The sequence below is a fragment of the Martes martes genome, assembly GCF_963455335.1.
Source record: "Martes martes genome assembly, chromosome: 6".
Lineage (NCBI taxonomy): Eukaryota > Metazoa > Chordata > Mammalia > Carnivora > Mustelidae > Martes > Martes martes.
The window spans coordinates 41,254,980-41,326,558 of record NC_137893.1 but is presented as its reverse complement, the minus strand read 5'-3'; the positions used below and the strand labels follow the sequence as shown (position 1 = coordinate 41,326,558).

The 71,579-nt window shown below is 42.9% G+C and overlaps 2 protein-coding genes across 2 annotated transcripts; one reads left to right on the top strand and one right to left on the bottom strand.

The window, feature by feature from the left end:
* The first annotated feature begins 8,919 nt into the window (after positions 1–8,919).
* PM20D2 (peptidase M20 domain containing 2) lies at positions 8,920–23,951 on the top strand. The gene is made up of 8 exons (XM_080806509.1): positions 8,920–9,497; positions 11,624–11,772; positions 13,626–13,768; positions 15,026–15,180; positions 17,579–17,714; positions 18,826–18,933; positions 19,153–19,344; positions 19,696–23,951. The coding sequence occupies exons 1-7, from the start codon at positions 9,042–9,044 to the stop codon at positions 19,305–19,307; spliced, it is 1,302 nt and encodes a 433-aa protein (XP_080662635.1). The 5' UTR covers positions 8,920–9,041; the 3' UTR covers positions 19,308–19,344; positions 19,696–23,951.
* An 11,427-nt stretch (positions 23,952–35,378) lies between these two features.
* Positions 35,379–67,202, bottom strand: GABRR1 (gamma-aminobutyric acid type A receptor subunit rho1). The gene is made up of 9 exons (XM_080806592.1): positions 66,744–67,202; positions 52,111–52,217; positions 50,654–50,721; positions 49,333–49,556; positions 44,410–44,492; positions 41,967–42,107; positions 39,700–39,852; positions 37,762–37,958; positions 35,379–36,839 (listed from the first exon to the last, which is right to left on the bottom strand). The coding sequence occupies exons 1-9, from the start codon at positions 66,863–66,865 to the stop codon at positions 36,546–36,548; spliced, it is 1,389 nt and encodes a 462-aa protein (XP_080662718.1). The 5' UTR covers positions 66,866–67,202; the 3' UTR covers positions 35,379–36,545.
* Positions 67,203–71,579: the final 4,377 nt, after the last annotated feature.

Sequence of the window (71,579 nt, the reverse complement as noted above, 5' to 3'; positions counted from 1 at the left end):
GAGAGGCAGGCAGAGAGGAGGAAGCAGGCCCCCTGCCGAGCAGAGAGCCTGATGTGGGGCTCGATCCCAGGACCCTGGGATCATGACCTGAGCCAAAGGCAGAGGCTTTAACCCACTGAGCCACCCAGGCGCCCCTTAATTTTTAATTTTTTGAGAGATAGAGAGAGTGCGTGCTACAGAGGGGCTGGGCAGAGGGGCAGAGAGAAAGAGAGAATGCCCGGTAGGCTCCATGCCCAATGTGGAGCCTAATACAAAGCTTGATCCCATGACCCTGAGATCATGACCTGAGCTGAAATTCAAGAGTGGGTTGCTCAACCAACTGAGCCACCCAGGCGCCCCAGTTCTGTGCTAAATTCTGATGTTGAATATTATAGTCAAATCTGGGTTTTAAAGTTTTCGAAGCAACATGAGAGATCCCGATTACATGTCCTCATAATTGCAGATCTCCGAATGGTCAAGTATTACCAGAGAAAGAAACTAACATCTGGGTAACAACAACACTTCAGTAAAATTATAAACTGATATTTGATAAGAAAAAACATGAGAGCATCACTTGTTGCCCTTTGGTATAAATTAGGCAATGGATAAAGTGTTTGCTTTTCTAAAATGACAATATAAGTGACATTCTAGATTTTTAAAAATTGGCCAGCTATCCTATTTGCCTGAAAAAAATTAAAATACTACTTAAATATCTCTTCTCCCATAATTCAGTTTGAATGAACTTTTCTGATAAGCCAAATTCATTTATAACAAAGGAAGCTCGTTTTAATGAAGTCAAGCAGCTTATAATAACAATAATTAAATTTTAGCTAATTGGCATAAAAAACTTATTAGAGCAAGTACAATGCAGCTTTTGAGGAACGCTTTAATCTGATTCACATTAATCACTAAGAAAAAACATGAAATTTCAAGGAATACTCTCTTGAAAGGAAATGGACATTTTAAATTCTAATGTTATCAAAGGTGTATTAAGAATTTTCAATTTTTCAAGGAAAATACTTGGAAAGCCTATATGAAGAATTTGTCTAATTCTGTGTATGTGTTTACTCTAGATGTCTCTTTTTAGAAATACTTAACACTATAACTTATAATGAGATCTTGATTCAAAACCAATCCTTTGCTTTGCTGTTATAGTTATCTTGGACTGCTGGTGTTTGGTAGGTATTATGAACTGAATTGAGCTTCCCCTCCAAAAAAAATTAGTAGGTTGAAACCCTAAACCCCAATGTGACTGTATTTGGAGATGTGGCCTTTAGAGAATAATTAAGTTTAAATGAGGTCATAAGAGTGAGGCTTTAATCTAATAGGATTGGTGTGCTTATAAGAAGAGACACCAGAAGTCTCCCCCACCCCTCCACCCCTGCGCCTCTCTCTTCCCCTACCATCTCTCCACCCCTGTGCAATCGTAGGGGAAAGGCCACTTGAGGACACAGTGAGAAAATGGCTGTCTGCAAGCCAGGAAGAGAGGCCTCACTATTGCAATCCTGATGGCAATTTGATCTTGGACTCCTAGTCTCCAGAACCGTGTGACAATAAATTTCTATTGTTCAAGCTACCTAGTCTCCGGTATTTTGTTACGGCAGCCCGAGCAGACTAAAATAGTAAGATATCTGCACAACATCGGTATGAAAAGACAGCACATTATATAAAATTCTGGGTCAGCAGATTGTCAAGGGCTGATGTGAGAGCATCGGGTTCACCTTGGAGAGCATCACAGTATCGCTTTGGAACAGAGGCGTTATTTCCAGTTGAAACATCACAGCCCAAGTAATTTGATGGGGCTTTAGCTCATCACAAAATTACAGATGCTCACAGCATTTCAAGAATCCCAAAAGAGACTGGGGTCTTGCAATGTCTATTATTTTCATTTAAAGCATACCCTAGACTCAGACTTTTAGAAATGGAGAGAGGCAAGAAGAAGGCTTTCCTTGGGTTGAGAGATCCAAAGGACATGTTGAAGGGACCCAAGTGCCATCAAGGTCATCCTGGGACTGGGACGGACCTTCATCCCAGAATTCTAGGGGTATGTGTTGCTGAGCTGATGGTGACCAAGCAGACCACTTGGGAGAGTCAGAGAATCAGTGTATGGACGCCCAACCACTTGGATTTGCCAAGTTCTTTTTCTTTTCTCTCTCCTGACTTGAAAGATAATGATTAAACTTAAGGTCATCCTCTCCCACTGGTGAGTGTCAAAGTACATTGGACACAGAGGACCTGACTCACCCCTAAACCGTCAACGGGTAGTTGACATTTGTCCAAATTGGAGGGTTCTCAGTAGAACCCTACGTGCTTTGGGGAGCATTGTGAGCAGGGGCCCCAGAGGCAGGTGGGGTGGCTGTGGAGGAAGCGGTGTGCAGGAGGGGAGATGTGAGGCGCCACCAGCCAGAGAGGGACTTGGAGGGAAAGAGGAGCGCTGAAACATTCCGAAGAACTGTTCCCCTGGAGGGTACGATGCAATGTAGTCTTTATCTCCTTTCAAAGCGTTCAGGAAAAACTCTCATGATCATCAGTGATTTGCACTGGAATTTATTATATTGGTCTGGCCTAAAGATGAAAAAAGAACACACATGGGAGCCACAAAGGGGGCCCAGCCGCAAACAGATGATACGTGAACATACCTGCATCCCTAGAGAGAGAGACAGAGAGGAGTCTGGAAGCACATGCTTCGCTGTGTTAAATGTTACTACTCCGTAGCAATAATCACAGCGATGGGGTCATAAATCACAAATAATTTTTATTATTTTTGTGTTTTGCTGACTTTTCTGGTTTTTAGGGTGAACGGGTAAAAACTGTAATTCTAATAATCCCAATGATATCTGCTAATGTTTTTGAGTACCTACAGGACACATGCCAGCCACTGGTCCAGTATTTACATTACACTGAGTTCATTTAATTCACACACAGCCTACCTGTGAGATCTACTCACTAAGTAGATCTACTACTGAGTTCATTTAATTCGCATATAGTCTATCCGTAGAGGTACCATTGTTCCCATTTCATGGATGAGTAAACTTTTATGATGTATTTACATTTAAAAATCAGAAATAAAGGGGTGCCTGGGTGGCTCAGTTGGTTAAGCATCTGCCTTCAGCTCAGGTCATGATCCCAGGGTCTGGGATTGAGCCCAGCGTCAGGCTCCCTGCTCAGCGGAGAGCCTGTTTCTCCCTCTGCCTCTGTCTGCCTCCCTGCCTAGTTGTGTTCTGTCAAATAAATAAATAAAATCTTTTTTAAAAAATCAGAAATAAGGAATGGGACGTTTAAAAAGAAAATAGAAGAGCAAAAGGAAAACGGGGCTGGTGAGAAACAACCAGAATCTAGAGTGTACTACATCCTTTCTTCTCTCGCTCTGTGATCAACTAAAGCAAAGTGGGAAGCATGTCTTACTACCAAACTGTGCTTTAAAAATAAATTATTTTGGGGGCGCCTGGGTGGCTCAGTGGGTTAAAGCCTCTGCCTTCAGCTCAGGTCATGATCTCAGGGGCCTGGGATCGAGCCCCACATCGGACTCGCTGCTCAGCAGGGAGCCTGTTTCCTTCTCTCTCTCTGTCTGCCTCTCTGCCTACCTGTGATCTCTGTCTGTCAAATGAATAAATAAAATCTTTAAATAAAAATAAAAATAAATTATTTTATTGAAGCAGATAAGCAGGATGATTAGAAGTTGGGATCCTTGAGCTGTCTTTATTCTAGAGTGGGTCTTACACATAACTGAGTCCAATTTCATTTCATAGGTGAGAACCTGGGCTGCCCGAGGAGACAGCGTGTCGGGGCCGGCACGAGATCCCTGTCCCTTATTGCCACATTAGCACAAGATGCCCAATTTAGGGGCATGTTTTAAAAATGTAAAATTAACCACAATTTGTTGCCATAGACACTAATATTTAAATTAGTCCATCACTTAAGCTAAGCTAGGAACTATTCCTAGAGTTGATTAGAGTCCCACAAAACCTTTTAGCTTGGAAAGCACCAGACTATGGGAGAAATCTGTGCAACTTTTTGAAGGTTTTCAGATTCTTGCAAGCACTTCCTTTTTTTTCTTTTTAATAAACCACTTTATTAAAGTATGGTTGACAGACAAAATGCTGTACCTATTTAATGTATATAACTTGATGATTTTTTTTAAAGACTTTACTTATTTATTTGACAGACGGAGATCACAAGTAGGCAGAGAAACAGGCAGAGAAAGAGGAGGAAGCAGGCTCCCTGTTGAGCAGAAAGCACCATGAGGGGCCCATCCCAGAACCCTGGGATCATGACTCGAGCCGAAGGCAGAGGCTTTAACCCATGGAGCCATCCAGGCACCCCAACTTGATGATTTTGGATATAAGTATATACCCATGAACCGCACACTCTATTGCATAAACATATCCATCACCTCCAAAAGTTTCCTCCTGCCCTCTTGATTATGTGTGTGTGTGTGTGTGTGTGTGTGTGTGTGATAAGAATACTTAACATGAGGTCTATTTTCTTAGCAAAGTTTTAATATTGTCAGCTGTTGGCACGATGATGTATAGTAGATCTCTATGATTTAGTCATCTTGCATAATTGAAACTACCCTTTGCATAACTTTGTACCTCTGACCACCTCTGTCCAGCCATTGAATCTTCTAGTTTTGGTCTGGTTTCAACTTGACCGATTGTCAGAGGCTTATTTGGTGCCCTGTTAACAAACAGTCAGTACTTTGAAATATTAACTAGTAAGAAAGACTTAACTTGGCTTTCCTATTTTTTTCTGATCAGCCAAAGTTTTCCCCCAGGGTCTCTTCTTTCCTTATTTTGGTCTCACACCTTGTAGCAAAACAGAAAGGGAAAGGGGTTTTATGCAGAATACCTTTGGGAACATTGTAATTGCTTTTCCTTAATCAGTTTTATTGGAAATGTTTAGTTTGCTGCCTGCTTCATCTACCAGCATGCTTCTAATTGCTAGATATTATTTATTAATACTTAGACCACAGTTTTTATTTATTAATGACTCTTCATTACCACATCTTTTATAAAACATCTTGAATATTTTAAGTGCTCTATGACCATTTTCACCATCCATTCCTGCTAGTGACTTTAAAATAACGAACACCAAGATGCCAAGATGTTTGAGAAGTGAATCTTTAAAATAGGTAATTACTAACCATGGTATGCACATGGCCAACTTACACACATGGCTGGAGAGAGGAATCTTGAGAAGGACCCTCAAGCACTGGGTTGGGTCCAAGCTCTACTAAATGTTTTACCAATGAGGGTAGGGGAGCAATAAAAATTCTCTCCATTTTTCTGCACCGTAACCTTAGGAGAGAAGTGTTCTCATCCAGCACAAGCCAGGCCATGTCTCCCAGTGTCGGAATACACATGCCCTAGGGAATTGGGGCAAAGGAGAAGCCTCCTCTGGGAACTTCACTGTCCTCATTTCCAGGAACGGTCATGGTCAGCAGAGCAGCTAATCTCACTGCCAGAAGAGATGGAAGCCAAAGGGAGCCTCAAATAACTGTATGTACCAGGACGTTCTGGGTTCTGAAATAGCTGCCTTGACCTCGTGGGCCATTTGAAGAAATGTACACAGAACTTAAAAACAAGTTGTAATAGAGCCTTACCCAACAGAAGCAAGATTCTGCCAGACATTGGTGCTTCTTCCCTTTGTTTTTGTTTTCCAGAATTTCTTCCTCCGCTTCATTTTTTCACTCCCTAGTCATTCACTCCCTAGATAGTCTGATTCTCCTCCGGTTATAACCATTATGCATAGTAGATTTGTAGAAAGGCACTTTCCTTAGTGCTGTTGCTAGTCTCTTGGGGGGGAGGGGGAGATATGCTTCCACCTTCTCTTGACACGTCTAACCCATATCTATCAGCTTGTCCCTCATGCTCATGTTACCCCTATTTTGTTTAATGACTTCACCATCCATAAGCCTTCTGCCTGTGGAATGTTTCCGGAATCCCCGGCCGTGGCAGGAACAGGTTAGCTTGTGTCAGACTGAAGTCGGTTTCCGATTTACCTTCCACGTGCTCCTCGATTGCTCTTCCAGAACAAAAATCCAGTTTGATCTCTCCCCTGCTGCCTAACATCCAGTAGTTACCCAGTGTCTGGATAAAGGTTTATTTCTTTAACAACGTGTACACGGTTCCTCCGTGTTCCTTCACCTTCAATCAAAATTCACCTTTCTGCTGAGTTCTTAGCTCACCACTTTCTGCCAAAAAGGCAGCCAGTTTTTCCAACATCTTAGCCCAGAAGTGATTTCTTAATACACAGTCTAGTTCAAGTTGCAGGTTTATATCAACTAGAGAGTTCTCTGGAGATGCTTATAATTATTTGAAGTGGGGGAACAGAGAGAGGTGGTTGGGGCAATGTTGAGAGCAACGAACATTCTAGAGCAGCACTGTAGTTTGCCTACTCTGCACACTGCCAGTGGTAGCCCCAATCAGCCAGGGTCACAGTTTGGTTCCAGAGAAGAATGTTCAGATTCCAAATGTTGTTAAAATGAAAAGAGAGTCAGCAAGAATCCTATGCAATTTTGCAAATAATTCTTTTTTTAATTAATTTTTAAGTTTTTACCCTAAGTTATATTTAGTTTTTGGTGAAATATCTGCACTCTCTCTATGGATGAAATCATTTTAGCACCTTTTATTCCTTTTCCTCCCAGCACTACTGGGGAAGATACGCATTCAACAAATTATCATCATTTATTAAATAAAAGGGTACAAGCACCATGAGTGAGAAATATAGGACACCCACAAAGGAAACCTGAGATAAACAGCATGTATGTGCAGGCAAACAGAACAACTTGAAATGAATCTATCTTTCCTCTACCTTAAGTGACAGCTTTGTTAATTCATGACAAGCCAAATGAACAGCTTAAATATAAAATTTATATGTATGCCTTCTCTGTTGCTGTTTATAGCTGTCCGGTAAGAACCAGCAAACATGGGTTCTACTTATGTCGACAGGCAGAGTTGCTGCAGTATATTTATTCAAAATAAGTGATTATTAATGGGTTCTGATGGAAATAGACAAGGTACCGATGCATTTATGAATTTGGATGTCTGCTACACAAGTAATAAAGCATGGTGGCTGAAAGCAAGCCACAGGGAACCAGACTGGCTTCTGTTCCATCCTGGGTCAACTATTTACCAGCTGTGTCATCTTGGACACTGCATCTGTAAAGATAAATAATGACATTAGCAACCTCCTAGGTTGTTATGGGATTAAATAAGTTAGTACTTGGAAAACACTCGGTACATGTTAAGTCCTTGCCACGGGGTAAGTGCTCTACAAACATCCCGTATTTGTTTTGCTCACATAAAGCAATAACATTGTATTTTATAAATAAAGGTGGGATTTTTATCAGAAATATACAAGGGTATGATTTACTTAGTATAGATAAGGGGGCCCAGGAATTTACTACCACATTTGTCACCTTCAGGCTGAGATTTAGTTAGGGTGTTAAGGAGAATGACAATATTTTTCTGAGTTCAAATATGACATTTGCTCTGGGGTTGTTAGCACATGAAACAGTTACAACAGTAACAAAGTCTTCACGTATCCAGCTTCCATTAGACTTATTTTCAAAAACCACACTTCTCTAGAATAGATTAAATCTTTAAAAAATGCATTTCTCTAATTACATGAATATATTGTGTCCCATTTAACCGAACTGTGACAAATTAAGGGAAAGGATGGTGGAGAATGAAAAGCTGATAGAAGCTTTCAATATGCAAAACACCTTAGAATAGCATCAACAACAGTTTGGTTTTTTCCCTCAGACTTTGTGCTTCATTCTGGAAGAAAACAAGAGCACAGCATCTTGAATTTCTTCGCTGGGGTAATTTACAACCCAGTTACATTGTGCACAGCAGCTGCACACATCCTGTTACTGGAGTTCGCCATCAGTTACAGTTACAAATGAAACCGGCCGTACGTTCCCTTTCATAGCTATTACTGTTCAAATCAAACACCTAAGTCAACAAAACGGTATGAATATTTACGACCATAAATCTTTTTATTAACTCTTCAGTATGGGCTTTAAAAAAATACCGTCGTTTTAAATTCTTAGTTCTACTCTACTCAAATAGACTATAGTAGCGAATACATATCCAGTCCTTACTATACTCCAGGTGCTGTTCTAGACACGAGTGTCACTCTTAGGAAAAAAGTACACAGAGTAGTTGAAGCTTTTTTCTTTTTTTTAAAGATTTATTTATTTATTTATTTATTTATTTATTTGACAGACAGAGATCACAAGCAGGCAGAGAGAGGAGAAAGCAGGCTCCCTGCTGAGCAGAGAGCCCGCTATGGGATCGATGTAGGGCTCCATGTAGGATGCTCCATGTAGGGCTCGATCCCAGGACCCTGGGAGCATGACCCGAGCTCAAGGCATTGGCTTAACCCACTGGGCCACCCAGGTACCCCGAGTAGTTACACCTTTTAAGAGAATATAGCAACCTCAAGAAGAAGAAAGTGAGGGCAGCACAGTACACTTTAAGAACATGGAGTCTATAGACCAGTGTTCTCCGTATAGCACTTTTATACTGACATCTAGTTTCATGAACTAAAAACCTTGTATAATTTTTCATTACTGTTCTAGAAAGGGAAGTGGCGTTTTTCAAGGACCATGTTCCACTTGGTCCTGTGCCTGACTCCAATTAACCAATAAAACCGTCCTCATTCTGCTGCTGTGGGAAATAAGCAGCGCAGAAAAGTGATAATGACCTTAAAGCATAGTTCAGTTGTAAGCACAGTCAAGGAGACGGAAGAGAGACGAGTCCCTCTACACCGCCACTTTCCAGTGCCCTCCGCTGGGAGCACTCATCACTCCCCACCCCCTCCCGCGGGCACTCGCAAAAGGGGCGCAGAAGGGGCGGATCTTGTACCGAGCGAGGCGCTGGAGGCGGTGCCTCGGGCCTCCGGGGCGGTGCTCCCGGGAGCCGCTGGGCGGACTGGTGCGCCCAGGTCGGATATTCCGGGACGCTCGAGGGTGCAGGCAAGCGGTGGGCAGCTAGGAGGGAGCAAGCGAGCGGACAGTCTAGCGGCGTGCTCTCAGGTCACCGGCGGTGGGCACGATGAGACCCGGAGAGGAGCGGCCCGTGGACGGGGGCGCCCGCGCCGGCGTCTCCGAGCTGGAGCTGCTGAAGCTGCGCGCCGCGGAGCGCATTGACGAGGCGGCCGAGCGCCTGGGGGCCCTGAGCCGCGCGATCTGGAGCGAGCCCGAGCTGGCCTACGAGGAGCACCGGGCCCACGGCGTGCTGACCCGCTTCTTTGAGTGCGAGCCTCCGGCCGCCTCGTGGACGGTGCAGCCGCACTACCACCTGGCCACGGCCTTCCGCGCCGAGTGGGGGCCGCCGGGGGCCGGCGCGACGCCGCGGCCGCTGCAGCTGGGCTTCCTCTGCGAGTACGACGCGCTGCCCGGCATCGGGCACGCCTGCGGCCACAACCTGATCGCCGAGGTCGGGGCGGCGGCCGCACTGGGCGTGAAGGGGGCCCTGGAGAGCCTCCCTGGACCGCCTCCGCCGGTGAAGGTGAGGTGGGGCCCTGGCTCGGGACTTCCAGCGCCTCTGCCCACGCCGGGCCGGACCCGGGGATCGCAGGCCCCGGCGCTTCCCGTGCGCACCCCTCCCCTCGGTGTCCCGGCCTCGCCTTTGCCAGAAGGCAGAACCCTTGGATAAAAGTCAGTCGTTCTCAAGTTGTCGGCCCAGCGACATTTTTCAGACTTTTGTTTTGTTTTGTTTTCTCTTATGTAGTTGTAAACGATTGAGTAGACTCCCCCTAAGGAGAGAACTTAGAACCGAACCTGGTTGTCGCTGTGATTTATTTTTGGTAACAGAGGTAACCGCAATTTGCTGACAAGGTTGTGCAGTCTCTGGAAGGAAGTACTTATTGTAGGGAAACCTATAGTCTCTCTTTCTTAGACTCCAAAACATCTTTTGTTCGTGGCAGTCATAGGAGCTGTTGTGATTCGAATCATTGGTATTTGGATAGGAAGTTTTCAGTCATTAGAACTACCAAACCTCCCCACAAAGAGTGGGGAAGTGAATGAACTTTTACTGCCCGGGTGAGTTCATCCTTAAATTTTAATATTTCATGATTTTAAGATATTTCTCCTTTAAGTGGGGGAAGTGCCGTTTATGTCTATTATAGGGCGAGTTTAATCTTGTGTTACTGTGTTTTTTCAGATGGTATATCCTTCATTCTGTGAGCTAAGATACAGTCGTCTCCATTCGGCTTAAGGGCAAGACCGAGGTTTTCTTTTCATATTCTGTAGCCCATTTTTTTCCAGTGTCAGTAACTTTTCTTTTATCTTAACTGTTTCATCTTTTGTGGCTTACTCTCTTTAGCTGCCTTCTCTTTTCTGCTTCTGGGGGCTTGGTTTTGCAGCTGGGTAGGTTTTTGTTTTGTTGGGGGGGGGGCGTGTCCTTTGGCATTGCATGAAACACTGAAGAGATTTAACTTTAAGAAGGTTTATGCAAGATTCAGGGAAGTCAGCAAAATGTAACTTGAGAAGTCATCAGATTTAAGGAGTCAAGCGTTTGGAGTAAAAAGTAGGTTAATTTAAGAGTTTGAGTGCTTTATAGACTAACAAAGAAGGTTCAGCTTTGGGAAATGTACACTTTTGAAGGGTAATGCATAGTTTTAGCAAGGTTATCTTTCCTCTGTGAAAATGGAGTTTATGTTGAGTCTCTTAACAAGCCAAGACTTTTTCCAGCCCGTTTCATTGTATTCCTATACATGACCTTGAAAGTGTATTAGTTTACAGATAATTTTTCTTTGTTTTTAAAAATTGTTTGACGAAGTTAAGCTTAAATATCTAAGTAAAATGTTTATTCTGTAAAGTTCTCTTTTGTTTAATTAGGTGTTTGGTGACCAATAAGTCTGCCTGGTTGAACTGGTGGAATCGAATTAGTAAGTTTGTGTAATAGTTGGCTGTTTCTAACTGTGGCATTAAGGTTTATTTAATGCTCTTCATAAAAGTTTAATGAGTTAAGACATTTTAATGAGGTATCTCAGTAAGGAACCAGAGTTCAGGCCTGAGATCAGGACATCTAATCCCTGCTCTGCCTGGAGACTTGCTCTATGTTCTGGGGCAAAACACTTCACTCCTTGCCTCAAAACCATCATCCCTGAAATGATGACACACATCACTCACCTACCTCACAGGGTTGTTGTGAGGATACCTAGTAAGTAATCAGAAGGTTCTTTACCAGTTTATGAATAATTATAATAATAAAATAAAAATCTAATAATAAAAAGGTTTATGAATAATTACATATATTACTAAAAGACTTAGTCAAGAAGAAGCTTTAAGAGACAAGTCCTAAAGAATTTGGAGGAGCTCAGTAGATAATATTTATCTTTTTTTCATCTTTGCCATTAGTTGTATAAAATTGAGTTACAAAATTAGGAAAAGTTTCCTTTTGTAGCTTTAGTGCATACTTGGCACATAATTAGTATAATAATGTAAATTAGAATTTGTGGTTAATTTAACACCATAGATTTATGCCCCCTGCATTATTGAAGTATCAGAGAACAAAACCTCCCTCCACATAGTTTGAGTGTAGGTTGTGAATATATATGCAAGGGAATCAGTTTGATATTTTCCTCCGAGGATTTTTTGTTTTTTTGCTCTGACACAGGTATCTCCTTCTAGGTAATTGTCCTGGGAACCCCTGCAGAAGAAGATGGTGGTGGCAAAATTGATTTAATTGAAGCAGGGGCTTTTAAAAATCTTGATGTTGTTTTCATGGCCCACCCATCCCAAGAGAATGCTGCTTACCTACCTGATGTGGCGGAACATGAGTGAGTGATCAAGTTGAAACAACTTGTGGAAAATAGACTGCTAAGATGTTTGCATGTCCTAGCTGGAGACTAAAACTCCATATTTAGAGGCACCTGTGTGGCTCAGTTGGTTAAGCGTCTGCCTTCAGCTCAGGTCATGATTCCACGGTCCTGGGATCGAGTCCCACGTTGGGCTCCTTGCTTGGCTAGGAGTCTGCTTCTCCCTCTGCCCCTCCTCCTGCCTGTGCTCTCCCTTGTGCTCTCTCTCTCTCTCTCTGACAAATGGATAAATAAAATCTTTAAAAAAAATTTTTTAAAACCCCTCCATATTTATACATTTAAAAAGTGAATTGAAAAATGATGATGTGATGCCTTACTTGATTTCCTTTGAATAACATTTGGTAATCCTCTTCCAGTTGAGATTGAATATGGTATTCATAATGGGACTATTAAAATAGTACCTGAAAAGCATCGAAATAGCAAACAGAATGTGTTGACACATATCCTTTTTTTTTTTTAAGCTTTGTTTATTTGAGAGAGAGAGAGAGAGAGAGAGCACGAATGGGAAGGGGCAGAGGGAGAGGCAGAAAGAATCTGAAGCAGACTCCACACTGAGCGCAAAGCACGAAGTGGAGCTGGATCCCATAAGTGAGATCACGACCAGAACCTAAACCAGGAGTCGGACACTTAACAGATGGAGCCACCCAGGCGTCCTAACACATATTCTACTTTAAATGAGCAATCTGTTTTCTGGAAAATATCTATCCTTTAATATGGGGTTATCCTTACAACAGACTAGGTATGTAAGAGGCAGCTTTATTAGAGTTGGGAAGAAAGCACACTTCTCTAGTTTATTGATTGTAATTTGAGTTCTTTGAAAAGAGGGTGAATTATGTTTCTGAGAGAGTATACAGAAACTAACCAGCTGTGGATTTTAGTGGAATTTGCCAGTAGATACTTTGCTGATTTGTCTGGCGTGACGTTTTATTTATCTCTCTCTACGTGGAAGAGCTCCCTTCTTTGGTACTTGGGAGCATGGATCATTGAAGTGGTTTGAATTTTGTACACCAGAACTTACAATCACAGTAGTTAATGGTCCACTTTGTGGGCCAGTCTCAAGGAGCCACTGCCCAGCTGTTTCTGGAAAACCACATATTCTCCTCTGTTGGTAGCTAGGGATTAATAGCCAAACCATTCCAGTGGAGTTTCTCACTTGTACTCAGTGATCTTACATCTCAACATCTTATGAGGCCTTGTTTTCAGGGGATGACCATTTTAATGATTCTGGTATCTTCATTCTTATCCCCAGGAGCTGGCGATGTGGCAGTAGGAAGAATCTTTCCACTTTGGTTTTAGGGGTAGTGGTTAGGAGGACATGTCTGGAGAACCTTAGAGGTTAGAGATCTCTGCCCGTGCCTCTGCCTCTCACCTATTTCTGTTTTCCTTTACCTTCTCCCACCCTTAAGACAGAATGAGCTGAGCTTTGCAGACCTTTGATACCGAGTTACCACAATGCAGTGTAGAAGGAGATAGGAGCCCCCTTTTTGGTAACTACAGCATCTAATCCAGAATTGCATGTTTGTTTGACTTGAATTGTATACAGATTTAGTTTGTACGGGAGTTGACTGAGCAAAGATGTCTTTTTCTCTCTTTTGGGAGGAATGCCATCTTCGTGTCAGGCACTGTATTACGTAACAGTAAGCTATAACTAAGGTGCATAAATTGTTAATGTTGTTCCTACAAATGATTTGCAAATAAAAATTCTGGCAGTCTGAATGAATTCTGCATACTTGTTGGGTAATTCTAATTACAGTACCTGGATTTGTTTTAGCGATTTTGAAAAGAGTAATTCCAAATGATGTTTTATTTCCTAGCATGACCGTAAAGTACTATGGAAAAGCCTCCCATGCTGCTGCGTATCCCTGGGAAGGATTAAATGCATTGGATGCTGCCGTTCTCGCCTACAACAATCTGTCTGTGTTGAGACAGCAGATGAAACCAACCTGGAGAGTCCATGGTACGGATGTCAAATGTTGCGTGTGATAGATGTTGCTTAATATAGTTCAGTGCAGTGTAATTAGTATGTGAGTTTTAAAAATTGGAAACATTTTATGAACTTCATATGAATACTCCAAACTTCTTAAACATTTTCAGAAATTCATGTGACAGAATCCTAGGATGTTTGTGTGTATTGGGCAAGAAGACGGTTAAGAGTATTTATGCCTAAATTGAATGCTCATTTTGAGATAGAAATAACTGGTTTTATATGAGGACATACATGCTTTCTCTGGGTATTTGAAAGTTGAATCTTGATTTTCCAGTTATCCTCACTGTCTTTTAGTGGTAACAGATCATTTCCTCAATTTAAAAAAAGTTAGGGTTACTGGTTTTATTTTGTCAAGTGCTGTTAATCCTGAGTAACATCTTTTAAAATTATGTGTATCACCTTAATGTAACAACAGTAATAAAATACTATCTTGAAGGTAAGAGTTTATTTTTTAGTTTATTTTCTTATGATTTGGGATATTGTTACACTTTAATATCTGTTCTTTACCTGATTTTGTTATAGGCTGAAGTTAGTTTATAATTGCACTTTTGCCAATTTTCTTAGTTTTTTTAAGAGAAATATGTAGAAATAATATTTTTGAAGGCGGTTCATATAAGTTTAGACTTTGTGCTTATATTCTAGTTTTACTTTGAATGGATAAATCTTCCTTCTTGGTGTAGTTCCAAATAAATGCATTTGTTTTGACAGTTAATAGTGCTTAATGATCTTTGACCTGCATTGGTTTCTTGCTGGCATAAAAATTATGTTCCCATAATTTATATGCCATTTAAAATATTCACTGGATTCTGGAAGTACAAGGGTAATTACAGAACCTTATACCACTTATTTTTCCCTTAGGTCAAAAGTTTCTCAAAATATACAACTGTAAAGAAACCTACTGAAATAAAGGTCTCTTTAAGAAGGCTGGACAGTTATAAAAGTTTTTAATAGCTTTATAATCATGCAACATAATTTCTTAACATTATATAAATTCCTTAGAATAAAGTACACAAAGACAATTTTTTCCCTATTAGCTAGAAAGTATTACTTTACTGTGTGTATAGAAACTTGTACAACATGTCAAAATCTTTGATTGGTAAATCTGTGAAGCTAGTGAATTTAAATTGTTTTTCTTCATGTACATACTGGCTGAAAACTTAATAGATATATTTTAACCTAAAGAAATGGTCTCCAAGCTCAATTTCAGTAATTTGGTTCTTTTTATAGGCATAATAAAAAATGGTGGTGTAAAACCCAATATCATTCCCTCTTATTCCGAATTAATCTATTACTTCCGTGCACCCTCAATGAAAGAACTTCCAGTTTTGACCAAAAAGGCAGAAGATTGCTTCAGAGCTGCAGCTTTGGCTACTGGGTGTACAGTAAGAACTTTTAAGAGTTAATCTAAGTTATAATCAGAGGTATATATGTGGGCTGGGGTTGTTTAGTTAGAATATTACCAAGTTAGATTAGAACCCGGGCGCCTGGGTGGCTCAGTTGGTTACGCGTCGGGACTCTTGATTTCAGCTCAGGTCATGATCTCAGGGTCATGAGATCGAGCCCCATGGGGCTCTGCATTCAGCTCTGCATCTGCTTGAGATATGCTCTGCCCCTCCCCCACCCCACAGGTATACATGCACAGGAGGTCGCTCTCTAAAATGAATAAATAAATCTTTTGTTTAAAAAGTTAGATTAGAATCTACCTTGCCCTTTTTCATTTGGCAATGTTTTGAGTATGTAAAATCAGTTGACTGAGTAGCTGATGTCAAGGTCTTTAATTCTTACTCATTTTACTCAGTGCCCACATAGGAAGGACCACAGTCCTCTTACTACACTGTTCTTGGAATAACTCTTCATAGGGCTAAACTCGAGTCCCTGCTTTTTTGCAAGTTATAGCCTTCCTTTTTGGCAGTTATGTTTTCAGAATTACTCAAATAGTTCCTATAAAGGGAACTTTAGGGCAAAATCAGCAAAAGCTATTTTTGTGAAATTACAGGTATGTGTCGTAATGATATAAATACTTATGGCTTCCTGGAAAGTTAAAATAGATGCAGAAATTAGTGAGGAAAGTTTGTTCCTTTGAACCATGAAATCAGTGACATTTATGTACTAATCATACAGGGCATACGGTAGAATGGGAAGCTTGAAAATTACATCATCTTGCCCTGGGAGTGGCTTGGGGTCCAGTCAGAGAGCCAAGATCTGGAATAGGTTCCTCTCAGCCTACTGATTTTGTAACTTTGGGAAACCTTATTACGGTCTTATTATTTCATCTGTTTAGGCCTCCGTTTTCTCTTGAAAAATGGAGATAGTATAATCTATCTTCAGGTTCTTGTGAGAATTAAATTAGGTGTTTGTTAAGGGTTAGGGCCTAACTGTCATCCTTACTAATTTATTTGTTCTGCTCTCCTTAGACTGGAGATGTGTGATTTATTCAGCTAGTGAATGGTGTCTCACAGTAGCAGTGATTCTCAGGCGGTATAAATGTCCAGAGAGGAAAAAATGAATCATTCATCCCTTATTTATTTATAATTATAATAAAAACAATTATAGAATAAATGCATGAACTGTTATCATTAGCTAGTATCACAAGGGGAATATTCCTTTAGGATGAGGTTCATTGTTATTAGATTTTAATCTATATATTAGATCGTCTCTTAATAATTTTTTATATATTGGCTGACTTGTAATATATGATCAGGTTGTCATTCTTTCTTTCTTTTTTTTTTTAAAGAACTGTTTTGTTTGTTTGTTTGTTTTTAAAGATTTTTATTTATTTATTTGACAGAGATCACAAGTAGGCAGAGAGGCAGAGAGAGAGGAAAGGAAACAGGCTCCCTGGCGAGCAGAGAGCCCAATGTGGGACTCAATCCCAGGACCCTGGGATCACAACCTGAGCTGAAGGCAGAGGCTCTAACCCACTGAGCCAGCCAGGCGCCCCCAGGTTGTCATTATTTCTAACTTAGATATTGCTCAGAATAGAAGAAATGTCCACCCTGCCATTTTATAATTGGTTTTTACTAGTGTTACAGGTATTTCCTTTAGTTTGAGGAACTGTTACCCATTTGGATTTAATCAAAACAAAATCTGTAAATCCTCTTAACTGGGCAACGATAAACTGCTTGTAAATCTTCATACACCGAAATACTGAAATTAATAAGTGAGGCCTGGGGGCGCCTGGCTGGCTCAGTCAGTAGAGCATGCAGCTCTTGATCTTGGGGTTGTGAGTTCAAGCCCCACATTGGGTGTAGGGATTACTTTAAAAAATGAATAAATAATAAGTGAAGACCACAGTCAACCCTTTTTCATTGTGAACCTTCTGTCTTTCTCCCAGGGTACCTTTAAGCCTTTCAGGTAGTGGTGGCAGTGTCAGCTTGTATTTTGGATATGAGTAAAGCTTAATTTTTTCTTGTAGAGGCTATAGCCTAGAGCAGTGTTTCTTAGTGCCTGGTTGTTGGACCACCTGCAACAGAATTACTTGGGGGTGCTGGTTAAAATGGAGATTCTTGGGCTCCCCCTGCACCCTACTGAAGTTACTGAAGTTGAGACTCACTGGCCAGTAGAGCGAGGTGACGTTGTCTGGTTTGGTGCATAGATCACATAAAGGAGATAGGGTCCTAGGGAAGTCTCATTGTAGAAAATACATATTTTTTAAAGGTAAAATATTTGAGAGAGTTTATATCTGGAAGGGAAAGTGTGTCCTTAAACCTCTTGCTGGTTTGAAAATTAGATAGTGAATGAGTTTTTTATTTCAAAATATGTTTTATATTTTTTTATTAGGTAGAAATAAAAGGTGGAGCCCACGATTATTACAATGTTCTTCCCAATAAGAGCCTGTGGAAAGCTTATATTGAAAATGGAAAAAAACTGGGAATAGAATTTATTTCAGAAGACGCAATGCTGAATGGATCTTCAGGTAATTAAGTTCCTTCATATATACTATATTGTGCTTTTTGAGGAAGGAAAATACCGTTTTTGGCTAAACGGTTTTGTTTAGCAGCTTTGGAGATAGGGGGTTATTGCTCTTGTTTTTAATATTTAATATTTTAAAAATATATTTAATATGTTTAATATATGATTTTTTAAATACTTAATATTTTTCACAAAGTTAATGGTTACGGGAAAGAAACTAATGAACTCTTCAGTGAATATCAAGTGTTAAATGAGCAGATTTGTTTTAGAAATAGCCAGCATACTTTTTCTTTTGTATTCTAAATACTTCTAGTGTTTAAGTTTGCTGAGTTCTAATTTTTGAGTAAGCTACTTAAAGAAGAACTAGAATTTTGATTCATTCTCAGTCATCAGTAGGCAGGCTAGCAAGTCATAAGGGGGCATTCCAGTTTTTGAGGTGTGACTATTATAGTTGCTTACTAATAGTTGTTTAGTAAGTAACTATTAGAATTTAAGTAGTTATAAGTATATTGGGGGTTATTTTAGATTTTGTTCCTTTTAAAAGCATCGTTACTAATATGTTTGCATGTTAGAGATGTTCTCCTAAAATACAGTAATAGATGTTGATGAAGTGGACTCAAAAGGACTAGGCCATAGAAATGGGGGTTGATGTCATTTATTGGGATAAGGGAAGCAGGTTGGGGTATGGTACGTTGGTACGTATTATTAGTATGTTAAGTTTGAGGTGCTTTTGGGACTTCTAAGGGGAGCTGTTCAGTAGCCTATTGAATCCAGAACCTCCCAAAGATGTCTAGGTTGGAGATAGAGAAATTGTCAGTATCTGAAAGGTGATTGAAAACACAGGAGTTTGGGGGTCACCCAAGTACACAGAGAAGGAACCCAAAGATGACTCCCTAGGGATGACCAGCACTTAGGAGACAGGCAGAGGAAGCAATTTAGAGGAGACAGAAAGCCGGACAATCAAGAGAGTCAAGTCATGGACGCCAAAGGAGTAGAGAATTTCTAGTAGGAAAGGAGTGGCAGATCATGTCAGATGCTACAGAGATTGGGTAAGTATGGTCTGGTGTTCATTGGACTAACAGTTAGAAATTCATGGCTTGTCTTACCTTTCCAAGGATCTACTGATTTTGGAAATGTTACTTTTGTGGTTCCTGGGATTCATCCATATTTTTACATTGGAACTGATGCCTTGAATCATACAGAACAATACACTGAAGCTGCAGGTAAGTGTTCTTAGAAGTGACCGTGTTGGTGTACGCTCTCTTTGTGGTAGTAGTTGCCCATGTGGTTTAGCCTGTTACTTCATTATCTAATGTGACCTCAGAAAATACTGTACTGGGGTGGGCATTTGGAGAGGCAGTTTTGATACCAAGCGCTAACCTGAAAACCAGTCACTTACAATAAATATGGAGGTTTTTCCATTTATTTTCTCTACCTTTTAGGTTCACAAGAAGCTCAGTCCTATACTTTACGTACCGCCAAGGCTCTGGCAATGACTGCGTTGGATATTATTTTTAAACCAGAGTTGTTAGAGAGAATCAAAGAGGACTTCAAGTTGAAACTTCAAGAAGAAGGGTTTTCAAATACAGTAGAATAAAAGGAAGATCTAGGAGCCACTTATGGATCATTAAGAAGTAATGTTTTTTTTTCAATCTTTTTTAATGATGGAGGAGGGCATCCTTAATTTTTAGTATTAAGGGAGTCAAATTCCTCTTACCTGAAATGTGAGGACATGATGTAGAGAAAACACATGACCTCATACCTAAAATGAAAGTTTTCAGGGGCGCCTGGCTGGCTCAATCAGTAGAGCATGTGACTCCTCAGGGTCATGAGTATGAGCCCCACACTGGGTGTAGAGTTTACTTTAAAAAAATAAATTTAAATAAATGAAATGAAGATTTTCACAAATCTATGTTTGATGCAGTTGTGATCTTTTAGGAGTCAATATGTGATGGCATTTCTTTCTTTCTTTCTTTCTTTTTAAGATTTTAAGTCATCTCTACACTCAACGTGGGGCTCAAACTCACAGCTCCGTGAGATCAAGAGTCTCATACTCCACCGACTGAGGCAACCGGGCACTTCTGTGATGGCATTTCTTAAACAACCTGGATGATACATGGTTTATCAGTGATAGTATTTTATAAATTCAATTGTTGTATAAGCGTATTTTAAAAGATTCAAGGGATTTCAAACTATATTCAGAAATGACCCATGAAAGATTTTTTTTCTTTTGGTCTAGGGTTGTGGAGTAGTTTAAAATTCGAGTACTAAATTTAGGGAAGGTTCATTTTGAATATCTGACTATATCTGCTTAATTAGTTTAGAGAATCTCTTCGTTGATAATAAAAGCAGGTTTTAATCAGAAATGCTGTGGGAAACAACTAGTAACTCAGGTACAAAGAATAAGCTTCAGTTTTACCATTTGAAGGAAAATGAAAAATTTTTGTTTAATTAACTCTGAGAAGTGACATTAAAGTGCTATTCCTAATTCCATATTTCTGTAATAGGAAAAAATGTAGATGGGTAGGGTTAGACTCTTTCTGTGAAGTGTTTGCTTAGTAGCTCAGCGTGTTCTAGAGGGACTTAACGAGAAAGGAGCAAAGTCTGTTTGCTTTGAATATTAATGTCATATAAGGGGGCACCTCTACCCAGCAGCCCTATTCAGGCTTCTACTCAGAAGCCCGCCTGTCCAGTTTACTGAGTATAGGGGACAGAATTCTAAGCCTCCTTAAGCTCCATGGTATCTCAATACTAGTTTAAAAGTATGATAAGTTTCTCTTGGTTCTTAGGGTAAATTTCTTGAACATGATAAAAGAATGTGAAAAAAAAAGTATCTGGTAAAACAAATACTTTAAGCTGTGAATATAGTAAAGCTCTAGTACTCTTTATTTTAAAGGGAGTCCTCAAATTTGAGTTTATTCCAAAAATGGAAGATAAAAGAGAGACAAGTGTTTGACCTCTCTGTTACAAGCAAGTCACTCGGAACCCCTGAGCCTTGAGCTCCCCATTTGGAAAGTTAGATCACTCATCCTTACAGTCCGTTGAACCTCTAATTCCTATTCTGACATTATTTAAAGTTGAAAAAAAGAGAAGGAGAGTTAGTAGTTGAGACTTGCTTTTCTTCTGTATCAAGGGACTATAAGCTAAGGCCTCATTTGGCAAGCACCCGATTTTATATGGCTAGGATGCTAAAAATAATCTTTACATTTTTAAAGAGTCCTAGGAAAAAAAAATACCAGAGACCAGATCATGTGACAGTAACACTGAAAATATTTACTATCTGGGCTTTTGTGTAAAAAAAAAAATTTTGCCAGTCTCTGTCTTACATAACAGTAAAATGAAACTGGTTTCTCTTTGACTTCTGTCATACAATCAGATCTCCTAGGATAGAACTTCAAGCCAATTGAAAACTCAGAGAAAGGGGTTTTAATGGCAGTGCCGTGGTGTAATGCATTGGCGGTTTGTCCTGGTCTGGAGTTCTGGCATCTTCAGACGTTTGTTTCTTTTAGCATTTACCTCATTCTGACCCACAGCTCCCCTGATGCCTTAAGACTGTCCCTTCTGCAAGCCAGTCTTCCAGCTCTTCACATCAGCTTTGAGAACCGGGTCTTGGGTGCCACACCCCTTCTGATTATTTGTAATCTCCAAGAGCCTTGGTCAGTATAGATTTTACAAACAGGAGAGGGATCAGCAGAGGCTTCCGGCTGAGAATTGGGTATGTCCAAGATGGCCAGTTTCTGTACATGGAATTCGTTTCCTCATTATCAACTTAATAAATTTCACAACTACAGGTTTTAAATTCCTTACGTAAGTCCCGCACTCTGAGGAAAGCCTCAATAACATCCTGGAACAGGGATTGTTAGCAGGTAACCAACACACTAATAATATTTTCCTGTTTTTTGGGGAAGTGTCACAAGTTCATTGTTATTCATACAAAGCATTTGTGTTTTGTGATTGATTTACTTTTTAAAGATGAATTAGAGAAAATTTCAGGTTAGCATTCCATTGTTACTGACTCACTCGGGCTCTGGAAAATACTCTTGTGTGAAAGAACGAGGTGAGGGCTGAAGCCGGCGGCCCTGGGGTTATCTGCACCAGCGCTCTCCGCCATAACCCGGCGCGCAGGACTGGCACTGATCTGCCATGAAGATTTGCGTCCCATCTCGGTTTCCGTAATATTTTATTTTCCTTCCCATTTTTGAAAAGCTTGGTCAGAATATGGGTTTATTCATTGGAATATGTTGTGCACTCATTGTGTCAGAAAAAAGGTTGAGAACTGATGCTCTACAGTCTACGTAGAGGTACATTTTTTTTTTTTTAGTACTAGATTGAAACTTGACATTTCATATTACTTTACTAGTCTCTAATAGAATTCGAATTTTTTAATCCCTTTTTAGTTTTTATATACTGGTGAGTTATTTGAGCCACATATAGCCATACTATAAGGCATAAATAAACATATACATAAATGCTGGAGTCAAAAGTCTCATTCCAGAGGAACCAATGATCACTAATCCTCATGATTTGAATGTAAGAGACTGACTGCTTCCTTTGTAATAATAGATTTTCCCTTTGGAATGAAGCTCTTTTTATACTCTCATACTTCAGAGGCATGTTTCCTCAGTAACAGTGCTGAATTTCCATAAGCATTTCTAGTTGGCCTAAATTTCCATTGTTGGTTGGTCCTCTCAAGATATATTAAATCTCCAAAGATTTGGGAAGAGAAAGGAAGCACTAGATTTCTGATGAACAGTGTCACTTTTAGACAAGGCACGATTATATTTAGCTCTTTTTATTTTTTTATTTGACAGAGACACAGCGAGAGAGGGAATACAAGAGAGGGAACACAAGCAGAGGGAGTGGGAGAGAGAGACGCAGACTCCCCACAGAGCAGGGAGCCCGATGCGGGGCTCGAACTCAGGATCCTGGGATCATGACCCAAGCCGAAGGCAAATGCTTAACCAGCTGAGTCACCCAGGTGCCCCTGTATTTAGCTCTTTATACTTAAAAGGTGATTGCGTATTTTTCGGAGGTTAACAAACAGAACCTTTCAGAATTTCTAATTTTGTATCTTGTTTTCGAGGAAAATTGTATCCTCGTTTGAGGAAAGGGGCAACTAAATTTTTCTCCCAGAAATAGTTTGAAAGCTGACACTTAATTATCACTTAGGATCAGTGTTGTTGTTACTCTTCTACTAGATTTATATATCAATATATTGATACCATACAGCAATATGTCTGTATATTGTTAGAAGCCAGTATCTTTTCAATATACTTAATTTCCTTCAAGTACACTAAAACCTGACTCTTGGGGGGAAAAAAAGGCCCTGACTTAGTGTAAAGTTTAAAATTATATAATTTTTTTAAAAGATTGACCTCGTTTTTCCCCTAAACTAGAATTATAGGTGGACCTGCCTGAGGTGTCTTTATTTTTATGGAGAATGTTTTCATTACCGTCTTTTTAATGATGTTTCGTTGTTCATACCCTGCACTGAAAGTCTTTTCCTCAAATATCAACTTTTGGCTGTCTTTGCTAAATTAATAGACTTTAAAAGGTAGAGTCAAATTGATGATTTAAATATAATTACAGACGGAAAAGGTTTTTTCCATAGTGACTTAATTTTAAAAAGCAGGCCTGACAACAGAACCTGAATAAAACAATTATGTGGTACTATTCATTACTAAATTCCTCTATGCCCTATAATAAGACAGTATAGTTAATGTTTAGCTTTTCAGACTGCTTCTCATTTTTAAATATTATCCATATTTTATGGAACTACTCAATAAATTTATCCTTTTAATTACTTGTTTGTATAGCACTCAAAAGGGCAGAGGCATTTAGGATAAACTAGAACATTTTAATGTGTTTATGAATACTTGTATAAACTGACACTTTTGATTTTTCCACAGTCTTCCAAAGGATACTTTGATATTTTAGTTACTATTATTCAGCTGAACATTTGTGAACATTTGTTCGCTGAACTCAGTGAATATTTGTGGAGGATTGCACACTTCTCAGCTTAAGGTGATAAGAAGAGTAAGCGTATGCTTAAAAATGCTTGTGGTTGGTGGTGAGTTCTCCTAAGATTTACTTCATCTGAGCACCTTGGCGTTGAGGGAACATCTGAAAGCTACTGTCTTGGAAATTTTTCAGGAAGTGTTTCTAAAATATTTGAAAATAACCTGAATCATGTCTGTTTGTTTGGATAGAAGAAATTGATATTAAATGTTTTTTTAACGGATGATTGTCTAATACTCTTTTTAAAAAAATCTTTCTGATAGTTGTCGTGTTTTATACATTTCTTAACTTTTTACCCAAAACATCTCTTGAGTCTTCTGGAAAGTGCCCTACATTGTGTCCAAGCCTTCAAACTATCAAAGCACATTTTCATTGTAAAATAAATCCAGTATCTTTGGGCTGGCTAGCAACTCTTATATAAGACTGTAAGGTCTGATAAACTCCGTTTTATCTCTTTAACGTACTTCAGGCATTTTGCAGTTCATTTGAGGATGTTGCATTTTGATGTGTAGGAAGTTAATGTTTTCAAGTAAGCAGTTTCTACCACCGTCAAGTGATAGTACTTTCTATAATATTTTAATAACATACATATTAAAGTGTGTATAAACATCTAAAATGGTAATAAATACATTTAATAGCAGTTGTCTTGTGGTTGTTTTCAACATACACAGAGATAAGAAAATACATGAAGCTAAAGTACAATTCCTTGAATACATCGTGATACATTATTCTCTGATTAATTCATCAGTTTTACAGGTGATGATTTGCTTTCAAACTCTAAATGTTGGGGCATCTGGCAGGCTCTCTCAGTAGAGCATGTGATCTTAATCTCAGGGTTGTGAGTTCAAGCCCCATGTGTGGCGTGGAGTTTGCTTAAAATAAAGAACAAAGTATTATTCATATAATGGAGAATTTTTTTAGTTGTGTTGTTTAAAAATGGATATTTTGCTAGTTTCAGAAGCTTAAAAATGCCAGCGTAAATTGTACATGGTAAGAGATACATAATTATAGTATTGAATTTTCCCTAAAGAATTTTCAACCTTAATACAAAGTAAGTCCATCTGATAACTAAATTGCAATAGGATAGGCTTTTAGATTCTTATCAGTGGTTGAAGAATAAGTGCCTCATAATGAAAAAAATTACAAGTGTCTTCATATGAGAAAAATGTAGACTGGCTTTCAAAATAGAGTCCAGTCCTTCTGTCTCGTGATGGAAATGTGAGATTCGCTTTTGTTAGTTCAGTGGACCAAAGTATCCAATCACCTTAAAAAATAAACCTCATAAATATAAAATAGAAATATAAGGTCAGGGTCTTAAATAGACAAGAATGTTGTTTAGGTCAAAGACTAAGTTAGACTTTGCCCCACTGAGTGAACGATAAATTACGTTAGAGTTTGAACTTCTGTCAATCTGTTGTGTCACCGTCTGATGCAATATTCTGTTAGCTCAGGAGCATGGAAAGCAGTTCAGAAACTTCATGTTCTCCCATTTGGGCTTCATTTATTCAGGGAATACCAAACCTTCTAAATCCAAGCATTGTTAACTGCCTGTAAATGATACGGATTCAGGATTAATGATCAGTCACCTCATGCGTGCCTTGTCATCCCACCTGAGCCATTCCTCACAGAAAGATCATGTGTTGTGGTAAGAGAACCATACATCCCATGTCACAGAACCCACTTAGGCAGGTTGCATGTTCTTTAAGAGAAGGTCCCATGTTAAAGTGTATATATATATACACACACATATACATAATATATATATGTACACATATATATGTGTGTGTATATATGTATATATATACACACACATACATATATGAAGAGCTTGTGAAAGAAAACCCCAGGCAGAAAGAGATTGCAACCATGGTTCTCTTGGGTTTGTGTTTTTAGGTTTCTCCAATCCATTGTCAGTCTATGTTCCAGCCTCTGATGTTGCCATGACCCCTTTGTCGTGAGCACGCTACAAAGGTGCACAAACGAATTGTGTCTTTCCACAATGTCAGCTTTCCCTTATCATAAAGCAAAGTTAATCATGTTTAAAAAGCAGGTTCAGGTTTCCAAAGTCAATGACATTTCACCATGTGATTAACTTGACTTCCTACTCAGCCCACAGAGCAGAACAAAAGAGAAGCCACACAACAAACAACATAGCAGAAGGGTACAGGAAACAAACAAGGCGGTCTGTTGAGATAAGGCTTCCTTTGGTGAACACATAACCTGCTTATCACGCTCCAGCAGTAAAGGATCTGAGTTCTGTTCAGAGATCAGTCTGGCTGCTGCCTTTTTTAAGTGGCCAGACGCAGAGGGGTCATGCCTGAAGAGTGACACTTTGCTGCAAAAATCCTCTCCATTTCAAAAGGGTTTTAATCAGTCTTGGGCCCCTGCTTCTGCTTGTTACGAGTTCTGGGCTGTCCGCTGATGCTGGTCCCGGCGATATCTCGTGGCTACAACACCTTTTTCTTTCTTTTTTTTTTTTTAAGTAGGCTCCACACCCAGCATAGAGCTCAATGTGGAGCTTGAACTCAGGACCTCGAGATCAAGGCCTGAGCTGAGATCAAGAGCTGAACACTTAACCGACTGAGCCACCCAGGTGTCTCAATGCAGTACCCTGAACTGCGTTCATTTTTGCTTGACACAAGTCCCTATCTGAAACAGGCTCCTGCTTGACCTGAATGACTCCATATTTTTCTCTACACCCTTCCACCTTCGCCACTTAAGTTCTCCTGGCCTAAATGCGATTTCTTTACTCTGTAGATCCAAGACTGGACCAAAATGAATTTAGGAAACAAAGGGAAAAAAATAGCAAAAGCTGAAAAATGAATTCACATAGCACAAATTTCTTATTCTTTTTTTTTTTTTAAGATGTGTATTTATTCATGAGAGATGGGGTGGGGGAGTCAGAGGGAGAAGCAGACTCCCCACGGAGTAGGGAGTCCCATGCGGGACTCGATCCCAGGACCCTGAGATTATGACCTGAGCCAAAGGCAGATGCTTAACTGAGGCACCCAGGTGCCCACAAATTTCTTACTCTAAGATGACAAGAACATCATTTCACTATCAAGACTTGTTTTTTGTCCTCGCCTTGATTTGTCACAACCATATTTATTGCCTTTTAATGTATGGCTTGATCCGTGCATTCCACTGCCAGGGAAACCTACTTTCTGCATACTCAAAAGCATGTCCTACATTTTGAACCAGATGCTGAATTTTTTTTTTTTTTGCATTTTTGTTTTGTTTCTTGTTTTTAATAGTCTGAAGGATCCCTCTCACTTTGGGCTCATTTGCAGACAGCCATCACCGAGCTCAGGGTAGACCAAGGAGGAAAAATCAGAATCTGATTCTGGTTGCTAACTCCTTTCCCGTCTCCTGAAGAGCTAGTTTACCCTCTTTCCGCGCTCTGGAAGGCCTATACAGACTGACGTGGAATTCTGATACCGGTGAGGAGGCATTTGGATTATCTCTCCTGGGAATTTAGACTAGGGTAGGGGTGTCATTTAGGTGACAATAAGCCCTAGAATTTTAATGACAAGTCTGGAGTTGAATGTCATGTACGTGCAGAGGATAATTTTTTTTAAAAGAGTATTTATTTATTTGTGAGAGAGAGAGCACGAGAAGTGGAGGGCCAGAGGGAGAAGCACAATCCGCGCTGAGCAGGGAACCTGATGCAGGACTTGATCCTGAGACTCCAGGATCATGACCTGAGCCGAAGGTGGTCGCTTAACCAACTGAGCCACCCAGGCGCCCCAAACTTAATAGCCAATACAGCAATCACCAGAAAAGTAAGAAAGGTACTATACTGCCTAAAAATAAAAGCTGTCTAAAAACTTTTCAGTGTTCATCGGGCCCAGCTGGACTTCTGTTTACTTTTTATAGGTGAAACTCCCCCATATTCTTTTCTTTCTTTCTTAAGCTAGTATGAGTGGGTTGCTTTTCCATATTGTCAGATGATACTAAGGTATAGCTTAATCCCATTTGTGATTTTTAAAGTCCTAGAAAGCTAGGAGCCTAGAATCACACTCCTGTAACATAATAAAAAATACTGATCTCAAATCAACATCCATTTCGGACATTCATTGTTAGTGTAATGAAATAGAGTGTGACAAGAATATGTATCTATTAAGAGTATTCATCCCAGTATTATTTTTTATCCAATATTAAGGAGAAGATTGCTTTGTATGTTTAAAATAGGGAATGATTTTAATGACTGCAGAATATAAAGAGTTCTTAGTAGGAAAATGGTCCTGCTATGTTACGGGAAAGAACCAATATCAATTTGTATCTAAAATGTGATGGCAGCTATATAAAAATGTACCAAAAAGGGGTGGCTGGGTGGCTCAGTGGGCTTAAGTTGACAGCCTTCAGCTCAGGTCATAATCCCAGGGTCCTGGGATCGAGCCCCGCGTTGGGCTCTCTGCTCGGCAGGGAGCCTGCTTCCCCCTCTCTCTCTCTCTGCCTGCCTCTCTGACTACTTGTGATCTCTATCAAATAATTAAATAAAATCTTTTTTTAAAAAAGTACCAAAAAAAAAAAAAAGATGAGCAGTACTAGTTGCCGCTGCTTAATAGGATTATGAGGTTTTTTTGCTTTTTATAACTTATCCATCCGCCAAGGAAATTTACTTCCCAAATCTGCACTTAAATGATTTTTTTAAAAGATTTTACTTATTTATTTGACAGAGAGAGAGATCACAAGTAGGCAGAGAGGCAGGCAGAGAGAGAAGGGCAGGCAGGCTCCCTGCTGAGCAGAGAGCCCGATGCGGGGCTCGATCCCAGGACCCTGAGATCTTGACCTGAGCCGAAGGCAGTGGCTTAACCCACTGAGCCACCCAGGGACCCCCCCCAATTCTGCACTTAGGTCCCACGTAACTGAGATTCATCCTCCCTTAGAATTAAAAAAAAAAAAAAAAAGTTTAAACTCAGTTGAGCTTTGTGATGGAGAAATATTTTGAAGTTTCCAGGACAAACATTTCTTCCTATTTTGTAGAGACATTTGTGTTTTTGATGTTTGATGTTTTGGGTTTGATGCTTGAGGACTGTAGACTGGGGGGCAGGGAGCAGTATGGGGGGCAGGGAGCAGTGTTCCTGACCAACTTGTTCGAGATCAACAAACCAGCTATAGCTCTTAACGCAGGGCTTAGCATGTATAGTTCAGCCCTCAATATCGAGTTGTTGAATGTATCCACGTAGCTCTTAAATCCCTTCTTGGGAATGATACTCAAAGATGCAGAGCCTAGTTCAGAGCTTTGCTAACTTGAACATACGGATGAACTGCAAAGGTTGCTTTAGGCAACAAGCTTGAGCAATGGAACCCTGAGCAAGGCGAGAGAACCCATTGTGACCACAGAGCTGAAAACAGGCTCTTTTTTTTTTTTTTTTTTTTAAGATTTATTTGACAGACAGAGATCACAAGTAGGCAGAGAGGTAGGCAGAGAGAGAGGGGGAACCAGGCTCCCTGCTGAGCAGAGAGCCTGATGCGGGGCTCAATCCCAGGACCCTGAGATCATGACCTGAGCCGAAGGCAGAGGCTTAACCCACTGAGCCACCCAGGTGCCTCTGAAGACAGGCTCTTTAAATGACCCACCTCCAAATAGCCATAGGCCCTAACTGACTAATGCGCTAATTACAACCACGGACAGTTCCTAAGATTACCATAAAAGGTTTCGAAAATTCTATAAGTCCTCATACTCCTTTATCCCGCCCTATAAACGCTACTTTGTGGCAGACAGTCTCTTCTTTACTGTCCTCCCACTGCTGTCCTGCAGTGTGATCAATAAACTTCTCTTTTGTTCCGCCCTGGGTGCATTCCTTCACCCCAGAGGCTCTAGGTAGCTCCACACAAATCACTGAAGGGATCTTGTTAAAATACGGGTTCTAGGGTCACCTGGGTGACTCAGTGGGTTAAAGCCTCTGCCTTCGGCATAGGTCATGATCCCAGGGTCCTGGGATCGAGACCCGCATCGGACTCTCTGCTCAGCAGGGAGTGTGCTTCCCGCTCCCCACCCCCAGCCTGCCTCTCTGCTTACTTGTGATCTCTGTCTGTCAAATAAGTAAAATCTTTTTAAAAAAAATTTTTTTTGGAAAAAAATAAAATAAAATACGGTTCTAATAGAGAAGGTGAAAGGCGGGTACTGAGGTTCTGCTTTCTTAACGCATTCCTAGGTCTCGATGCCAACACTGTTCTGGGGATATCTGAGTTGCCAGAATCAAATTGTATTTTTATCCCAATTAAAAATAGATGCAGTGAATACCCCAATATGGAAATCCAACTGGAGGATGCCATGATAGTTACATTGTGTTATGGAACAGTATTACAAAACGGGAACATTGTTGTAAAGCTGTGCCTTAAATCTTCAGTTTTTAGGTAAATCCACCAGACATATGTGAGTACAGGATGCCATATTTCATAACTAAAGACAATTTTGCCAAGATTGTTAACTATTTGAAATGGCAAAGCCAGTAACTATGGAGCCAGGCTCATATTAAGTGGTAGTCATGGTATTTTGGGGGGAAGCCAGAACACTAAAATTGATTTTCATATGAGGATAGTTGTGCACAGATGTACGACCTGAGAAAATGGTGCCAACTTTTGGTGGAGACTGAGAAATTGTCAGAGGGGTTTTTTTCTTCTCTCATCATGTTTGAGTGATTTTTTTCTAGGCATATCATTAAATTGGGCGATCCTAAAGTTGATTGCTTTCTGATAGGAGATCTAAGAGAAAGAAACTTAATAGAAAATAACAAGTGGAATCCTGTTAAAATGTGCCCGAATGAGATTTAACTCTTGGCTTTTGCACACAAGAAATCTTGCCATTGTGGCCCAAAATATTTCCTAAAGCAACTTGCATTCCTATATTTATTTATTTATTTATTAAATTAAAAAAAAAATGGAATGCTTCACGAATTTGCGTGTCATCCTTGGCGCAGGAGCCATGCTAATCTTCTCTGTATTGTTCCAATTTTAGTATATGTGCTGCTGAAGCGAGCACGTGTTCCTCTTTATTTAATCCTTATCAAATAATTCTATTGACCTCTCAGCCTACAATACTTTTCATTTCCTTAGAATCTATCCTTTTTAGGGACAATGTTTTAGAATTACATTCATGTAGATTCTATGTTGCAACCCCCAAAATTAAGATTATATTTAATATTTGTTGTCAGGACCTTTTTTCTTGCTCTAGTCGGTTTTCTGCAGTGTTAACACTACTCTTAGAAATGTCAATTAAATTTTTAAACCAAGGAAATGGTAGAGACTTGGGGAGTGTTTACATTTTGCATTTCTTTATACGTTGTATTTCTCTGTCTTATTTTCAGTTTTCAGAATAAATAAGAGCTATAAAAAGTTGAAAGGGCATTTATATATGGGACAAACAGGTAGGTACAGGAGGGTTCAAGCTACAAAATGCCAAAGGTGCTGTCAAATTCATCAGACAAATCAAACTGTCGAATGCTGTATAACCCAAAAAAAGATTGAATTGTATCTTGCAGTCATTAGGGTTGTGTTCAACTCTTACTTGGCCTGAAAATGGAAGTGTTGTTTGTTTTTTCCCTGCTAATTAGATATTAAAATTTCATCGAGAATTCATCTTACTCATTTCTTTCACTGACTTTTTTTTTTTTTTTAAGATTTTGTTTATATGAGGGGCACCTGGGTAGCTCAGTCATTGGGCATCTGCCTTAGGCTCAGGTCATGATCCTAGGGTCCTGGGATCTAGCCCCACATAGGGCTCCCTGCTTGGCGGGGGGCCTGCTTCTCCCTCTCCCACTCCCCCTGCTTGTGTTCCCTCTCTTGCTGTGTCTCCCTCTGTCAAATAAATAAATAAAATCTTAAAAAAAAAAAAAAGATTTTGTTTATATGAGAGAGAGAGAGCATGCTTGAGCCGGGGGCGGGCAGGGCACAGGGAGAAGGAGAAGCAGGCTCCCTGCTAAGCAGGGAGCCCAACGTGGGGCTTAATCCCAGGATCTGAAGATCACGCCCTGAGATGAAGGCTGAAGGCAGACACTTAACCGACTGAGACACCCGGGTGCCCCCCTTCACTGACTTCTTAGTCTATGTCTCTTTGTATGGGTTCTTTAGTTGAGTTATCACAAAATGAAAGGTTTCTGTACTTGAAATTTAGGAATCTTTAATACAAATACACCATGTGAAAGTGATGTGGAGAACAAAGGCGAAAGAAATGTAGAAAAAATTTAAACTTCCTTACAACTTACAGCCCATTGACAAGTACTTGGGACAGAAGAGTGACCTTCCTTCCTCGTGGAGCTCAACTGCTTCAGTATTAATACTCTGCTAGAGGCAAAAGGCAACTTTAGCTTGACCTTAGCCCGACCTCCAGGATCCTATAAAACTTCTTTAACATATGAAAATCCCTTTGGAAACTTTCTTTATCTCTTCCTCTCCAAGATATGTTAGCAACCATCCTCCAAACAGATGGCCCACTGATACACATTTGAAGGGTTTCATGACTAAGGATTTACTAGACAGAGGTAAATGACCTTATCCTAACAAGAGCTGGCCCCCAAGGTCCTAGAAACCTTGCATCTAGAGACTTAGGCTATCACTAACTTCTTCCCTACTTGAAAGTATGTAATCAGTCACTCCTCACAAGCCCAGTGCAGCTCTTTCTCCCCACAGGTCCTGTCCCTGTGGTTTAATAAAACCACCTTTTTTTGCACTTTTAAACACACACACACACAACCCAGCTCTTTTTGCACCAAAGACATCTCAAGAATTTGTTCTTGACCATTTGCTTCCAGATCCCAACGTGCCTCATCAAAAGCATTTGTTTGTGGGATGCTGGGTGGCTCAGTCAGTTAAGCGTCTGCCTTCAGCTCAGGTCATGATCCCAGGGCCCTGAGATGGAGCCTTGCGTTGGGCTCCCTGCTCACTGGGGAATCTACTTCTCTCTCTCCCTCTGCTGCTCCCCCTGATTGTGTGCTCTGGCTCTCTCCCTCTCTGTCTCTGACAAATAAATAAATAAATAAGTACTTGTTTGTGGGGCACCTGCGTGGCTCAGACGGTTAAGCATCCAACTCTTGATTTCAGCTCAGGTCTTGATCTCAGAATTATGTGAGTTCAAGCCCTGCACTGGGCTCCATGCTGGGTGTGGAGCCTACTTTAAAAAAAAAAAAAGTACTTGTATAAAACTGGGTTTTACAAATGTGAGGTTTCATTGTTATTAACAAGACATTTCTTATTCTTTCTAAAACCTAGCATCACCACTCTTCTCTAAAATGTGTATTATGAAAAAGCTAATGAGTATTGGTTAGGGATATGTAACACAGAAAGAATATTGCCATTGAGTCAAGGCTGGTCTGACTGACCCCAGTTCCTTCCTGGCTAACACTCTACACACCTTTATGATGTCCACATTATAGCACAAAAATGATGATAAACCCTCAAAATCCTGAACTACCAGACAGAGAATAAATTATGTTTGCTATAGGTCAAGTCAACTGTGTGTTACAGTATTTTGACTCTTGAAAAATTATTTAATATGGGCATATGATGGTACTGTAAGGGCCTATTTAGCCAGAGCGGCCCCACCCCGGTTGAACTGCCATTTTGTTGTTTATGCAGTAAAAGTTAAAATTGACCTTGCCCCCCCCCCCCCAGGAGAACTTACTTAAAAACAAGTCTGGGAAACCAGTCCCAGGTAACAAAGTCCAAGTACAAGGTGGGTCAGGCCAGGTGGAGACATTCAATCAGTGGGGGGCGCATACTGTCTCCTAGCTACCAAGGTGATAGGCTAGTTTCCATAGATACTATGGGGTGAATTGCATGTAATTCAATTAGCCACCTGTGTGTGGCCAGGCCCAACCACATGGCCTTTGCTCTATAAAAGTTAGTCTGGAAAGCAGGGAGGGGTCGCTCTCTCTGTAAGGGGCGGCCCTGACCGGTCTGTTTGATGGTCGGTTTGATTCTTGATGCTTGGCACGAAATAAAGCTTTGCTTGAATTTTGCTTTGTATCAGTCTCGCTCCTTTAATCATGGACCCATTATTGGGGGACCCAACAGGTACCTGCCTCTTAACCAGGCAATTTTATTAACCACATCTTCCTATTCTCCAGTTATCCCAACAAAAATTCATGAAGTGCTATAGATGCCCACATATGTGGTGAGGTCCTCTCCAAAATTATCCACCAGAAAGAGGGAGTTGCTTTATACTGGAGTCTTTACGAAGTTGTATTAGAGTTCTCTCTCCCACATGTAGCTTTGACAGCAAGGTATGGCCTGGAGGAAACATTAGCATGGAAATAACCTCCATCAGTGCTAGTTTGAAATGCTTGAAGAGGTCCCCTGCGAGAATTGCTTCAAGATAGCAAAGAAATTTAACATGAATTTCATTACTTTTTCTTCCTTACTACCAGTGTGGAGATCACTATAAACTTCAAAACAACAACAACAACAACAGTACTGTAAGTGATTATGTTATAAAGATCAAGAGTAAACATGTATAAGATGTACTATTATACAAATAACATAATGGACATGACAACATGGACAGCTGTTCTGGACTGAATTTTGCCCCCCTCCACCCCCCCCCCCCAATTTATATGCTGAAGTCTTCACTCCCATGGCAACTTATTTGGAGACAGGGCTTTTAAAGAGGCAATTAAGGTTAAATGAGATCGTAAGGGTGGAGCTCTACTCCAGTAGGTCTAGTATCCTTCTAGAAAAGAAAGAGACATCTAGGGATGCATGGGCTCAGAGAAAAGGCCATGCTCGGACATAGCAAGAAGGTGACCATCTGCAAGTCAAGGAGGGAGACCTCAGGAGAAACCAAACCTGCCAGCACCTTGCTCTTGGACTTCTGGCCTCCAGAACCAAGAGAAAATAAATTGGTGTCGTTTAAGCCACCTGCAATGGCAGCCTGAGTAAACTCATACAGCATCCTCTATGTGTTGCCCAAACAAAGTGGATGGAAATTCACATGATGTGCCCTGGAAACCTTGCTAGATGACTCAGAGTGGCTCTGGTCACGAGCAAGGATGTTTGTGAAGAGTTTGATTGAAATTGTTTCATAAAATAAGCATGAAAAAGTAATGTTTAAAATGCTTTTAAATATCAAAAGCTAATGATTAACTATTTCATCTATATCCCTTTAAGTATCTTCTTGAAGGCGTTTTTTTTTTTTTTTTTTTTTTTTTTAAATTTTTTTTTTTTTAATTTATTTATTTGTTAGAGAGAGAGAGAGAGCGAGCACAGGCAGACAGAGTGGTAGGCAGAGGCAGAGGGAGAAGCAGGCTCCCTGCCGAGCAAGGAGCCCGATGTGGGACTCGATCCCAGGACGCTGGGATCATGACCTGAGCCGAAGGCAGCCGCTTAACCAACTGAGCCACCCAGGCGTCCCTTGAAGGCGTTTTTAATTGGGGGAAATGGAAGACTACCTTGGAGTCTTCCATTAGGATTTGTGCAAATATGGTTTTATTGTCAGACTAGAATGAAGCAGAGTTCTCATATGAAGAGATATTATTTAGTATGGATGCTCAGCTCAGGTACCTGTGGAAAGAAAACGACATCATTGTGTAGAATTCACTTTATTAAAGTGAGTTTCAAACAAGTGCTGTTTGGGTAAGTTTGGTATGGGTTGATCCTGTAGATGTATAGTATGAATGCTTCTTTCTTTCTTTCTTTCTTTTTTAATAAACATGTAATATATTATTAGCCCCAGGGGTACAGGTCTGTGGATCGCCAGGTTTACACACTTCACAGCACAATAGTTTATTTTTTTTTCAATAATACATCAAATTAGAATCCTCCCTCTTATCCCATGCCCTGGAGAGAGGTGGCCATTGTTTTCTGCTTCACAGAAAATGCTGGCATTCACTAAATATAACTGGAGATGTTCAGTGATGTCTTCCCATTTCTTTTTCTTTCTGGTGTTCTTTTTTTCTTCAGAAACCATGTGAATATTTCTCCTCCTAATAAGTGACTAGTAGTAGTCCCAAAAGATGTGTTTTCTTGAGGTGTTTATGATGACAACTGTCTATTCCCAAGTTCCTCAGTGAAGGTACCACACTCCTGAGAAAGGGCTTCACTTTGAACTAGGACATGCTCCAAGGTGGAACTGCATGAAGCCATTATTATGAAACAGGAGACACTGAAACACAAGTTTTCTAGGCTAGTTGTCTCTATGACAGAACTGACAGAACGCATATGCATAGACCATCTTCTTCATAGCTTCCCTACCGGGGAGACTCCCCATTCCCCCTAAATCAGAAGCCATTGCACCAATCTAAAGAGCTTTGCTTCTGAAGAGGTGAAACCTCATGAACCATAAGACATAAATAAAAACAGGGAAATTATTTTTGCCTTGTATTAAAATAAACATGAGGAGACACATTGAAAAATAAGGAATAGATACGAAGTGAAGCTTGAATTTTGGTCCAAGTGGGGATTTAGGTGCATGTATGTTTCACACAAGTGAACTTCAGTGCTTCCCAATCCCACCTAGTCCAGGGAATATAATGACATGTGCACAGAGGGCGTCATTCATGTGAATAATCGCTACAGGTTAAGCTACAGTGTGTCCACAACGCGGGCAGTGTGCTCTTCCAGGGGATTCCAGTAACAACTATCACCAGTTGCTACAGGTGTCCTATTCCTGGCAGCACTGAGTACGATGCTGTGGATGCAACGGGTGGTTAGTAAGTGCAAATTAAAGCAGTAAGTAGGTTGTCTATGTAGTTTTGGAAAGCAGGAGAAGGGTGGGTAGTGGGAACTTTAATTGCCTCATAACCTTAAATTATTTCCATCACACAGGTATTTCTGTGATACATACAGAAGAAGGTGAAATTTACAGAGTTACAGGCATTTATGAGAAAATAGACCAGTATATTAAATTGAATAAAATATATGCCGCTGGAAAAATTATCCTGGAGTATTTGTCAATGGCATGGGTGTCAATCCTCATGCTCACGTAGCTGCTCCTCTGGCTTTTCCTCTGCGGGGAGCTCCTCTCCGATGCCAAGGTCAGCTGCACCATCATCTTGTCCGGCTTCTCTCCGTTCTCGGGTATGTAGCTGCCCAGGTCATTAACCTCCCCGTCACTGTAGCTGCCCTCTAGCATGACGCCGCGCGGCTGGGGTATTCCACAGGTGCAAGGAAGCTGCCAACACAGCAAACACAAACTGGGATGCGAGCTCTGCCCCCGCTCTCAGAAGAAACTGCATGCTGGTCAGGGTGGCCTTTTCTCTGTTCTTTTATTCCCAGTTAGGGGTGGGGCATGGGGAAATAATGGTGTCAGCTCGGGAACCTGCTAAAAGAGCAGGTGTCCGTTTTTGTTCCAAGTCTACGGAGCAACTCTTAGGGAACATCACATTGTGTCAGAGACCACCCTGAATGTTCATGATCAGATAATTGTCCTGTTCCCCCTGAGGTCAGAAACTGATAGGAGCCCTGATAAAAATGTTTCTGATAACATTATGTGTGTGTAGTGTGGTGTGGTGGGGTGGGGACTGAAAGGTATAGCATTGTGGTGCTGGTTCACTCCTACTTGGTTCTAGGTTTCGGGAGGAAAGAACCATTTGACTGTGGACAAGAGGAAGAAAGAAAAGCCGGGTGGGAGGGAAGGTGATCCCAGAGGTCACATACGAAAGGGAGGTTCCTAGAAGGGAGGATGTGCTTCCCTGGAAGTTTTTTGTTTGTTTGCTTGTTTTTTGTTTTTCTGTTTTTTACCCCTCTGGGTTCACAAATAATTGTTTCACCATGTTGAACTGTCATCTTGTTTTTAGCACTAAACAATGAACACCACCACGATTAAAGGGACTTTGTCTTAATTAACTTGGCTTAGCTGCTGCTATGTGGCAGGCGCTAAATAAATATTTGAATGACTGAAAGATGTAGCCAGGGTAAATTTCACACTGTTTTCATGTATTATTTTGTTTGCTCTTCACACCAGCTGGTGAAGTAGGTGGAGGGGAGGTCACCACCCCAATTTACAGAGAAGGTTTGACCTTCTCTGTAAATTGGACCAGAGCTAGACCAGGCTCTCTATCCCCGAGCAGACCCCCCACTCGTGTTAAGGTCACCTTCTCGCGCAGCTTGCGCTCCTTGCGCTCCTGCACGGTGGTCAGGTAGTTGACGGCTGCGTACTCCAGCACCGACAGGAACACGAACACGAAGCTGACCCACAGGTAGATGTCCACCGCCTTGATGTAGGAGACGCGGGGCATGGAGGCGTTCACGCCCGTGATGATGGTGGACATGGTCAGCACGGTGGTGATACCTGCGAACAGAGTGAGAAACAAGCAGGCTTTTGCCTTTGACAGAAGACCCTGGGTGGCTTCACGCCTCTGTTCTTTGTCCCTTCTGCTCCTTCTGCCTAGAGTATTTCTGTCCCTGCCCCTCTGTCAAGCAAACACCTGCTCATCTTTCAAGATTTAGCTTTCTTTTTTAAGATAGATTTATTTATTTATTTGAGAGAGCAAGAGCGGGCTAGAGAGAGAACAGAGGGAGAGGTCGACTCCTTGTGGAGTAGAGAGCCCTTCTCCATGCTTGATCCCAGGACCCTGAGATCAGGGCCTGAGTCTAAGGCAGATTCTTAACCCACTGAACCACCTAGGGACCCCTCAAAATTTGGGTTTTAGGCAGCTTCTTCTGTTCCTCCACCTCCCATACTCACCCACCCCCTCCCACCACATACTGGCCAACACCACCTGTCTCACCTTGTCCTTCTGGAAAGAGCCTGTCCTAGACATTCTGGCAACAAGACATTTATTTTTCCATTCAATTGGTTAAAACAGAGATGTATAGGGGCACCCGACTGGCTCAATCAATAGAGCCTGCGACTCTCGATCTTGAGGTGGTGAGTTCAAGCCCCACATTGGGCATAGAGGTTATTTTAAAAAATAAAATATTAAAAAATAATTAATTAATGAATAAGTAAATAAATCCGAGATTATGCATAGGAGCAGGTATATATGTGTTTCTTATAACTACCTCTCCAAAAGGGGGAAAAAGTATATTTCAGTACTGGTGTCCTTGCTGCTGGTGTAGGATCTTGCAGTCCTGGGCCTGTATTATCAGCAGTCAGAGCAATTCTGACAGCCAACGCCATGCCAGACCTGGCTGCCCATTCAGCAAGGTTGACTTGAGGACGTGGAAGCCAATTTTATCAAGAATGATGCTGGCCTCCTCTAGGGGGGTTAGATTTTTGAAACTAGAATGTCCATTCAGCACAGGACTGTTCAAGCTATGGGACAGTTGCTAAAGGACAGGACATTTGTCAGGGGTGTTTGCCTGGGATTTCAAATTAAGCTCAGAACATTTGCTTGGCAAACAACTGAGTCACAGGGGACTGAGGTCACCTTAAGGGCCAGCTCCAACTCAGTGTCACTAAAACCTTGGCGGTCACCCTCCGCCTTGAAGCCTCGGAACCACTAAGCGAGCAATGGTGGTGTGACTGAGTGGGTGTGAGATTTAGGGTTGGGGAGAGAGCCAATGGCCTAGAGCTATTCACAAAATGCTTACAGAGTAGGGATTTTCAGACCTGAGTATGGATCAGAATTACTAGGAGACCTTGTTCAAAATGTAGGTTCTGGTCCTTTCTCAGAGATTCTGATTCTAAACTTGTAGATGAGACACAGGATTCTTCATTTTAAACAATTTCCCCCAGAGATGCCATTACAAAGATCCCTTAGGCCACCTTTGGAGAAGGCCTGTTTTAGAACGTGGTGTCCTTATGCAGGTGGGCAGAAAAAGCACCCACACACCAGGATCACCGACCCCAGAACATGGTTCTAACAAAACTAAAGGTGGGTTGTTTGCATGGGCACCCGTGGGGCTCTGGAAACAGTTTTGCCTCATAGGTCCTTAATAATAGTATTTGACCCGTGAATCAATAACCTGGTGTTTCCAAGTTATCATGCCAACAGGGGTGTAGAACCAATTTGAAATGAATGGTTTCATCTGGAAGAAATTACTTGTATTTTCAGATGCCTGAGAGACACACTTGAGATGTTCCTTACCTAAAGGGACTCTGGCAGGCACAGCTCTGCGGTCGATCCAGAAGGAGACCCAAGACAGCATGACCATCAGAGTGGCTGGAAAGTAAGTTTGGAGCAAGAAAAAGAAGATGTGGCGTCGCAACGTGAAGTTAATGTACAGACGGTTGTACCAGCCTGGGGGACACAAGGAAGAAAAGGTACCAAACATCATTGCTGCTCAGCTCCTGCACACAACCCATTCTGTTCCGGGACTCATAAACACCCTAGACACTTCCCTGGAAACTTGCCACACATTTACAGAGAGGAAATAAAACCAATGGGAGTGATTATATGATAACCTACGCCACACGGGTGAGTCCCTCTGCAGACATCTTTGGCCCCGACTTGTACATAAAGGAAGCCTCTTGAGAAGGCCATTTAAGACTCCTGTTACTTCTCGTTTGGGGCAGAGCCCAGCAATGTCACCGTCACTTGCTTGTTAGAAATGCAGACTCTCAGCCCCACTCCGGATCTACTGTATCAGAATCTCCTTTTAACAATATTCCCCACGTGACAAAGTTTGAGAAACATTTATTTAAACAAACCCCTTTGGATTTCTTTATGGAGGCAAATGTTTTAAAGTTAAAATACCATGCTAACCTGAACATTGCATTTAGGAACAATGAATGATCACAGGCTCAGCATGCTTTAACTCTGCTCTTACATCCTCTACAAGGAGAAAATATGCACGGAGGCACTCAAAGGAACAGGAGAAAGATGGAAGGAAAAGGAAAAAGCAGGATAAACCCAGGAAGGCAAGGTCCGAACATGACATGGAGACTTGGCAACGTTAACTTGAAACCCTGGCATCCTGGACAATTATAATACAATGTCGTCACTGTAGAGCAGTCCCAGAAAGAGACTGTGGAGGCGCTGTAGACTGACTGTTCCCCCACCCCCTACCCACCCCCCACCCACCTAAATTTGTATGTTGAAACCTAATCCTCAACGTGATGGTATTTGGCGGTGGGGGCCTTCGGAAGTGATTACATCATAAGTGGGATTAGTGACCCCATAAAAGAGACCCCAGATTGTTCCCTTGCACCTTCCCCCATGTGAGGACACAGCGAGAAGGTGGCCGTCTATGAACTGGGAAGTGGGCTCCCATTGGACACTGACTCTGACAGCATCTTGATCTTGGACTTACCAGCCTCCAGAATTTTAAGAAGTAAATTTCTGTTTATTTCTGAAGCTGCCTGATCTATGGTCTTTTTGTGATAGCAGCCCAAACACACTAAGACAAGAGGAAGTGTCAGAATGCTAAGGATGAAGTGGGGGTCCCCTGAAAAACCAAGACTCCTGAGTGATGTATACAGAAGGTGGGATATGCTGGATTGCCATGATATGCTGGGAGTAAAGCAGTGCCCTCTGCTACAGATTAGAAGACTTAAAAGGTTGTACTTCCTGTGCAGTCGTGCAATGTTTTGGCAAAAGAAACTACATAAAGACAGGCACTTGGGTGGCTCAGTCAGTTAAGCATCCTACTCTTGATCGCAGCTCAGGTCTTGATCTCAGAGTCGTGAGTTCAAGCCTTGCGTTGGGCACCACGCTGGGCATGGAGCTTACTCAAAAAAAAAAAAAGAAAAAAGAAAAGAAAAGAAACTGCATAAAGGTTTGAATAATATCATCCTAAAGCTGATTAGTCAAGACTGGGGTAAGGGTTAGAGAGGGATGTTCACCTCAGCTGCCAGGAGGAAGAGCACAGAACATGTCCCCAGGCAAGGAGGGGGGGCAAGCCTGTTCAGAGCAAGCAAGGAGGGTGCCAAGGTCATAAAGACGGTCTGTGCAAGCAGTATAGTTAAGAAAGAATTCATTCCAGAAAAAAAGAGAGAGGGAGAGAAGATTAATTGAGTAGAGCAGGAAGAACAGAAATCAGCAGAGCTAAAATAGAACAGTTTCTTGCCTACAGAGGAGGGGGTTCTGGGAATCCTATCAGGGGTGAAATGCCAGCTGCTAAGCTTGGAAATGACTGGCTCAAATGAACCTCCTCACCTGGCTGATGTCTGAGTCTGAGTCTGATCTAATGTTCTCTAGATTATCACTTCGGAAGCTTTGGTGGTATCCAAAAAGCACCTCTCCCCCATGCTTGCCACCCCCAAGACCTGATTTAAGATTTCCACCTTTGGCTTCATATCCAGGTGGGACAGGCAATGCTCCCTTGACAACCAACTGACACCTTTCCTGAAATAGAGGATGACCCACCCAGCCAGGCTAGCGCTGACCCCCTCACAGGCCCCACCTGCCCCTACCTGTACTGCTGTAGAAGGCCAGTTTAGTGGTGGTGTGGAATTCTTGAATGAGGAACTGGGAGAGCGAGATCCGCTCATCAGTCTTTAAGGAGTCGTTGCCCTTTTTCCAGTACAGCATGAGGTCATCCTCCGTGTAGGCATCTGAAAAGACAGGAGACAGCATCAGGCGCAGGTACGCGGGGGCGGGAAGCCAGGCCTGTCTGTGGTGCTCCGCCGGGGGCAGCTCCACATCTCCCACCTGAACTATTGAGCTGGTAGTAAGAGAGTTGGAATAAACAAGCCACAGTTTAGATGAAGCAAAACAACATTTTTAAAAAGACAAAGGAATTCTCCCCAGTCTTCCAGAAGTCATCAGAGCAAAGCTCTCAAGCCTCAATGCTCCTAATTCCTGCAAAAGCATTCACCCCACAATGTAACCTGCCACTTATTAGGTTAACATGAATGAAACTATACACTTGTAGAGCAGAAATGGTGAAATTGTGGCAAAACTGCCTTACCTAGGCTGATTTAGCCCTTTCTTTTCTCCTTCCGAAGCATGGTAATGCATCCATTGATGGCAAATATCTTTAAATACTCTCAAGGTAAAGGGGCTGTGTTCTAGCAAGAAAGGCCCCACAAAGTGATGCAAGAGAACACAAGTCCCTTCTCTGCAGGCTTCCAGTTGCTCCCACCCAGGGTAAAATCACAGGGATTCCCCCAGAAGGACCACGCCCTCTGGCACTGCCACACCCTTGACCCTCGCCCACTTTAGTGGGCACACACGGGACTCCAGCTGAGCAAACCTACCGGCAGCCTGGACAGACCTGAGGCAAAAACCTAACAGCAGCCACTCCAGCCGACTCACGTGTTCAACAGTTGTTTCTGGAGCTCCCTGATGCCCTATTTCATTCCTCTGTTTTATTCTATATCTTACCCTTGACCTGTGTGAGGGTTGGTTTCACGTATTCACTTGGCTGGGCTGAAGCACCCAGTTATTCAATCGAACACTAATCTAGGTGTTGCTCTGAAGATGCTTGGTAGACCAGATGCCTACAATCGGTTCACTTGAAGTAAAGGAGATGATCCTTTTTCTGATCTGATCAGTTGAAAAGCCTTAAGAGCAGATCTGAGGTTTCCCCAAGAAGAAGAAATTCTGCAAGTGGAAGGCAGGCTCAGGGCCTACCGGGGGTTCCCAGCTTGCCCTTCCCGCCAGCACAGACTTGCCTCGCCAGCTCCCATGCTCGCACAGTCAATTCCTTGCCCTTAATATCTCTTACTGTGTATCTCCAATATTCTGCTTCTCTGTGCATCCTACCTGATGCAGCCTGGAATGCACATTCCCGACGGAACTAGGTGGGTGTACTAGGGAAATCAGAGTACTGGAGCCATGAGTTAAGTCCTTAGTGCTATGTCCTCAGGCCAGTTATGTCCCTCCGTGTAGAATGGAGATAACAGTAACCTTCTCCCGGGAGTTGCTGAGGGTGAAATGACAGCAGGTGGGAAGCCACTATGCGGTGGGTAGTTTCGTTTCTCCCTTGGTCCTGGGATTTATTACTCCCTTTTTCCACATTCAGTGCCCTATGCAGGTGTCCATTTGACCTCTGCATCAACATGCCTGCCCTCTTCCACCCCGGATGACTGGGGCCAGGAGATCCCTGACTCACTGCCACAAATGCAGGTAGGCTTCAAAGGTGCCTTGTACCAAAGCGATTCCTCCCTAGGGCTTGGTCACCAACCAGGAAGGGCCAGTGGGTGGGTGCTGGTATTCGCTTGGGAGGAGTGGACAGTTGGACTTATGGGAGAGTCCAGACTGCGCCCACCAAAGGAAGGATTTGGGCAAAGACTGAAAAACAGAGCAGCTGTGTAGAGACCTGGAGATGCAAGCAAGTAGTCCTTGACGCTGCCTCAGCCTTGCTCTTCCCAGAGCCTGGCTCTTAACCTGGCAGAGCATCCATGTGTGCAAGTGTCCCGAGGCCCCTCAGTTGTGCCTGAGGCTCTCAAGCGCCACCTGCGCTCACCTGGGCAATTCTCATGGGCAATTGTTACCAAACATCTTTTAGGCACGAAATCTCTTCTTCAACAGAAATCTTTTTCAGAGGAACAATAAAAACGGATCAAAATGAGCTCACACATTGGACAGCAGGTAGAAATAGCTGCTCGTGGAGACCCAGATTTGCTGAGCCCTCTACCCCCCTCCCCACCTATTGCCCAGGTTCCCATGGAACCAAGTTTAAAACCATTGCCGTAGCGCCATTAAAAGGGTCTATTATAGAAACGGAGGTTTTAGCCCCAAATTTGTTCCTGATTTTCAAAATTACCCTGCACTTAGCTTTAATCTAAAAAAATCACTGAAAACAATCACTAGCCATGAATGAGGGGACTATGCTGTTCCTGCTAACTGAAAGTTAGCAGCATTGGGAATTACTCGGGTTCTGTGGGCTTATGTCTGGGACAGTCTACTCACAGCTTTCAATCTCAAGGGAGCACGTTTGTGTGTCCAGGGGAAATCGGCTGAAGTCCATGTTGCACATTGCAGTCACTGTAACCCTACAAGCAAAAAGACAAAAATCCAAAATTTCGGAGGCTGCAAAATACAAATGCAGAATGATAAACAGAAAAGGACTGTGCTTCCTTCCAGTAGAACTGCCTCCTTATAATTCATAAACAAGGTGTCAAGATTTAGATAAGTAGCTTAGCTATGATAAAGTCATCATAGTACTCAGGGTTTTATGTTTAACTCCAGAGTGTCTCTACCAAATTCTATCATCTTCAAGCATATTAACGGTATTAACATATTGACATATAAGCATATTAATGATATTAACGATATAACGATCTCAATCGATATAAAAATGTGAAATTAAAAACTCCTATGATATTGTTTCTTAAAAGAAACCATAGGAGCATATATTGTTCTCTGGTTTTAGATAAATTCAATTTTTTCTTCTTTTATTGATTTTACCCATGTTTAATATTTGTATTCAACATATCAGAAATAATATGAATGAAACACTTCTGGCAGTGGCCAAATGGGGAACTTTTTGTTTTTTTTACAATGTTGCTATTTTTATATCGATAATAATATCTCCTAGTGGGCATCGGTGTTTTTAGTGGATAATTCCACGGAGATCATGATAATGAAAAAACACTGAAACCTTTTTTGTACCAGCATGCAAACACTTGCTGGCGTCTGGTGGTTTTGTTTTAGAGTTTACATGGGAAAATGGGCTTCTGCATCAAAGAGAAAACAAACACAGATCATTAGTCATAGACGAAAGATCGCCCATCCCATGGGGAATCTCATGGCGGGACATGATTAAGAGTTATTGGCTGATACTGAACAAACTATTTTTCCTTCAACCACACACACACAAAAAATTGCTATTAAGTTGTAGAAACTGTCTGGATGATTCATGGCCAAAAGGAAAAGAAAATCACTTTTAATTAAAATGGAAATTTCAAGGGAAAGAGCTTTCTTGAAAGTGAATTATCAAATATCTGCTTTTATTTTCCTCATTCCAGTTGGGTATGGAATAGTTGTATTCTCAAAGGGATTTTCTATTGCTGGCAACTGGGTAGCCTTATCTCCTCTGGAAATCCTGATAAACAGGGTGTCTTGAGTGGGGAGGATAGCAGCTGACTTGGAACACCTAATGGGTGGGCTTCCATTTCTACTATGCCTAATGGCATCCCCGGCAAGAAACTAGAAACTAAGTTTGTTGACTTAGAGCTAATGAAATCTCAAATGCAGGAAGATTTTGCTATCAGCAAAAGGACTGAATATCTCTTCTCTTTGTATCAGGAACAGATATTTTTAGAATCACAGATACCAGACTGGTTCTTTGCACCCTGACTTGATGTTTTTCCAACCTGTAACTCACATACCATACATTAAACAAGCACAGTTTGTGATTTAATCCATACTATGTTTATTTTTGTTTCTCCGTATCTCATTAAATTGATTTATTGGGGAGCACCTGGGTGGCTCAGTCGGGTAAGTGTCCGATCTTGATTTCTGCTCAGGTCCTGATCTTAGGGTAGTGAGATTGAGCCCCTCGTTGGGCTTTGTGCTGGGCATGGAGCCTGTTTAAGATTCTCTCTCTTTCCCTCTACTTTTGCCCACCCCCCAATTTTTTTTTTTTTTAATTCATTGGCTCTTCCCTTGTCTTGGATGGAAACTTGGCACACCCTGTGATTTTTTTGCTTATGTCTCATGTAATATTCAAAACCCTTGTAGGTAACAAAGCATGTCTGAATTCACAAATGAAAAGAATTTGGTCCAAGATATTAAGCAACACTTCAGAGTTGATTCACATTTAAGACTTCCGCTCCTCCTCCTGGCTAAGGTATGAAGTTGACATTTGAGTGGTCAATTCCTGCCCATCTCTGATCAGCTCCTGCACAGGCAGAAGTGACGGGAGGCAGGACAATTCCTTGGTAGATGGCTTCATGCTCTCTCGTTGACGCTCTCCGGTAACGATGCTCTACATGGTTGAAGCTGATTACTTTCTTTCCTGGGTTCTTCATTTCCCTTTCATTTCCTGCTGGACCCCTCCAGGCTTCAGGGCTGTCTAAACCAGCCTCAACTCCCCACCCTGGCTCTTGGTTTACCCACCTGCTGTCCCTTCTACACACACCCAACTATTCCCAGCAACCCGGGGATACAGACTGGCCCCACCACACCCTAGGGTGTTTCAATGGCTCTTCTCTTGCCCTCTGACTACACAACATCCCCCACTGGTAGGCACACATGTTCCAAGCTCTTGGAGAAGTGCCAGGGAAGGCTCATGCCTACAACTCTCTCCCAAGAACAATCTTACAAATCTTTTCCTCAGCCCACAATCAAGGACTTTTTTTTTCCACTTAAAACAAACCTATGATTTTATTTGCGATGAAAAAATCAAAGCATCTGTTTTTAGCCACAAGGGGGCTCACGGACAACTTTGATTCTGAACACACAGGAGGGTTTTCCACTTCCTTGCTTCTTATGGAGCGCCTCTGTGATCACATGCAGCATGTGCTGGACTAGACTTCATCTGGCTCAGGATTTTATAAGAAATAGGAAACCATACTTAAGTTATAAGTGTATGGAATTTATAACAGAAAGTATCACAGGGGGTGCCTGGGTGGCTCAGTGGGTTAAGCCTCTGCCTTCGGCTCAGGTCATGATCTCAGGATCCTGGGATGGAGGCCCGCATCGGGCTCTCTGCTCAGCGGGGAGCCTGCTTCCTCCCTCTCTCTCTGCCTGCCTCTCTGCCTGCTTCTGATCTCTGTCTGTCAAAATAATAAATAAAAAATCTTAAAAAAAAAAAAAGTAAGTATCACATAGGGGCACCTGGGTGGCTCAGTTGGTTAAGTGACTGCCTTTGGCTGAGGTCATGATCCTGGACTCTTGGGATCAAGTCCCACATCAGGCTCCCTGCTCAGCCAGGAGTCTGCTTCTCCCTCTGACCCTCTCCCCTTTCATGCTCTCTCTCACTCCCTCTCAAGTAAATAAATAGAATCTTTTTTTTAAAAAGTATCACATATGTTCTACATCCTTTTATCAGCCATGTTTATAGCAAGCTGACATACACATATGTATGCATACATTCACCCCAGCCAACCAGTTGTTAAACATTCACCAACACACCAGTGATCACGTGCCTTATGGTCTAGTCTTTTTTGTCCCTGGTGGTGCCCTCAGGTTGTGATGTTTTGTGGGTGGTTTTGGAGTTGTAGGATGCCTTGACAGCCTGCCTCAGATGGGAGGACTCCAGGAAGAACCACCTCAACATGGTTGGGGGAAGGGATTGTACCTCCTTGACCCTCCTGAGCACTTCTATGGCAGAAGGCATCTCAAACTATGGGGAGGAAAACCCCATACCTCCACTCTGTGTCTAGTAACTAATTGTTTAGATCCCAAGCCAGAGTGAGTACTGAGGGATCATCATAAATATTCCTTTGGAGGGTGGAGGCAGAAATTCAGCTTCAACACTGCCATCTTTGACTCAAAAGATACACCATGCTCCTGTCCAGGCATCCCTTACTTAGACACTGGTATATGGATTCATCTTTGCTGGAACAAAGTCTTTAAAACTGAAATACACCAGGGCACCCGGGGGGGCTCAGTCCGTTAAGCATCTGCCTTCAGCTCAGGTCATGATCCCAGGGTCCTGGGATCGAGTCCTGTGTCGGGCCCTCAGCACAGCGGGGAGCCTGCTTCTCCCTCTCCCCTCCCCGTACTCGAGCTCCCTCTCACTATCTACCCCCCCTGAATAAATAAATAAAGTCTTTAAAAAACTGAAATGCACCATGAGCACAGCACAGGAGGAGTAAATCACAACAAACAGAGCCCCTTCTCCATGAAGGCCTGCGGCTCATCTGAACGCGTCCTCCCCAGTGGGACCATGAGTTTCTAAACCATGAGTTTCTAAAGCTGGCCGAGCAGTAAAAGCCAGGCTGCGGCACCTGTGTTTAAGGAACGCTTCCCCATGTCAGTGATAAATCAGCACTTGAACATTTCTAAGGTATCTAAACTCCTAAGAAAAAAGGCCTATATTCTTCCTATTTTAAAAGTGATGCTCAGAAGACCGTTCAAAGTCATAAAGCGGCCCGGGATTTCCAGAGTTTCTCAGGAGGACACTGTGGTGAGAAAGGATAGCAAACATGCCTGTGGCTGGCCCGGTAAGGAAAGAGAATTTCTTTTAGTCCAAGTTCTAAAATATACCCGAAAGATGGGAATTGAGACATCTAAGAAGGCAAGTCTTTCAGAAGAACACGATCTATTTCGCTGCCTCCCACTAGAGGCCAAATAAATACAACTCAATAAAACTTGGATCGAAGTTTTTAAATTAAAATATAACCTACAGGGTAAGGCATAAATCATAAGTATCAGCTTGCGAAATTTCCACAAATGTGTTTTTGAGACTAAATAATTTCTTACGGTTTTTTCTCCCACATAAAATAGCTTTCCCTTGACGTAGAGAACGTGGCGCCTCCTGAGACGTTACACACTTGCTCTCTGGTGGTGGGTATGAAGGAGGGCACGGACTGCATGGAGCACTGGCTGTTCCCGGAAAACAATGAATCATGGAACACTACATCAAAAACTAATGATGTATGGTGACTAATATAACACAATTTTAAAAAATGTAAAAAAATGTAAGAAATGTAAAAAATGTAAAAAAGAAATGTAAAAAAAGAAATGTGAAAAATGTAAAAAAAAGAAATGTAAAAAAAAATGTAAAAAGGAAAAAGAAGAAAAACAAAACAACAACAACCCAAAAAACTAGCTATTCAAAGCCAAAAAGCAAAACTGCCCTCGCTGTTAGAGGAGCGCTCTGCCTTCCCGCCCCTGCTTTGGGAGCGAGAGGACCTCCAGGAAAAGAGGCAGCAACGGCCTTACCGCAGGCTATAGAGCACGGTCCCATCGGGCTGCACGCGCAGCATGACGTTGTCCGTGGTGGTGTCGTGGATGAAGGAACGCTTGGAGTGCACGAAAAACATGTCTGGGACCCAGATCTTCTTCACTAGCCGGCCGTCAAACGTCATGCTGAGGTTGTTGGTGCTCGGGAAGGACAGCCTCTCGTCCTTCCAGTAGTGTCTCAGGTAGAGGGTCATCGTGAAGTCCTGGAGGGGAGGGGCAGAGAGGGGAACCCCACACCCTGAACCTCCTGGGTGTCAGCAGGACCCTGGGCACCCCATGGAGCCGTCACCCGGCTGGGGATGGAACCACAGAGACATGGAGGTCTTGCCTCCGGTCCCTGGGGTTTGCTGCAGGACTGCAGGGGGGGCACTCAGCCAGAGACTTCTAGCAAAATCCATGTCCCTGAGTCCCAGCCCATCCCCTGGCATCTGTCTCCACCCTGACAAGGTGCTGCTGCCAGCACTGCTGACCCTCAGAGTGTTGGGGGGGGAGGGCTAGATGAGCACCCCAGCTTCTTGGCCCCTCAGCTGAGATAACCCGGAGGTGTGTTCTTTGCTGATTCTCAGAGTTCCCCTAATGGGACTGAGATTCACAGTAGCGACTGGTTTGAGGACACAGGACTTTTCCCTTCCTCCCCATCCCTGTCTCACCTTCCCCTATGCTCTTCGTGGGTTTTGGGGGATCGTCTCCCAAATAAACTACTTGTGCTAGAATGCTTCTTTCAAGTCTGCCTTTTGGAGACCCTCAAACTAAGTGAGGCTGTAAGTCAGGGAGTTGTAGAACATTCCATTTTCCCACCTAAACCCATTGAAGAGGGGGAAAAAAGGACCCTTTTCAGCAGTTCTGCATTTCCACAGCCAGATACAGGATCTCCAGTTGTGGAACATCTGGCTACATGATAGCTGCAACCTTGGACCCTACTGTTTCTGTTGGAGAGCTTTTGCCCAGAGTACACATGCCAGGGGCAAGAGCCTAGGCACTGAAGGGAGATCAACTTTGGCATCCAGCTCTGTCTCATACCAACTGGGTGGCTTTTGGCAAGTGTCTTTTTTTTTTGGATGATCAGTAGATGCCTTTATTTCTTATAATCACTTCTTTTATACCTTCTACTTTGTTTTTTCTTTTCTTTTTTGATTGGCAAGTGTCTTAACCTTCCTTACCCAACTGTAAAATGAGTGTGGACATTCCCACGGCTCGGGGAGTTGTGAGACCCTGTGAATTCAGGTGTGTGGACCTCCTGGCCCAGCAGAGGCCCTGTGTGACTCCATGTGCCCACAGCCCCAGCAACAGAGGCACTTACCATGTCGACTTCTGAGATGCTGTCCAGGCTCTCCACCTGCACATCCACACCCACAGGAATGGCCGGACCTGCAAACGGGGCATGGCAAGAACATTTATCCTTTTTACTTGCATTTTTACTACAGGCAGGAAGAGCATCCCCCTGGATCCTGTTTCCTCAGCTCGCTGCTGGATTTGAAGGTTTGGCGTCCCCATATGTCAAGCTGAAGTGAAACCAGAAATCAGAGGGTTGAATCATGGGGCTGGTTCCCTGGAATATTCCAACAAAGAGCTTTTGTTTGTTTGTTTTTGAGGTTTTTGTCTGAATCATTCAGGTGATTCTAAGGATGAGGTTTCTATGAAGCTTTCTTCTCTGGTTACTCGTGCTCATGGAAAGCTACAGGGATGACCTAGCTCAAAGCTGGGTCTGATCTGAGGAGTGACTCCCTAGCATGGGGTCGTCCACTCTGTTCTTTATATCCACCTCCTGATTTTGTCATGGAAGCCAATGCCTCTGTCTGGCCCTGAGGCACCCAGAACCAAAGCCACAGGCAGGCCATTTGCCAAGCCCACAGATCTGTATCTTGGCCGCATGATGGAGTTGCTTGCATGGGGGACGTGAGGCACCAGGGTGGCCTGGAAACATTAGAATTTTTTTTCTTTTTTTGCATTTCTAGGCCACAAAAACATAATATTCATCAAGAGAAGGAAAGCATTATCAAGGGACTAGATTGCCGCCCCCCCCCCCGCCCCGATGTGGGCAGGCATGGACCACACTTGGATTATCCTGGATGGAGGCAGGTTTGGATCCAACAGCAGCAGGTTACAGAGTGGATAGAGACTCCCTTCTAGAACCTGTTTATTCCTTGGGTGAATGTGGCTGGGAGAAATAAAAACATGAGGATGATTTCTGAAACAAATATTTTATTCCAGGAAGAAACCCATATGGATGAAAACCCTGTTTGACACAGAAGGGGCTGAAATCTGCCAGCTGCAGGCTAAGCTTCAAAGGTCTGTGACAGCCCTCTGCACTAGATCATTATTTTCTCAAGCTATTTTCATTTAATTAAACCCAGCAGACCGCAGTCTGCCCTCGGATTGACACCCGAGTTCCGTCTGCCAGCTCCCAGATGAGCGCGAATTTTGTCCAAGGTTGTTATTTCAGAGCATTTTCAGGAGGCAGCTTTGGGCTGTGGCTGCCCAGTCTTCCCCTGGCCCTTCCCACAGCCAGCTGCTGGCCTCACCGATCCCCAGCCTTCCTTGTCAGGAGCAGCGGCCTGAGGACAGCTCAGCTAGCTAGCCTGGAAATGGGCAGGGCTGGGCAGGGGCGATACTCAGAAGACCTGTGGGTTCCATCTTGGCCCCCAAGCATAATGGAGGCAGACCTGATTGGGGGAGAACAAAGCGTGTATGGTCCCTTGGTTTGACCTCTACCCGTGGACAGGCGGACAGACCCCACCATGGGTGCTTGTCTCATACCTCCAAAGCCGGGCCTCATGCTGAAATCATGGTCGTCTATCCTCAGAAGCTGCTCTGACTTGGTCAGTGGCGATTTGGTGATATCAGGGCTTCGCTTCAGAATTGGGCTGCCAAGGCGGGGAGAAACGGGTTCATCACAGATTCCAATCAAGACAGATAAAAAAAATATTTTTTCAGTCAGATTTGATCATGACAGGTTTGATGGGTTGTGTTATTTCTTCTTTTTTAAGCTGTTGGATAGCCTCGCCTCCTCTCTCCAGCTTTCTGGATAAATGAGCTCACCCGGCAGGTCCAAGACAGTGGTTTAGAATCATAACTGAGGGGCTGTAAAAAGTGCCAATGCCCAGGGGCGCCTGGGTGGCTCAGTGGGTTAAGCCACTGCCTTCAGGCTCAGGTCATGATCTCAGGGTCCTGGGATCGAGTCCTGCATCGGGCTCTCTGCTCGGCAGGGAGTCTGCTTCCCTCTCTCTCTCTGTCTGCCTCTCTGCCTACTTGTGATCTCTGCCTGTCAAATAAATAAATAAAATCTTTAAAAAAAAAGAAAGTGCCAATGCCCAGAGCCCACCTCAGAGATTTGGATTTGGCTGTTCTGGGAATGGGGCCTCGCAGTTGGCATTTTTAAAATCTTCCCAGATTATTTTATTATTTATTTATTTATTTTAAGATTTTTATTTATTTGAGAGAGAGAGAGAGAGCACACAAGAGAGAGCATGAGTGGGTGGTCGGGGGAGAGGGAAAAGTAGGCTCCCTGATACACAGGGAGCCCAAACTGGGACTCAATCTCAGGGTCCTGGGATCACGACCTGAGTCTAAGGCAGACACTTAACCCATTGAGCCAAAAGCTTCCCAGATGATTTTAATGTGTAGCTAAGGCTGAGAACTGCCTGGTTCTGTCCTTACTAAGGACTTAGTAAGGACTTACTGTCCTTACTAAGAAGTCTAAACTCCCCCAAAGCACTTTAGCCATTCTAGGCGAGTTTGAGCTGGAGGGCAGAGACAGTGGGTGTGGGCAGAGCTTGGTACCCTTGACCTCTGTTGGCCCATTCTGCAGAAAGAGGTTGGACTTGCGCTTGGATGCCCACCATCCTTGTTCCATGGGAAACAGCTTCTTGTTCTTCTGCTGCTGAATTGCACCAATGGACGTTTTTATTTATTTTTTATTTTTTCCTGAAGAGGTAATCTACTTACAGGGGCGGACAATTTTAGGAAAGGAAATGCAGTGGAAAGTTGACATCCTGTCTTTTCTTCCAGCTACCCCATTCCCCCATCCACAGGTACCTCTCTGAATGACTTCTTGTCTCTGTCCAGACTTTCTTGGAGATACAAGTAACTACAAATATATGTTCTTGGTTCCCCCTTTTTAAATCCAAATTTAATGTATTATAAAAATGCTCCTACTTTTTCTTCTTTTATTTAAATATACTTTAGCTTTTTCCCCATATGTAAATATCCCAAGCCTCTTAATCTGTTTTATACCATGTAGTGTTCCAGTACATGGATATACCATAACTCACGTGACCATCCTCTACGGGTGGAAATTTGGGTTGTTTCTAGTCTTCTGCTATTACAAACGAAGCTGCAGTGGCCTTGGACGGTCTTCATTCACCCATCCGCACCAGCTTTAGAATCCACAGAAATCACTGACTACCTTCCCAGCTCCCCTTTGTGCTAACACCAGCATTCTCTTCAGGCTACCACCACACACACCTCCTTTCCCCTGGATTCAATGGCTTCCTTGTTCAAACCTAGGTTCCTGAGCTTCCCTTTTCCTCTGATGTTTCTGATTCAGTGGGTCTGGGCTGCGGCTCAAGAATGGCACCTGTAAGACTTTCCCAGATGCCACTGATGCCACTGGTCTGGAGACAACACTTTGAGAGTCACCGCCCTGGTTCATGTTGTGCTCAGTATACACAGTTTCCTCCTTTATAACTACCTCACTCCACCTTTACGTCCTTGCTATCTTTTCTCTTGAAGAAACCTTTCATCATTTAGGTGGGGGCGTGGGGGTGAGGGGAATCTGTCTGAGAGAAAGAGAAACTCTGACACTGCCTACTCTGTGCCTTTAGGCAACTTGTTCCCTGAGACTCGGTTTCCTCAACCAACAGAAGGTAAAGTCCTGTGACCTGACAAGGAGTGTGAGGAGTAAATGAGATAATGTGCGCAGAAGTACTCTTCAGACTCCAAAGGGTACCCAAATGGACGGAGCCACTGTCATTACTGAACCGACAAGGAAGTTTCCTTTTGAGGTAAGGAAATTACTGCAAAGGAAGCAGTCCAGGGAAAGAATCTGAACTGGTGAGCCAGGACCAAGCTATGCTGCTTATGGATGTAGGAGAGGAAGACACTGGGGACTTGAAGAGGAGGAGAGCTGTTCCCCGTCACCTCCCACAACCTCTTTCACCCAGCGGGAACTGGGAGCCCCGCCATCTTTTCCTTTCCAGTTCTCCCCTCCTCTGGTCCCCCCCCCCCCTTCTGCCTCCTGCTCCTTGGCCAGGGGTGCGGGTTGCTGCTGTATTCAACTATCCGTTAAGCCCTTTTGAGTACAATGCTGTTTTCTGCCAGGACTGATGCATAAGAATGACTGTCATCTGTAGCAAAGAGGAGCAGAGGCAGGAGCTTGGCAGGAGTGGGTCCTAGGAATGGGTCTCAAGAGTGGGGAAGGGCTAAGATTGCAGGGAGCGCTGTCCCTGGGCTACAGGCCATCACAGCTGATGGTCAGCAGGGGCGGGATGAGATCACAGGCCACCAAGGGCAGAGTCTTGTTTATCTTTAGCACCTCGTACACTGCTGGGCCCCTGTGGGCTCGCAACGCATGTTAGTGGAATGAAGGAAAGAATTAGCCCCTTTGATGGGCATCTGAAAAGGGAAGCAGGGGAAATCGAAAGAAGGGCTTGGGATGGAAACTGATCTTGACCCAGTTCTTTCTTTGGCTTCGGGCCAGCCTGAAACAGAGACGGGCTGAGAGAGAGAGAGAGATGCCTCTCCCATTGTGACACTTAGATTGTAGCCTAGGAAAGACTCAGAGGATCCTTAAAGTCTTTCTCACTGATGTTGCTTAATATTTTTAAATAACTTTTTTTTACTTATACACTCACGTTAAATTTATAGAATAGATTTAAATATAAAGGAGAAAATAAAAACCACTCAGAAATCATCTTTGCCATCTGCATATACCATTGTCCTCTGAAAGAGAGAGAACAGGAGAAAGAGGAGACACTGTAACCTGCTTTTAAACTCAAGTTATGATATATCATGAAATATTTTACATGGCATTGGCATCTTTTTACCAACCAGGCATATGATAATTAATTTTTTAAAAGTAGGCTCTGCACTCAATGTGGGGCTCAAACTCACAGTCCCCAGATCAAGGGTTGCATGCTCTACTGACCGAGCCAGCCAGGGCCCCTGATTGTTAGTCTTGAAATGAAGTATGGCACACAGCTGGTGATAGGAATAACGAACACTGCTTGAGTCTTTACTACCTGCCAGGTGCTGTGCTAACATATTACATGTGTTATATTACACAGTAGGCTTTATTATTATCCCCATTTCAGGGGCGCCTGGGTGGCTCAGTGGGTTAAAGCCTCTGCCTTCAGCTCAGGTCATGATCCCAGGGTCCTGGGATCGAGCCCCACTTCGGGCTGTCTGCTCAGTGGGGAGCCTGCTTCCTCCTCTCTCTCTGCCTGCCTCTCTGCTTGCTTGTGATCTCTGTCAGATAAATAAATAAAATCTTAAATATACATATATATATATATATATATATATAATCCCCATTTTATACATGAGGAAACTAAGACAAAGGGGGTCTGAATCACTTGTAAACATGATGGATTCGGGAGTCAAATCCAGAGGGTCTGGCTCCAAGTGTTGGAAGCAAGGTTGGCCACGGTGCCTCATTGAAAGATTTGGTTTCCATTGCCCGGAATTTGGGTTAGATATAGAAGGTCCAAGCTTATCTTTCCTCTCACATAAGAGTTAGCATGGACCTTACACAAAACTGATGCCCACTTATTTATTGAATGAGCCTCTGGGAAGTTATGAAGAAAATATAGACATGTCCCAAGTTATGATGATATAGGTTGACATTTGAGACAGCTTTTTGGACTGAACAGAGGGTGTACATTTTTTGAACCACCCATGTCCATCTTATCCTCTTGGACAGAATGAAAAGTTCTGACCTATGGTACGTCTTGATGTTTCCTTCTTATAGTTCCTGGTCAGCTTGTATGTGGATAATGTTTTCCCAAGGCCCCTCTCAGAACTCTCTCAGAGGTTAGATAGAACAGGGATGGGAACCTGAGATGAGCTAGGGGTCTGCCGGCACTCTCCCTCACTTCGCTACTAGCAGAGCGCCTGATAAGTTATACTTCACTCTGCTGATTATGTCATCTCTGAGAAGACAGAGAACTTAATTTTGATGAGGAAGGGATTTTTTCAATCAGCTGATGGAAACAATCTTGTTTTCATGGTATTTATAATAGTCACGTAGACATAAAGTCTCCTTTCCAGCCTCAGCTCCCACTGTCTCCCACTTCTTGCAGTTGCCCATTACCCCTCTATGCTTTTGTTCCTGCCGTCCCATCCGTCTGGAAAGTCTTTGCCACCATTCTTCATACTTCTTCTTACCCAGACAATGCCTTGCATGCCCAGATCAAATATCACCTCCTCCTGGAAGAATTCCCAGGTTTCCCCACTTCCCACCAAAGTCAATGCTTCTCCTCTGCCTTTATTAGAATGTGCACCAGCTCCTGTGTGTGTGTGTGTGTGTGTGTGTGTGTGTGTGTGTGTCAGGGGAGGGGGTTTTCTGACCACTTCTTGCACTTCACCGTGAACTCTACCAGGGAGGGACTCTATCTCGTGTACCTCTGTAGCCCCAGCCCCTCGCCATGTGCAGAACTCAGATTTCACAAAAATACATACAAAATATGGAGGGAGAAGCATAAACCCAAAGGTACATTCTGAAGAATCAAATGGTCCTGTGAGAAATGTGCGAAGGAGGTCAAGGTTTAAATGAGGGACACAAGAAAAGTGCTAAAGACAAGCAGCTTTCCTTAAAAGTGCATTCTGAGTCAGGAGAGTGTGCAGAGGGAAATATTCTGTTTGGAGGAGAGGGGGCAATGTTAGCCAATGATTAAGGTAAGGCTGAGCCTCTGCTAACAGAATTGAGTCTCCATCAAAGAGACTGGCCTCCGCATTGGGAAGGGAGCAGTGAAAAGAATGAGTTACTGCCCAGAAGAGTGAAAATGCTGGCATGAGATCACCTAACTCAGGGTTTCTCAGCCCGACTACACTTTGGGGTAGGTCACCCAAGGAACTTAAAACCTCCCAGGCCACACCCCATACCGGGAGTGGGACCCAGCCATCAAGAGCTGTCAAACCTCCTCGGTCAATGTTGAGAACCACTGTTCTAATTTTAGTTTAAGTGGAACTCAAGCCTACAGATCCAGATGAATCACAGCTCAGGAAATTTAAGGATTCTGCAGTAGAGAAAAATCTGGAAAATAAGAGAGAGTCCAGAGAACTGGGGACAAGAAAATGCTTTCTTGAGATTGACAAAGAAGAAAAAAAGGTATCATGAAAGATGCTGAATTAAGCTCCAAGATGATTCCTGGCCACACACTAGAACTTTGATTACAAAGACAACTTAGGAACTTGCTGTGTCCCATCCTGTTGATGGCATGAAACTATTGAGGGCTCAGATAGAGCGAGACACTATCTCCTTTCCTTGGGCGGGGGTGGTGGTGGTGGTCGTGGTGTTTACTCTCTAGTTGGCAGATCCGGGGAGTGTCCCCAGATGCTGTGCATGGTGTAACTGTCCTCCAGGCAGAGACGAGCCCTAAGGGCTGCCTGGTGGGATAAGGGTCTGCGCGGGAGTTTCCTATCCGTGTCCATCCCAAGATGGCAGAGGTGAGGCCCTGGCCCTTAGGGGTTCATTGAGCTTTATGGTAGTCAAGCTCTTTCCCGTACTTTGGCTCACACAGTCCTTACAATAACCCTGAGGTGCAGACCTAACTGACTCCCCTTTACAGAAGAAACAGACTTGAGGACGCGCAGTGACTTGTCCCCAGTCACGAGGTATGTGGTAGCTCTAGGTCTGAAAGCCAGAACCCCTTACCATTTGGGTCCACCACCATCCCAATGAGCTTGGGGGCTTCAGTGATGGATTCTTGGGGTTGCCTATCACTGTTTCTGCCCAAACCAAAACGTCCACAGAAATCCTCACGGACACAGGTCCAGGGCCCCATCTTGCCTTAGGGGAACATACATTTAGGGCTAGGATGGCAAGCCGAGTAAGGGCTTGGGGCTGGCTGTTTTATATGGGTGGCCAGGGAACACGTCCCTGAAAGTGGCAATCAGCCAGAGGCCTGAGGAAGATGAGGGAACCACATGCTGAGGCTAGCTAAGACTGTCCCTCCTGGCAGAGGCCCGGGAGGGACAGAGGCCAGGAGGGGGGCTGCTCCGTTGTGGCGGGAGCAGCAAGCTGGCCAGTGTGGCAATGGAAGGGAGGTCAGAGAGGAAGATGTGGGCCAGACCAGCTGAGTTTGCTCTGCGGCCCACGTAAGATTGAACACGGGGCTACTCTCCAGTGTCACCCTGAGTCAGGCCACTATGATATTTTGTATACTTTTTAATATTTTAAAAATATGTTTATATTTTTAATTCTGTATATTTTGTATACTTAGGACATTTTGTATATTTGAGACAATGACCTGATACAGCAGGAAGGACAGCAGTCAGTGAGGAAGCGCTCTGCCTCAGGCCCCAGGTTTCCTAGCTGATGAGAGAATACAAGACATTTCTGCTTTCTTTCTTTTATTTTTTCCAAACCTTTTTTTTTTTTAAATTTTGTGTATTTATTTGACAGAGAGAGAGAGAGAGAGAGCATAAGCAGGGGGAGTGGCAGGCAGAGGCAGAGGGCAAAACAGGCTTCCCGATGAGCTGGGAGCCTGATTTGGGGCTCGATCCCAGGACCCTGGGATCATGACCTGAGCTGAAGGCAGATGCTTAACCATCTGAGCCACCTGGCACCCCAACACATTCCTGCTTTCTGTCTGTTTCTGATAACTCTGCTGTGAAATAAGGGGTTGGGCCATGGGGGAGCTTGGAGACCTTTTAAGCCTATTCCAGAAGGCATCCCCTCTACGGTACTAGAGGTAACTTACAGCTCTAGCCTCGTGGGTGGATAGCAGTGTGGGAAGGGTCCGTCCATTGGCAGAGCCCCACAAATGTGGTTTTGATTTCTTCCAGACCCACCAGCACAGGCTGTGTGTGAGTGAGTGTGTGTGCGTATGTGCATTTAATCTTTATTTATCCAATAAGGATATTACCATAATGTTATTTATATTATATTTATATTTCTTGAATTGCTACAGAGGTTGTACATTTTTCCACATAGCAAATAAGTATTTTGTATTTTCTTTCGGGTGTAAATAGTTCGTTTCTTTTGATTTCTTACTAAGCTGGATTTTTGAATAAGTAACTAATAATCTGCTTTTCAAACCAGAATGCTGGATTTGGTTTGTATGTAATGGGTACGTAATGGGTAATTTTATGTCACCTTTGCTAGGCCATGGTACCCAGTTTCTGGTTAAATACCAGCCTGTTTAAACAAGATGTTGCACTGAGGGTTTTTGTTATGTTTTGTTTATTTGCTTTTGTTTTTATTGAGAGAGAGAGAGAGAGAGAGAGCACGAGTGCAGCAGGGGAGGGACAGCAGGAGAGGGAGAGAGAAGCTTAAGCAGGATCCATGTCCAGTGTGGAACCTGATGTGAGCTGGATCTCATGACCCTGAGATCATGACCCGAGCCAAAATCAAGAGTCAGATGCTTAACAGACTGAGTCACCCATGTGCCCTGAAGTGAAGTATTTTTAAAGATGTGATTAACATTTACATCAGTGGATTTTAAGCAAAGCAGATTGCTTTTCATTGGGTGGGTCTCATCCAATCAGTTGAAGGCCTTAAGAGAAAAGGCTGAGATCCTCTGAGGAAGAGGGAATTCTGCCACCAGATCCCCTTCAGACTTGAGCTGCAGCCTCAACTCCTGTCCCTGTACAATTAATCTTACTCCCTCCTCTCTCTCCATACATATATATTACACTACATCTGTGTCACACAATGTATCTATGCAACACTGTATATACAGATAGATACATATTACAAGCAGCCTGGTGGTTCTGTTTCTCTGGAGAACCCTGACTAACACAGGGTGTGAACACTCCTTGACGCTGGAGGTCAGCACACCTGTGGGAGACCTGAGCTGCCTGGAACCAAAAGATATCAGGCAAGTTGCCTCTGGTGTGGGTGGGACCAGCCCAACTTCAGTGTGGCTTCTGATGCTATCTCCAAGTCCTATCCTGGGCTCATTTGATCAAGCTTTCTTCTTGCCACCATGACTGATACCTATTCCCACCAACCTGGTGGGTCCTTAGTACAAACACCCAAGATGCTATTGTCCTCCATGGGGTCAAAAGGGCACAGGAAGATCATGTTTGTTTCTTTACTTCTCAGGTAAAATCTTGACCTAGATCATCTCTTTTGTCTTCTACATATGTCCCAACATAAATTCCGCATGCCTTCCCATTTGAAGACACTGGATTACTTTCTTTTAATTTAAAGCTCTGATGTTTTTTCCCACCTATTCTCTTTATCAGAATTCTCAGGTTGTATTTTTCCCATTTATTATAGTTCTTTAACTATTTTCTAACTCATAAAAATCTGTCCCTAATTCCAATGCTGCCCCCTTTATGAGCAACCTGTGTTTACTGATCATATTCTATTCACTCTATAACTATGTGCCTTTGGACATGTTAGACTCTCAGTAAATGTCTTTTGAGTTCCCACCACTAATTAAATATACCAGCTGTTAAAAAAACAAAACCAAAAAAAGCAAGCAAACAAAGAGTTTGTTTGTCAAGGAGAGAGCCCACAACGTATTTCGGTAAATGAAGTTACTGAATGAACTTCTTTTATCTTCCCCACCTTCTACCCTCCTTTGTGATGGTGAGGGGAGGACCCTGGACATGGAGAAATGAGAGGCGTGGAATCCCGAGGGGATGCTGCATAATCTTGGCATAAGTGTTACATATTTTGGGGCCCTTCTCTTCTTATCATTAAGTGATGGGATTTCTAAGGTCCTTGAAATTCTGACATTCTGTAAAAATTATTTCATTAATGTGTGTCACCCCCATAAACTGTCAACATCTCAAGTGATCGCCATTGCCTCCCAAGCCCTGGGCACAGTGCCGGGAATGTAGTGAATACATATTTGTTGGATGAATGAAGTACAGGAATAGCAAGAGTTGGGACTCACTCATTTATTTACGCTTAACATTTCTTGACTATCTACCATGTATCAGATATGGTCCTGGAACTTGGGGTGACAAGGATAAAGGTACAAGTTGAGCCCTTGTTATGGACTGGACTGTGCATCCCACCCCGTTCATATGTTAAAGCCCTAACTCCCAGTGTGACTGTTTTGAGTGATTGGTTGTTAAGGAGCTAATTAAGTTTAAATGAGATCATAAGGGGACACCTGAGCAGCTCAGTTAGTTGAGCGCCTGCCTTCGGCTTGGGTCATGATCCCAGGGTCCTGAGATTGAGCCCTGCATCAGACTCCCTGCTCAGTGGGGAGCCTGCTTCTCCCCCTGCCCTCCACCCTGCTTGTGCTCACTCACTCTCTCACTCTCGCTCTCTCTCTGACAAATAAATAAATAGAATCTTTAAAATAAATAAATAAATAAGATCATAAGAATGGGGCTCTGATCCAATAGGACTGGTATCCTTACAAGAAGAGGAAGAAACGCTGGAGATACCCTCCCCACCCCTCTTGGCAAGCACCTAGGAAGGGTCATTTGAGCACCCAGCAAGAAGGGGGCTGTCTACAAGCCAGGAAGAAAGCCTTCATCAGAAACAGAATTTGCTGGCACCTTGACCATGGACTTCTAGCCTCCTGTAGACTTCTAGACCTGTGATAGAATCACTGTTTATTGCTTAAGCCACCCAGTCTGTGGTAATTTGTCATGGCAGCCTGAGCAGACTAATACAGCCCTCAAGGAGCTCATAGTCTAGAAGCTGCAGCAGATGAGGAGTGAGCACTAATGCTGAGAGATTAGTCCTCTGAGATGGGATGGACTGGGGGGCTGTGGAAGCTCAGAAGTAAGTTGCCCAGTTGAGACTGAGAGGGGTTAGTGGGGAGGGCCAACAAAGTCTCCTCAGAGAATGTGATGTGTCTGGGAAACATGGAGGCACCAAAAGAAATGAGCAGGAGAAAGAGGAAAGGGAAGGGTGTCATGAGCACGGGGAGCCGCCTAAGTACAGGCCTCAGGAAACCATCAGGCTGAATGGCAGGTCATAACTGGACAAGAGCCAGCAGCCCAAAGAAGAGAATCAAAAGTTCAAGCAAACCATCTGGAGAATGAAGGGACAAGATGAAGAGAGAACACGACTTATTCAGGAGAAAATCAAATTCCAAGATACTTCGGGCAGTCGGAGAGCCAGTTCACAATCCAGTGGCTTGTGTTTGTCGGGAGAGGGATTTGACAGCAAGTATCTCCTGTATCATCATCATCATTGCCTCTCTACCGCCTTCCCCTTTCAGCACGTGCACCCGCTGGGTCTCTGCTGGCCTGAGAACTCCTGCCGGGCTTTCTCTCTCACCCTCACCAGTCACAGCCTTTCCATTCACCGCTGAGTTTCTCGTACAAGTTACCTATACCCACCCCATCTTCTCCCGGCTCTTCAACCCACTGCCACTCTTCTCTGAGGTCCTCAGTGGCTCTTAGGTGCTGTGTCTTTGTGTGAACTGACCCTGGTGTCACTCCCTCCCTCTGGAAACCCTTGATGCTTCGAGGGAATGCCTCTCTAGTCTGCAAGTCTCTTGAGGGCAAAACCTATATTTGCTTTAGGCATTGGTGAAGCGCCCATTGCCGGTGTGGTGCCGGCCCTCAGGCAAGCATTTGGCAACTGTCGAATAAATAACTCTCTTTGGCAACTTTGACACCTCTCCATCCCAGTCATACACCTATTTCTCTGGTCCTTCTTTTCCAGCGTCCCTCACCGAGGAAGGCTTCTTCCGCCATCCTCTCCTTAAATGTTGCTCTTCCAGAAGGTTCTGTCCTTGATCCTGTTCTTCTTTCTTGTGACTTGCTCTCTTTGGGTCGCTTCATCCACCCCCATCTATGACGACTTCTGTTAGAGCTACATCTCCAAGCCCCATTTCCCTCCTGAGCTGCAGACCTGTAGGCCTCTGACTGGACAGCTCTCTCTTAGCATCTTGGGAAAACACCCTCAGGTCCACGTGTTCATAATGAACACCTCCTTCCCCCCACATCTGCTCCCCATCCTGCCCTGCTTTCCCTGACACCACCTTCTACGAGGTCACACAATCCAGATACCTGCTAGTCTTCCACCTGATCGAATTCTGACAATTCTAGCTCCTTAAAGCTCTTACATCCATCTCCCCCAGTCCTGTTCTTTCCACCCATACCCTACTTGAGGCTTTCACCCTCTCTCACCCCGGTTACGGCATAGGCTGTGGGCTGAGGACTTCCCATCCTTCTACCCTACTGCCGCCAGCGTGAGCTCTCCAAATTGGACATCAGCTGAAGCTATGCAGATCCACTTCACCTTCCGAATACACCGGAATGCCTTAGCGTGACAAAGCAAGTATGAGAATAATACTTGTGACTTCCGGTAGACCAGTTGGCCCTCCCAGAGCAAGCGCTGGCATTTGTCCCAGGGTCTGTGGTGTAGACGGGCTATGCCTCCATTCTTCTAGGGAGGAGGGAGAGACAATAACTATTGATCCATTCTAGAAAACTTGCCCAATGCCCTTGCATTCTGATATTTACCAAGCATGATTTGTGAGGAAAATCCCACCTGATGTGCCTCCCATGGAGAGCTTGGGAAACAGCTCTTGAGTTATTTGCCAGGGTGGAGACTAGAATGAGGCAGGTAAGGAACGAAACCTAAGGAGGCATCCCCTCGGGACCGTGCACGCACTTTCTTAAATTCTGCACCATGGGCACCTCACGGGCCTCACCCCGTTGCATGCACGTGTTCACTGTGCTTCCCATTTCATTAGTAGAAACTATGAAAAGAAGCCTGCATGCAAATTACCAGCAGTTTATGAGTTGAGAATCTGGAGGAAATTAAGCGAGCCCTTGAAAAATGGAGGCTACATAAAAATAAAACTTAACCTGGAGGGGGATGTGTAAGTCGGGTCCACCGTTCTGGAAAGCCATTTGGCTAAATATATCTGGAGCTTTAAAGTTCTTGTGCCATTTGATCTATTACACTTCCAGGAGTCTATTCTAATTAAAAAATCATATATGTGGGGCGCCCGGGTGGCTCAGTGGGTTAATCCTCTGCCTTCGGCTCAGGTCATGATCTCAGGGTCCTGGGATTGAGGCCTGCATCAGGCTCTCTGCTCAGCGGGGAGCCTGTCTCCCCCTCTCTCTCTGCCTGCCTCTCTGCCTACTTGTGGTCTCTGTCAAATAAATAAGTAAAATCTTAAAAAAAAAAAAAAATCACACATGTAAGTGTTCCTGGCTGGCTCAGTCAGTTAAGCATGTGACTCTTGACCTCAGGATTGTGAGTTCAAGCACTTTATGGGGTCATATAGCTTATGTAAAAAAAGAAAATCCTATTCTCATGTACAAAGATATTCATGTATAATATTTATAATAACAAAGAAAGCAACTCAATGTCCAAAATACAGAGGAAACTGCTTAAATGGTGCTAAATTATGTATTATTATGCATCATAATGCAGTCATTGAAATGATAGTTATGTAGGCTGTAAATAAGTAAACATGCAGACAAAGTCATATTAAATAACTTGAGGTTATAAATGTAACTATATGTACAGAATAATCCCAAACTAGTTAATACTCAGTATGTGCTTAGACAAAAAGAGTGAAAGAAAATACACAACCATGTTAACAACGTTAACACCCATAAATTTTTGGGTTGGGGGATTATGGTTGATTTTTGTGTTTTTAATATACTCATCCCATTTTTTTAAATTTAAAATTATAATAGTCATATATGAATTTCATCATAAAAAATGAAAGTTTTATAAGTATTTTTTAATTTAATTTTTAAAGATTTATTTATATGAGGGGGTGACAGAGGAGAGGGACAGAATCTTTAAGCAGACTCCTCTCTGAGTGTGGAGCCAACCTGGGGCTTGATCCCCCTGAGCTGATCCTGGGACCTTGAGATCATGACCCTGAGATCATGACCTGGGCCAAAACCAAGAGTCAGATGCTTAACCAACCACACTACCCAGGTGCAAATAATTTTTTTAAGAAAATCTATTTCACTCTCTGGGACTTCTCTTCATCATTGGTGTTCACCAATATGTTGCCATTCCAGCTTGGTTTAGGAGAGAGGCTGAGAAGTTCTTGGTGACAACCAATAGGGTTTGTCGCTGTGGTTGCTCTTAATCCTCCAGAGCACATTTGATTCAGATAATCTCTGTGGCTGTACCGCTCCACAAATTCCCGTTTGCCCAAGTAACCTGAGAGTCTGACGGAACCAGGGCATGTGGCTTGTACGCAGCAGTCCCCCTCCGTGCCCAGGACTTTCCATGGTCCCCTGATATTTCAGCTCCTGATTTTGTGATGTCGTTAAAACATCCTGGAGTGCTGTGCGCTGTCCGGGAGCCCATGTATGGAGGGGTCTCAAAACCCAGGAGGGGGGAACTGAAGAGTCAGACCCCCAGCCCTGTCACTAGCCCCGATCTGCAGAAAACTGCACTTCCGTTCACCCTAATTGATATTTCGGACCTCTGTTCATATTTCCGTCCAGAGATAACGAGACCGGAAGCTGAATTTGGACCTAAAGCTGATAAAGAACTGAGAGTCAAGAATGCCCTGACTGCCTCAGGAGGGAGAGCTGGAGCAGGTTTCCTCCAACAGTGCTATTTCACTGATGAATGTGGGGCTAGCAGGTGTGCGGTTATGCGCTGCCGTCAGTTAGTGACCCGGGCTGCCATCAGAGCCACCTGAGTGAGTCCAGGTGCCCAAGGGGCCGTCCACCTCTGCCCCAGCTGCTGCCTCAGACCCTGGTACAGCCGGAGCTACACATACCATTGACAATGAGCAAGCAACTGGTCTGCAGGCAGGTCCATCCCTGTACCTTCCCCATTTACTAGTAAGGGACAATCAAATGATCCTGTCTAGCCATACAGCTTCAAGAGAGCTGCCTTGTTTTCTTTTAAAGGACGTTAAAAGAGATCCAGATCCACAAATGTAGCAGAAATAATTAGAACTAAAATCATTCTCAGTAACTAGAGACCCCATTGGTTATTTGAGAATTTGCAGGTTTGTCCCAACTTAGGAGGCAGACATCAAATAATTGCCCTTAACTCTTTAAAACGAGGTGAATATATTCTTTTTTCTGGAGTCTATCTTCCGCGTAAGACAATTCATAAGAGATTGAGGAAAACGCAATGATAGCACTGTATCTAATCTAACATCATTAAAAACAACAACATAATCCCAACTTCCTAAAAGGGAGGGAGCAGGAGAACAAAGGGAAAAGGTGGGGAAGGGCACCCACATAAAACACGATACATTGGAATTGCCTCGGGGCAATACCTTGAGCTCTATCCCCAGAAGCCCACTCACCTGCCTTTCTTAGACATCTCGTGTACTTCTCCTCCTCGTCCGTGCACTTTGCTTTCAGTGGCCCAAACCCATCCCCACCACAAAATGAAGACTCCAACTTTCATATTCTGGACAGCCAGCATGGGTTTCCAAATGCAAATGGTTCTCTCAAAAAACAGCAAAAAGGAGAAGGATGTTCTTTTCTTTTTTAAGACATTATTGGTCTGTTCATTAATTCCAAGGATATTTACTCATGCAAAAAAAAAAAAAAAATCAACCCACAGTATGTAATCTGGAAAGCAGGAGAAAGCAATTTCCACTAAACCTATAAATCCTCCTACGTCAGATGTCAGGGATTTTCTGAACTGAGGTTGAAGTCCTGTGTTCCTGTCGAACAATTATTTCGGCTGGTCTAAATTAGCTCATCATCAGATGTGGTGAATAAGTTAGTAAAGATCTGTATTTTCTGGTCCAATGAATAGAAGGAAAATGGACCAAAGCAATTTCCAAAATGAGAAATGCCAGAGGTACTGACTGCTTCCTATGCCAAGTTAATGAGCTCCTCCCTGGATCTATTTTAAGCTTCCAGCCATTATTATTTGCTTTAGCTGAGGGCTGGATTTGCACAGCTCCCTGCCCCCACTCCCGCCTCTGCTGAATCCACAGAAGCCCGGGGCTTCCTACCTGGGCAGGTTGTCTATATGGCTGAGGTTGGGAGGGCTGGGGGGAAGAGGATTTTTTGGTTTTGTTTTGCACAGAAAGAACCACATTTCCTTGTCAGCAGTATTATTTGTATTATGAACTTGATCAGACTTTTCACGTTTAAAAAATACCAGTAATAAATTAGCAATAGCCATTAAGTCTGTGCTATCTACTGTTAAAAGAATGGGCCCCAAATGGAGTCACTTATGCTAAGCTCCATGTCACCAAACCAAGACTTAGTTTTGGCCCCCGCACAGAAATGGAATTTTAAATGATTCGATCAGAAGTCACCTAATTAGCACTAGTTAGTAATCTGCCTGATAGACCCTTGCCTCCCCCTAAAGGAAAGTAACCTTGTAGTAACGAGTTTACTTTTTCATCTAGTGTAACTTCCTGGTCCCATCCCTTTTCTGCTTATACAAATCTTTCATTTTATATAGTTCCTCAGAGCTCCTTTCTATCTGCTGGATTAGATGCTGCCTGATTGGTGAATCATTGAATAAAGCCAACAAGAGCTTCAAAATTTACTCGGTTGAGTTTTTTAAACACCGTATATAATTTTTCTTTTTCTTTGATGCTTATTCAAAGACTAATATAAGCAATGGGCCAGCGTTTGTGTCTTCAATAAAAAAGGGCACTCCCAGACCTTGTAGACGATGATAGCACAAGGTCCTTCAAACCATTGGCTCTTCAAATCTCAGCTGACATGGCTTGGATAATTTTCAGAGTATATTGGTGTAACTTAGTCAGGATTTCCAAGACTCTTCATAGCTGAAAAGCAGACAGTTTCATGAAACTGCTAACCCATCATCCATAAGAAAGAGAATTAATTATGTAAGACCAAACAAATTGGTGCAGGAAATTTTATTGAGGTTATTTGGAACACTGTTGACTTGTTTTAATGTCCTATTTGTTGGATGTGTAAGGAAGCCTTTCCTTTTTTCTTCTTATGCTATATGCAATTCACAATAATTTTGTAAATTCTACTGTTGTAAACTAAAACAAAACATTTAAAAATGACATGCGGTTCTAACTGACACAATTAATTACCCTCCTCAGGTAATTCAGAAACTTACTTAGTCTCTTTACTTTCAATATAATTATTTACATATGTTCAGTAAGTATCTGTCCTCCTTTGTGCCAAGACATAATTGGAAGATTCCATTATGCAAGCAAAGCCTTGCTTGGAATATTGTAGTTGAGAATGATGCTCAGTTGAATAGATGTGACAAGCCATTCTAAAGAACAAAGTGCGGGGGCCCCCAGCTGGCTCAGTAGATAGGGCATCCAACTCTCGATCTAGGGATTGAAAGTCCGAGCCCCACGTTGAGTGTAGAGATTACTTAAAAAGAAGATCTTTTTAAAAATTTTTGAAAAGAATAAAGAACAAAGTTTGGCTGTAATTATGGAGTCAAAGCTTATAAAGTCCTCCCAGGAAAACTGACCTGAATGAGTCCATAGGGTCCAGCCTGATAGTTAGTAAGGAAGTTCACTTCAAAAGCAAGTCATTGGGATATTTTTTCAAAACCTCAAGAAGAAAGGAATTTACCCAAATGTAAAGGTACTGCAGCTAAAATCTGGTGGAGTATCTTGGGACAACAAATAAGATGTGTTTTTCCAAGTTTCTTTATGAACACTTACAGACAGAAGTTAATTTGGGACCATTCAATATTGTATGACTCTAGATTTCTCCAAGTAGGCTGAGAGGAGGCCTGTCTAATCAATAAAACAATTGTGATGCACCTATCTAATTAATCAGCCAAACCTAGTGAGACCAGCCTTTTTTGATGACTAAGAATAATCTTTAAATTATGTATGATCACAGGAGGAAGGAAGTCTGCCAGGAGAAACTGTCGGATACTGAAAGGGACGAAAGAGATTATTGGGTGTCCTTGCAGTAGAATGCTAAGCCTTGTCCAGCGGACCCTCCAGGGATTATCTCATCCTCTAGGGATGTGGCCTTTGATTGTCTTTGACCAGGCTATTTTACAACTCTGTCCAAGTAGACATCAACACGTTGAGAGCTGATAGTAATGTATCTTTTGTCCATAGCTATGCAAAGTATTCCTTTTGTTCAGTACAGAATATAAATCTCTGTAAATCAAATCCTCATATGAACTAATTGTAACATCTTACTAGTCCTCTTGCTAATTAATGAGTTAAATAAAAACTTTGACATGTGTTCATTTTTAGAGTTAGATGAGAGTTATGATTAGATCTTCTTATATAAATTATCCTTTAACAGCAGTCAATAAACAGATGTTGAAAATAATTCAACATATAGAAATAAGGGCAGAATATGTGATGTCTCCAGAAGTCAACGCAAGCCAAGCATGATTAGATACTCAATTGGTAGTGACTTGCTGACCTGAAGAATCAAAGTGTCAAAGGAGAAAGATCCTGGGGCTGAGCACACAAAAGTCTCTAGGCCAAGAAGGCATTGAGGGGTCCAATAAAGGCTCTTTGGTGCTCATGTTGTAATATTGGAAAATGTATTTCTTTCTAGTTTGGAGGACCCTGGACATAACCAAAGAGGGTAAATGATGGCCTCAAATATGCATTTCTTACCTTCTCTCAGTAGTTTAGCAGACAGCCGGCTCAACAGGTCTGAGTTTAGCTCAATGCAAGGACAGGCTGATGCTAGATGCCCAGCTTTCCTAACAAGGCCACTTCTCCCACCAGGCAGAACCCTATGGGGAGAGGTCCTGTCTTGGAGCCCTTTCTGCATTTGGACCCAACCCAACCACCCTTCTTGGGGGATCATGAGGGCTCAGAAATTATCAGAAAGTATTGTGCCTTCCCTACTTATAAGTGCTCTTACTAATGTTTCCCCCCCCATTATCATCATGTGACTCTACTGCGAAGATTATCCATGCCATTTTTGCAAGATAAAGATATAGGAGGACTTTGTGAAGATGACATGTGGCCTGAGACAACCAGCTGGGGCTAGCATCCAGATTCAGGAAGAGAGAGGAGTTGGAAATCATGATCCAAGCCTTACTGAGGACCCAGACTCAAGTATGGTATTTCCAGACCAATTTTAAATACCACGGTTTTTGAGCAAATTCTCCTTTCCCTTTATTCAGCATACCAGTTTCCTCTATTTCTAACTTCTTCCTCTCTCTCTCTCTCTTTTTAGATTTATTTATTTATTTGAGAAAGAGAGTGCACATGCCAGCAGGGGTAGAGGCAGAGGGAGAGAGAGAAACTCAAGCAGACTCCCTCCTGAGCAAAGAGCCTGATGTGGGGCTCAATCTTACAACCCTGAGACCATGACCTGAGCTGAAATCAAGAGTCAGGCACTCAACCAAATGAGCCATGCAGGCACCCCTCTAACTTCTTTTTTTAAAATTCCTCACTCATCATGGCCTTCTCTATACCAATGTAGGACCTCCAGGGTAATATTCCTTCAGTGGAGAAAGGATCAGGTAGTAGTTGAGGCTAGGTTGCTTTCTCCTTGCCATTTCTAGGCTCTTCAAGTGTCCCCTTGCCTCCAGACCTCAGAACCAGCCCAACACTCACTGACCAAGAAGGTCAGCTTCAGACACCACACTCCTGGCTGTTCCAAGACAATGGACCTAGGTCTTCATCAATTGTTTTCAAGTTACTCGCTCTAGAGCATCCCTAGTTACATGCACCCCAGTCTTGCTCTAGCTTTGAACTTAGTGCCTAAATGTTGTTTCCTGGCATTGGACTAAAACTTGCCAGGTAGGTAATTGGAGATAAGAGAGCAAAGAAAATGAATTGGATGAAACAATGACTAGAAGAGTCATTTTTCAGTTCCTGATGCAGGTACTTAATTTACTCACTGTATTGCTTAACCTACAATTTAAACTGTTGTATAATTGAGACATTCAAAGACCAACAATAAGATAGAATATTGTTTCTTTCTCCATAACAGTTCAGAGGCAAGCAGTCCAGGTTGATGGGAAAATCTGATCCACACAATGTTTGTTCCATCTTGTTTCCTCTTCTTAGGCTGCATGGTTCATAGGCTCCTTGTGTGCATGGTTAAAGCTGGGCTGCCCAGGTCATGGGGAGAGGCAAAGAGAAGAAACGAAAGGCAAGCAATTTCCTTTTAAGAAAGTGACACAAGAGCTGAACTCATCACTTCTATTCACATTCTCCTGGCAAGAAGTAGACCATTTCCCAACT

Excerpts from the sequence above, each read along its gene's own strand:
- PM20D2 (XM_080806509.1), top strand. The coding sequence starts at position 9,042 with ATGAGACCCGGAGAGGAGCGGCCCGTGGACGGGGGCGCCCGCGCCGGC. Across the intron at positions 17,715-18,825 it reads AATGCTGAATGGATCTTCAG|GATCTACTGATTTTGGAAAT; the intron begins GTAATTAAGTTC and ends TACCTTTCCAAG. Across the intron at positions 18,934-19,152 it reads ACAATACACTGAAGCTGCAG|GTTCACAAGAAGCTCAGTCC; the intron begins GTAAGTGTTCTT and ends TCTACCTTTTAG.
- GABRR1 (XM_080806592.1), bottom strand. The coding sequence starts at position 66,865 with ATGCTGGCTGTCCAGAATATGAAAGTTGGAGTCTTCATTTTGTGGTGG. Across the intron at positions 39,853-41,966 it reads GGCCTTCTACAGCAGTACAG|GCTGGTACAACCGTCTGTAC; the intron begins GTAGGGGCAGGT and ends TGTGTCCCCCAG. Across the intron at positions 36,840-37,761 it reads AGCGCAAGCTGCGCGAGAAG|CTTCCTTGCACCTGTGGAAT; the intron begins GTGACCTTAACA and ends CTGTGTTGGCAG.